This window comes from Brassica napus, chromosome C2 (genome assembly GCF_020379485.1).
Source record: "Brassica napus cultivar Da-Ae chromosome C2, Da-Ae, whole genome shotgun sequence".
NCBI classification, from domain to species: Eukaryota; Viridiplantae; Streptophyta; class Magnoliopsida; order Brassicales; family Brassicaceae; genus Brassica; species Brassica napus.
In genome coordinates this window covers 44,513,411-44,579,569 of record NC_063445.1, presented here as the reverse complement: position 1 = coordinate 44,579,569, position 66,159 = coordinate 44,513,411, and the positions used below count along the sequence as shown (strand labels likewise).

The 66,159-nt window shown below is 35.0% G+C and overlaps 6 protein-coding genes across 6 annotated transcripts; 5 read left to right on the top strand and 1 right to left on the bottom strand.

Annotated features, from left to right (window-relative positions):
* Window positions 1-6,955: 6,955 nt before the first annotated feature.
* LOC106378413 (protein NRT1/ PTR FAMILY 5.2-like) lies at window positions 6,956-10,133 on the top strand. Its single transcript, XM_022696640.2, has 2 exons — window positions 6,956-8,167; window positions 8,387-10,133. Exons 1-2 carry the CDS (start codon window positions 7,605-7,607, stop codon window positions 8,790-8,792), a joined length of 969 nt encoding a protein of 322 aa, XP_022552361.1. The 5' UTR covers window positions 6,956-7,604; the 3' UTR covers window positions 8,793-10,133.
* Window positions 10,134-16,549: 6,416 nt separating this feature from the next.
* Window positions 16,550-20,234, top strand: LOC106381775 (protein NRT1/ PTR FAMILY 5.2-like). Its single transcript, XM_048747888.1, has 4 exons — window positions 16,550-17,202; window positions 17,299-17,516; window positions 18,024-18,589; window positions 19,376-20,234. Exons 1-4 carry the CDS (start codon window positions 17,037-17,039, stop codon window positions 20,232-20,234), a joined length of 1,809 nt encoding a protein of 602 aa, XP_048603845.1. The 5' UTR covers window positions 16,550-17,036.
* LOC106381776 (transcription elongation factor 1 homolog) lies at window positions 20,232-21,469 on the bottom strand. Its single transcript, XM_013821713.3, has 5 exons — window positions 21,295-21,469; window positions 20,953-21,077; window positions 20,782-20,852; window positions 20,666-20,687; window positions 20,232-20,578 (listed from the first exon to the last, which is right to left on the bottom strand). Exons 2-5 carry the CDS (start codon window positions 21,063-21,065, stop codon window positions 20,413-20,415), a joined length of 372 nt encoding a protein of 123 aa, XP_013677167.1. The 5' UTR covers window positions 21,066-21,077; window positions 21,295-21,469; the 3' UTR covers window positions 20,232-20,412.
* A 1,453-nt stretch (window positions 21,470-22,922) lies between these two features.
* Window positions 22,923-23,377, top strand: LOC125582433 (auxin-responsive protein IAA9-like). The gene is made up of 2 exons (XM_048749132.1): window positions 22,923-23,003; window positions 23,057-23,377. The coding sequence occupies exons 1-2, from the start codon at window positions 22,923-22,925 to the stop codon at window positions 23,375-23,377; spliced, it is 402 nt and encodes a 133-aa protein (XP_048605089.1).
* Window positions 23,378-50,022: 26,645 nt separating this feature from the next.
* Window positions 50,023-51,438, top strand: LOC106378416. The gene is made up of 2 exons (XM_013818545.1): window positions 50,023-50,324; window positions 50,934-51,438. The coding sequence occupies exons 1-2, from the start codon at window positions 50,023-50,025 to the stop codon at window positions 51,436-51,438; spliced, it is 807 nt and encodes a 268-aa protein (XP_013673999.1).
* A 2,526-nt stretch (window positions 51,439-53,964) lies between these two features.
* LOC106381777 (28 kDa heat- and acid-stable phosphoprotein) lies at window positions 53,965-55,872 on the top strand. Its single transcript, XM_013821714.3, has 8 exons — window positions 53,965-54,299; window positions 54,713-54,753; window positions 54,857-54,937; window positions 55,024-55,110; window positions 55,219-55,253; window positions 55,338-55,423; window positions 55,513-55,578; window positions 55,652-55,872. Exons 1-8 carry the CDS (start codon window positions 54,233-54,235, stop codon window positions 55,684-55,686), a joined length of 498 nt encoding a protein of 165 aa, XP_013677168.1. The 5' UTR covers window positions 53,965-54,232; the 3' UTR covers window positions 55,687-55,872.
* Window positions 55,873-66,159: the final 10,287 nt, after the last annotated feature.

The following is a 66,159-nucleotide window of genomic DNA, read 5'->3' as shown; positions in this document are numbered from 1 at the left end:
AAAACAGTATCGATTATTCGTATTGTGTAAATTCTAGCAGAAACAATATATATATATATACATAAACCTTTAGTAAAAAAATATATATATATATACATATATTATTGTTTTGTACGGAACTGATATATATATTATTTTTGTTTTGTACGTAACTGATATACATATGAATATGGTACACAGCGGACGACCAGTAACTATGGAATATGTGTGAAAGGGGAAACAAATTTCTACGGGATCTTGACGGAGATTATTGAAGTCGAATTTCCAGGGATACTGAAGCTGAAATGCGTCCTCTTCAAATGTGAATGGTTCGACCCCGTCGTCAACAGAGGTGTTCGGTCTAACAAATTCGGTGTAGTTGATGTAAACGGTGGACGAAGGTACAACAAATTTGAGCCTTTCATCTTAGTTTCACAAGCAGACCAAGTTAGTTTTCTTCCATACCCTCGGATGAGAGATTCAGGTATAAATTGGTTAGCAGTGATCAAAGTTACACCTCGAGGACGAATCATCAGTGGAGAAGAACCATCATTGCAAGAAGAAAAGATAAATGAAGTCGAGGAACCTGAACAAGAAATTGATGACATCCTTCTCATTGATCCGCATAATCACGAGTACGAAGATCTTACCGATGATGCCAGAGACGAAGCTGTTGAAGACGAGTTTAATGAAGATGATGATGTTTCTAGTGATGACGAGAATGTCGATGTATCCGATTGATGTATTTGTTTTATGAATAAGATGAGGGAGTTTGTTTTATGAATAAGATAATGTGAGGTTTGTTTTATGAATAAGGTAATGTGGGAGTTTGTTTTATGAATAAGCAAATGTGGGAAATGTGGTTTGGAATGGAAATAAAGATGAGATTTGGAATATATGAAGTAGAAAATAAGGAATATGGGGTTTGGGGTTTTGGATTCTAGGGATTTAAACATAACACTCGTTAATTTCACGTAAGCACAAATCGTCGTTAAGGACTCGTAAGCCAACGAGGAAATAACGACGAAATATTAAAATAAAGAACGCGAGGCTCGTTAATTCCACGTAAGCACAAATTGTCGTAAAGACAACGTATAAGAAATCGTCGTAAATACCACGTAAGCAGAAATCGTCGTAAATACCTCGTAAGCCAACGAGGAAATAACGACGAAATTTAAAAATAAAGATGGAGTTGGGAATATATGAAAATAAGGAATATGGAGTTTGGGGTTTGGAGTTTGGAGTTTGGGGTTTCAGGTTTGGGGTTTGGAATATGGGGTTTGGGGTTTGGGGTTTCGGGTTTGGGGTTTAGGGTTTGAGGTTTGGGGTTTGGGGTTTAGAGGTTTCGGGGTTTGAGGTTTGGGGTTTGGGGTTTGGGGTTTCAGGTTTGGGGTTTGGGGTGTGGAGTTTGGGGTTTGGGGTTTGGGGTTTAGAGGTTTCGGATTTTAGGGATTTAAACATAATACTCGTTAATTCCACGTAAGCAGAAATCGTCGTAAACACCACGTAAAAGGATTTAAACAAAACACTCGTTAATTCCACATAAGCCCAAATCGTCGTAAAGACCACGTTAGATGAAATCGTCGTAAATACCACGTAAGCAGAAATCGTCGTAAATACCTCGTAGTGTAAAAACTAGAAAAAAAAAGAAAAGGAGAAAAATACCAGATTAACATGTGGCAAGACTTCCAGCAATTATAATACGTAAGTCTCGCCCACATGAATTCTAATATCTTCTCCTTTTCCTATTTTTTCAAATATTTATAATTTGAATAGGATTTTGCTGAGGAATGTGATTTGAGATAGGGTGTGATTTGGGAGTTTGTGTGTGGTTTGAGAATGAGAGTTGTGGATATATTTATAGGAAAGCAAGGCTCGTTAATTCCACGTGAGCAAAATCGTCGTTAATATCTCGTATATAAAAACACCGGCCTTTGTGATTCCTCGCAATTTTCTCGTATTGAAAAACACGGGCCTTTGTAACTGCTCACTATTTCGTCGTAACCTTACGAGGAATTTGCGACGATATGTAATCTTATATATACCCCCGAGCGCTCACTCTTTCTTTCCTCTCTACTTCCTCTCCACTTCCTCTCCATTTCGTAGCAATGGTAAACCTCTCTAATTCCTCTCTAATTTGGTTAGTTTAGGATAGATTAGGTGGTTAGTATAGGGAATTTAGATAGGTTTACGGATTTTATGTTATTTAGTGTTCATTAGGTGGATAATGTTGGGAAATATACTGTTGATGTTAATTTTAAAAATTTAATTTTTTTTCTCAGGTTCGAAAAGGAAGACTTACTGCCCATTACAGAGAGATCTTCGGTGAGCCGGGTAGTCGTTTAGACCCGGCCTCTTCTTCAGCCCCCGGTTCTTCGGGTCAGGAGACTGTCTCCGAGACTCAGTACACTCAGAGAGTTTCTGGGTCTACTTCTTCTAGTGCACCATCGGCTCCTCATGTGCCTTCCCCGATGGCTCATCCGACGATGCCTCCTCCTGTGCCTCCTCCGATGGCACCTCCGATGGCCGCTGATATTCATCCCAATTTGATGGTGCCTCCGAGTGCTCCTTACTCGCAGTACACTGTAGAGGACATTCTCTGTCTGCCAGGTAGAGGACATTCTCTGTCTGCCAGGTAGAGGACATTCTCTGTCTGCCAGGCAGAGAAGGTTTACCAGTCATCGACCCCGACCGACCGGACGGAACTTTGTGGTATGTTGCATTAATTTTTTTTTAATTCGTTTAAAATTCTTTTATAATATTAAAAATAATTTATATTTTAAATTTGTATTTTCTAGGTGGGGGGTTGACGGATGTCTTGCATCGGACGTAACCGACACGATCAAAGGTTACTTATCCCTGGCACATCCGAACTGGAGTAAGACGCCTCACTACGTCAGAAAGACGTGGTTCAAAATTTACGCTGTAAGTTTCTATTAATTAATTATATATACTTTAATTTTTTCATGATTTATATATGTACTTTCTAAAAAACTAATTGTTAATTTATTTTTTCCAACAGCAAAAATATAATTGGGCCTTGGGGATCACTGAGAGGGTGAAGAAGAAGTTTAACGCGAAGGAGAAAGTTTGCTTGTTGGACACGGTCTCCAACTGGAAGGGTGACTGGATCGTGAAGGGGTATGAGGGTGGCAAACCCACTGCGCTCACCACGGATGTGTGGGATTGCCTCATCCGTTATTGGCGCCTTCCTGATTCCATTAGAATCGCCCAGGCTTGCTCTAACTCCCGTAACACGGTCGATGAGCACGGAAACGGGCCGATGCTTCACACTACGGGCCAAAAACCCCACGCCGGTGTCCGTTTGGAAATGGTAATTAAATATTTTATTAAATAATTTTTTTAATATATATATTTTATTCTAACTTTCTTAAATGTTTTTTAGGCCAAAGAGACGGGACATCTCCCGTCTCTTATGGAACTTTACGAGAGGACCCACAAGAACAAGGCGGGCGTATTTGTAGATGGCAAGTCCGAGCAAATCTACAACGACGTGGTTGCTCGGGTTGAAGACCGCCAGACTCAGCTGACCCAGCAGTCTACCGACGGATTACCCGTCACCTTATCCACACTTGAAGTGGATAAGATTTACGAGGAGGTAAATTTTCAAAAATTTTAATTTTTTATTATTCATTTAATATAACTTTAAATTTTTACTAACAATATTTATTTTTTGGTTTTAAGGTTGTCCCTAAAAAAAAGGGACAGACGTTGGGGATTGGTTCCGTCAACGATGTTCTGAGAGAGACATCGTCTTATGGTCAGCGACGGGATGATGAAATCACTGAGCTGCGTAGAGAGTCCGCTCAGCTGTGTAACGAGTTGTCCGCGACAAAATCTCGTATGGGTGGAGTCGAGGGCTTCTTGGACGTTATAGCGGCCACAAATCCGGAATGAGAGTCCATGTTGAGGAACATGCGACAAAAACATCCCATTCGAGACGAGTCATCCGACGTACATAACGAGGCGGATGTTACGAGGAGGAGTGATGAATTCTACCAGGCGATGAACGACCCGTAGTTTTTTTTTTCCGGTTGTTGTATTATAAATTCAAAACTTATTTATATATAAAATATTTTCATATTGATTTATTTTTATTTTAAATTTTAATTTTATTAATAAATTAAATAATTTTAATTATTTTTTAATTATATTTTTAAATTCTGTAAAATAATAAAAACGAAGTAAATTCGTAGCTAATGTACGACCTATTTACGTGGAAACCTTACGAGGAAATGACGAGAAATAATAAACGAGTATTTTACGAGAAAACATTTACGAGGAAATAACGAGGAAAGATAAACGAGTATTTTACGAGGAAATCCTTTCGTGGTCATTACGTGTATTTTGCGAGGAAACACTTTCAAGGTATTTACGTATAGTTTACGAGGAACTCGTTTCGAGGTATTTACGAGGAAATATAGCGACCTCCTTACGTGGAATATTGACGTGGTGTTTACGAAGAAATGTTCTACTTCGTCTTTACGACGAAATATATTCCTCGCTAAGTTACGACGAATTAGCGAGGAAATATGTGTTACGACAGATGAGTAACGAGCAAACGTGGTTCCTCGCTAATTCGTCGTAAAGCCTCTTTTACGACGAGTTCACGAGGAAAACCGCTCTCGTTAAGATTATGTTTTTTTGTAGTGACACTTTTCCATAATTTTGGCTGTATACTCTCATTATTTTCAGAGCAACCCCATTGAAGATTTTTTTAACATGATTTATATATACATTATTTTGGTTTATATATATATATATATATATAATTTTGGCTGTATAATCTCATTATTTTTCTTAAATTGTAGTCGAAATCAAGCTTGTAAACAATATTGTATGCCCTAATATCGGATTTGATTATTATTTAATAATATATACTAAAAAAGATTACTTAACATGGATATCTGATAAAAAAATATTATTTTGATAGAAAATGTATCTTCTGTTTTGGATTGAGTTTCTCAACAAATGAGATATCCATTTCATTATTTTAATCATTTTCATTACTTTTGGTTTTGAGGTACTTGGGTTGAGAAACTTTTTCTCAATAGAATTACTTTTAGGGTCTGATTGGAAACATCAGAGCGTAAAATCAAAGTAAAAAGTAAGAAGAATAAAGTGGGAAGAATTAATTATCTAATGCGTTACTCTGATTTACTTTTAATTATTCTAGAGTAAAAATGTGGTGGAAAATCAGTAATAACTGACCAAATATTTTGTTTTCTAGCGTAACTTTTCTACCTTTTCCAACCTGATTGGATGTATTTAAGTGGGATTGAGAGTAAAAATATTTACTCCAACTTTTATTACTCTAATAGTACCATCCAATCATACTCTTACTGTCTTACATAATTTATTACCTTGTCGTAGTATTAATTAATGTTTTTAATAAGTCTACGAGACATTTGAGAGGATGGCATACTACGGGATATCTAGCAACCTAGTGATTTACATGACAACCAAATTGCACCAAGGCACAGTCAAGTCGTCGAACAGTGTAACCAATTGGGTTGGGACTATCTTTCTCACTCCCATCTTGGGTGCTTACGTCGCAGACGCGCATCTTGGTCGTTACCTCACTTTCGCAATCTCTTCCGCAATCTGTTTCTTGGTATGTAATATTCTGTTCTATAACAGATAATAAAAAGACAAAAAATACAGAAAAATCTAAATTAATACTAGTATATCTTTGTACATTGTTATTTTAACGAGAAAAGTTTCATTTAAAACATCAGCTTTCAAATTTAGATTGAAATAAAGTACTATTTCTTCGGAACCAAAAACAATGCTCAACTTTTGTTGACAATATATTATAATCATAAATTTTGGTTGATCATACCATTTGTCATATTATTAATCAATATTTATAGTTGACTAAAACTAGGTCGAAAATGATTTTTAAAGTTGATATTTTTTTTGGTACAAATATAAATCAACACTTTTCCAAACAATAGGTTTCAAATTTTAATGTATATTTTTAATAACTATAACACATATTAATAAAACTATAAAAATTATTGAAATGAAAATATCGAAATATCGAAGTTTTTTTTACCTTTTCAAAGAAAAATTTATCCTCAAATAATTAGTTAACATATCATTAGTAGAGTAATTAGTTATAAAATGATTATATAGTCTTGTTATTATTATGATCAATTTTTGTAACTATTTATATAATTCTAGTTGGATTATGTTTTATATTTTTACTGTCTAAAATTTTTTTAGTAAAATTTTAATGAAAATTTTGATTCTTAAACGAAAAGAGTTATCGTTTGGTGGATTTTTCATAATTGTTTGTGTTTCTAGTTGAGATCTTTTAAAGACAATTTATAAAACTTCTATAAATGTGTTACGATGAAACTTCTTTTTTATTAAACGCAGAAAGAAATTTTTAACCCATTTATATATGTTATATAATTTTTTGAATGTTTCTTTTAAAAACATAAAGAAGAATCATGAAAAAACCATCAACCAATAAGAATCAAAATTTGCATTAATTTTTTATTAACAAAATTTTTGACAGTAAAATTATAAAACATAATCCAACTATGATTATATATATAGTTACAAAACTGATCATACATATTTATAAAAGTTCATAATCATTTTATAACTAATTACTCTACTAATAATATGTTAATTAATTATTTAAGAATAAAATTTCTTTGAAAAAATAATTTTTTTGATAATTTTGGTTTGAGAAATTTATCATTTATATTTTTATTTATTAGTGTAATAGTTATCTAAAAATTAAAAAAATCCAATATTTTGGAAAAAGTTTTGATTTATATTTGTGAAAAACATCAACTTTAAAATCCATTTTAAGACTATTGTTAGTCAACTATAATTTTCAACTATGTTCAAAAAATTATAATTTTCAACTAACATAGGAGTAAAATGGTACGGTCAAGCGAAAATTTATTAAAAAATTGTTCTCAACAAAAATTGAGTGACTTTTGGTTCACGAAAAAACATAGTGCTTTATTTTAACTAAATTTGAAAGTTGGTGTTTTCCTATATTTAACCAGTTAGTCTGGAATATTATTGGAATAAAAGATGTAAACATTGGATGTTATTTAAGAAAAATGTAAACATTGGATACTTAACGATTGAATTATTATTATTTTAACGATTAGTTTCTACTTTTTAGCTTCCTACCATTGAATTATTATTATTTTAATACACTTTAACTTCACGTTAAAAACTTAATTACTTTTAGAAAAATAAACCATTCATATAATGACACGTATACATAAAAGTTTCCAAGAGATCCTTAAAGCACAACCGGATAAAATATTCGTGTCAAATATTAAAAAACGACTATGTATATGTCGCATGGTCCTCAAACTTTTGATTTTTTAAGATCAGCCTGAAAGTCTTTATAATCTTTATGATTTCGGAATAAGCATATACATAAAAATAGTAAGCCTCATCACTGAATATTATTGGTTAAAGTGTCAAAATGGTTTAAGTTTCTTAGACTGAATTGTTGCTACGTATGAGAAAGATTGAAGCATGGTCTTTCCTTTCCTTTTCCCAAAAAAAAAAAAAATTGAAGCACGGAAACAACCGGTTACTGATAATTTTCTTAATTACAGGGGATGTTGGTGTTAACGTTATCAGTATCTATACCAGGAATGAAACCGCCTGAATGTTCTACTGCTAGTGCTGAAGACTGCGAAAAGGCATCGGTTCTACAGTTAGCAGTTTTCTTTGGAGCGTTATACAGATTAGCGATTGGTATGGGTGGTACAAAACCTAACATATCAACAATTGGAGCCGATCAATTCGACGAGTGGGATTCAAAGGAGAAGATACAAAAAATCTCATTCTTCAATTGGTGGATGTTTAGTATTTTCTTTGGTACTCTATTTGCCAACACTATTCTTGCCTATGTTCAAGATAATGTAGGCTGGGCCTGGGGTTATGGGCTTCCAACTTTGGGACTTGCTCTTTCCATTTCTGTTTTCTTGTTGGGCACTCCTTTTTACCGCCATAAACTCCCCACGGGAAGCCCTTTTTTGATGATGGCTCGAGTCATTGTGGCTTCATTTCGCAAAGCGAAAGCACCAATGCCGTCTGATCCCACATGCTTCCACGAACAGCCTTCACTGGAGTATGAGCGGAAAGGCACCTTTCCGATCCCCTCCACTCAAAGTTTAAGGTAATGAATCTTGGTCGTATTTCCTTTCTAAGTATATCATAATGTACAACTAGATTTATTTTTGGGCATAAGATGAAACATTGTCTTTACGTCTTCAAAAATTTGGAAGTTAATATACATACCAAATTATTGAACCAAAATTTTTGTTAACCTTTTTACTAAATTGTCAACCCTCAAAATATCGGGACCGACTTTGATGTAACTGATGGTATATTGCAGGTTTTTAGATAGAGCTTCAATAAAAACAGGAACAATCGGTCAGTGGAATGTTTGTACAACCACAGAAGTAGAAGAAACAAAACAAATGCTAAATATGCTACCTATTTTGTGCATAACTTTTGTCCCAAGTGCGATGATCGCTCAAGTTAACACTTTGTTTGTCAAACAAGGAACCACTCTAAACGCAAGGATTGTCGGAAATTTTAGCATCCCACCAGCGAGTCTCTCCGCCTTTGGGACAGTCTCATTCCTCGTGTCCATTTTCATATATGATCGAGTCTTTGTCAAGATAACCCATAAATTAACCGGGAATCCAAGGGGCATTACTTTGCTTCAACGGATGGGAATTGGTCTTATCTTCTACATCATCGTCATGACCGTCGCATCTTTCACCGAAAGGTATTAAGATTTATAATAAAATGTTTATTATGCATAAATATTTCATAAGTAGGGTTTATTAGAGTATGCATAGTTGGTTTGTGGTTTGGTTAGTTAGAACCGGTATAAACCGGATAGCTTATAGTGGCATTAGTAATTCACATCCGAGTTTTAGAGAATCATAAACACTTTTATGTTAACTAGATAGTTTTCGCGCTATGCGCGGATAATTTCTATTTAAATTGTACTAATGATTTGTTGTGTTAAAATCAAATATTGTAAAATATTCATGTGTTTATAAACCATCTAAAAGTAAATAGTTGTTAAAATATTTTATTAAACTATTGTTCGTATAAATTAATAAAATATCATGATTTTATAACAATGAGTTTAAAGAGTTTTAGCTGTTTTTTGTTTTTCGGAAACATGAACCAAGTGTATGTTAACGTATTTCCTATTTATCTCAGCAATATACTTTTCTTTGTGAGTCTTTCTAAAGAACTAATCCTTACTAATGCTCCATGGAAGCTTTATAGAAGATTAGCCCAATTTTTCAAAAGCATAATTAAAAAAGCTTATATTCTTTTTAAAAACAGAAACCGAATATAATCTATAAAATTTTTTAAGGTAATATTAATTATTTACAAAATTTAAGTTAATTACTTCTCAAATAAAATAAAAAGGCCTGCAAGAGTGTACAATACTGATACCCATGGATAAACAAATGGCATATATTCTTATTAGGAAATCTTCATACACACTCACTTGGCATAAAACGAATGTGAAATCGCAAATTGTACGATTTCTCAGTAAAAAGGACAACGAAGAAAACCAAAAGCAACCAAATGAGTTTTTATTCCACCTCCAATTTTAAGACATGCACTCTTCTTTATTGTTTTTCGCTATTCGTCAGACTAAGAACTTTTAGACAATACTGCGTGAATCCACGACTTCTGGACCTGTGCAACACATTCACATATCCGCATTAGGTTCATGTTCTCCTGCTTCCTCAAACTTATATAATCAAAGAACACCGCATAGTTGAACTGTAAAACTCAGCAGCAATAATTAGTATTAGACATGAGTTCGGAACTATAACAACACATCACTGACGTACACCAAACACTTGGCTGCGTCCTCATCAACTTCCTCAAGATAAAGAGAGACCTAAAGAGTTAACACAGATGATAAGACTTACCATCCAACCTTCAAAGTTTTAGGATTTGTAGATCCAGGAATTCTTCGTCGCTCTATCTCGAGCTTATTTTCTGGAAAATAAATCCAAAGCTAATGTCAACAAATGTATGTCTCAAAACAAATATCATTAGTCGTGACTGATCTCTCTGAGCGTCCAAACTCATTGTCTCTCATTCGTGTACCAATTAATACCTAATTAACAAATAAAGTTGATATTCAACCAATACGGGTTTACTAACCAAATTATTTTAATAGTAACTCAGTGAGTCTAGTGGTGACTTGTAAAACACTGATGACAAAAGCAATCACTATAACCAGAATCTAAGTGGAACTAATGAGTCAGGGTTTGTGATAAACGAATGAAATCTTACCTCTACGAAATTTGTGAGCTTGAAATGTTTTGTTTCCAATCTCTGTCCACCTGACACGATCACAGCCTTCACCAATTTTTTTAGAAACCTGGAGTAGAAAACATAAATACTGAGCCTAGAAACAGTGTTCAAGGTTTACAATTACTGGAAAGATTAGTAACTGTAGTAGCCAGAGGTTATACATAAGGAAGCTCAATATTGTTGGTGTTGCCTCATAATCAGTCCGGTATGGGCAATCTGTCTTTGCAAAAGAATTAACAGGTAATAATGTTCAGATTGAAAGGCAATAAAAGTATAAAACTATAGCACCATCATAGCTTGTAGTTAAAACCAAATATAACAAAAAATAACATAAAGTCAGATAGTAATCTTTCTTTATATGAGGAAAGACGCCATCTCCAGTACGCACCATCCATAGAAACCAGAGTATATCTTTGAGACATTGCACATCTATATATATATATATATATCTTCACATATAGCAAGCTCCTCGTGACCATATAGATAGCTGTAATAGAAATATCAAAACCATGGTGATGAAAATTAGTTTAGAATGTTCTGATACCACTGAGTCTAATTATCAGTTGATTGTAGAATGCTACTTACATGAGACCAATTTTGGAGTAGAGTTTCTTAATGTCCTCTCTTGTGAGCTCAGTGCCAATGTGGCATTTAAAATGAACCAATTATCAGTAGCTTCATTCTCCATTCTTCTTCGAGCTGATATTTATTTATTCAATTATCATTCTGCTCATCGTCTGAGAGAGCTCCTCGATTTGAAATCTCCCCTTGAAAGCCTAAAGGTTTCTAATCATGTTTCCAGCAATCTTCATGTCTATAAACTGAGCTAGCAAAGATTTCTCAAGACGATAAGAAGCCAAACCATCAAACCTGTTCTGTTGTGCCAGATCTATGTAAACCCAATATCAATATATACAATCATTTCAAAGCAAGATGATCAGTGGATATGACACCACGCTGTTATGCCTGAGACCTAAACCAAGATTCATATTTATCTGTTTAAGAGCATTCGCGAGGAGAGGAAGTGGTATTAACTCAAGAGTGAGTAAGACCAGCATATGTGGTGTTGTAACTACTTGTTTGACAAAGTGAAAGTCAAGGTTTCCTGAAAAGCAGAATGTATCTTATCTGATCTTCACGGAAAAGACGATGATCAAATCACCAGAGCCACATCTTATGGCACCACCTGATACTCCTCTTCTTCACCCTCCTCACAATCACAACCATCATGGCTTTCTTCATTTCGTGGCTTCAGCTGATGGGAAGCTTCTAAGTATGACAATGCCCCTGTCGATGTATGAGATTAGTGAGTATAGATGAATTGATAGACTAAAACATTGGAATATAAAATTGGCGTACATGTTCATCAATCAAAGGGTTAGGCAGAGGTTGTTGAAGAAAATGGTATTTTAATTCCCGGAGTCTTTGAAATTCACACTTTTGTTCTCCAACTCTTCAGTATGACATAATATCAGAAGTGTGTAATTTGCTTGGACGTCTAAAAATTTACGTTAAGCAGTAAACATGCATCATTAGTCTATTTTTCCCCAAGTCTAACCCTAATCATTTTCAGTTTTGTGGGCAACATCTCAAGAAATTTAGGACCTAGTCGATGATTTGTTGTTTTAACCAACGAGGAGTTGGTCTGGCTATTGAAAATATAATTACAAATTTAAGATGAAGAATCAAATTAAATGCTATTAACGGAATTAAACTAGAAGAGAAATTTTTCTTTACAAAAATAAACGAGAGAGGGAGAGCGATAGAACCCTAGCGACCAAAGCTGCCGTCATCCCGACTTCTGCTCCGGCGCTAGATGCTTATCACTGCTGCCGGGAGAGGTATCTTTTCGTCTCCTTTTATTTTTTTAAGGTAGTAATCTCGGCATCTCGACGTCAGTGGTAGGAGCAGCTTCGGGTCTAAGTTTTTGGAGAGATTAAGATGGGTTCTTCTGTCGGATCTCGTTGCCCTAGTTCGGATGGAGATTAGATGGATGCAGGGCTCTTCGGTTTCTCTGTGGTAGTTTTGAGCTTCTCTGTCGGGCTTGGTTGCAGGTGAAGCTCGGTGGTCTCGCTCAGTCTTGAGTAACTCATGTTTATGGCTGTTCCTAGGATGTCTAGGTTATGTTCATGTGTTAGTCTTTAGTCCTAGATTTATTTTGATTGCATCTGAGGATGTGTTGACTTGGGTTCTTTTGGAGAATCTTTCCGATATCTTCATCATTTGCTCGCCATGTTTGGATTGCCAATACTAAACCGGCTCTAATGTAGGTTTCTACTTCCATCGGACTTAGAGAGACGATTTGAGGTGGGTTTTTGGTGTTTGTGGTTCTTTTCTCTATCTCTCTTGTTCGTCTGGCCGAAGATTATCTTAGCTATGGTCTGTCTATTATCATTGGATTGTGAACTAACTAGATTGATGTGACTTTATGGATTGTGTGGATCATGAGGTTGTGATGACTGGTGGGTTGAAAGAACATGTTTAATGGGGGTTCTTAAATAAGATATTTAAGAACCAGTTCTTAGTTTTTTTAGTTAAAAGTTAAGAGACTGGTTCTTATATTCCGCTAAAAACTCCACCCTAAGAACTTCTCCCCCCCCCCCCCCCCCATAAAACATGCTATAAGTGGCTGTGGTTAGGGTATCATGGCTGTGGTATTTGATGTTTTCGTCTGGCCTTTGTGGCGTAATCTCTTTTATCGGATTGTCTTCGCTAAGGTTTTGATGATCGACTTTTGGGTTTCAAGTCATAACTTTATGTGTGAAACTTCAGTGAAGCGAGTTTTTCCTGTTCATTGGTGTTTAACTGGCTATTTTTTGGATTTCTTGGTAAGGAGCTGTGGTTCTTCGTTGGTTGCTCGGGTGAAGATTCATTTTCACTTGGATTCCAGTAGTTGAAGCTTGTTCTTGAGGGGTGGATGCTTTGTGGTTCTTGAAGCTTGTTCTTGTGGGGTGGATTCTAGTAGTTCAACCTTCAACGCCTTCTCGCTTAGCCTGGCTTTCTCTTGTCTTGCTTCACATCTTTTATGTTAGTTTGTTTGGTTCCTAAAGTCTTTGTAATCTTGTTCCTTCCTTGTCTTATTTTTTTTTAGTTGCTTGGTAGATTCCATCTATGTTTGGTTCCAGGGTGGTGTTTATCTCACCGGCTATTAGCTCAAAGTAGTGTACCTTTGTCGGCTTATGTCTCGTTTGACTGTATTTCAAATTTTTAATATAATCCTTAGATGACCAAAAAAGAAATTTTTTTATTATTTATTTTTCACATATATAAATTACAAAATGACTTTAAACAATAAAAAATATAAGAAAATATTAAGTAGTTACTTTAATTTAGTATTTGATTAATATGCATGAGAAAGTTACCTATTGCTCATTTAACCAGCTTGGTCAAGAAAATAAATTAAATATTTATAACAATTTGAAAAAAAGTGTAAGAGAGTAACTAGTAACCAATGTAAACAAATAAAAATTAATTTCCGGGTTCAAAAATTTACAAGATAAAATTTTACAATAAATAAAAATAAATAAAAATAAATCCCCAGGATACTCAGTGGATATAATTCAATTATAATTTAGACCATTTCTCATGTAATTTGCTATTTTCTCTATAATATAACAAATCTTTAATAGAAGTGTAATTAACTCTAATATATTCTTCTAAAATAGTATTTCTTTATATTTAAAATAAAAAATAAAAAATGTTATTTCTTTCCCTAAATATAGAGGACAAAGTAGAGATCTATATTGTATAGAAAGAAATAAAGATGGATTAGAGTATATCAATCTAATAATGTCACCTACCTAGATATTTGAATTATTTGAATTATAATTTATTTAATGATTATTTATTTTAAATATATCTCTTATCACCTAGTTTTAAATATATCTATATTTAAATATATATATTTATATATAGGGTTTTTGTTTGTTTTATTTAAATACGTTAAATTAGGAAAAAATAAGTTAATTAACTTAATGAAATGATAAATTTAAATAAAATTTAATCATTTAACTATTAAAAGATATTTTATTAGTGTTGTTTTAGTTCTGTATTTGTTGATACACACTTACGATTAATTTTGAAATATATATGGGCCCCAATATATATACTTATACAAATATGATATATAAGTTGATTTGAAAATTATATTGGTAATTTTATTTAGCTTATTATTTTAGTGTGATATATATATATATATACATACATATATATATATATATATTTATAATGGTGATGTATAAGCTATTAGTTATTAATATATTTTAATAGTTTTTCCAAAAAAAAATATTTTTAATGGTGACATAGGAATTAATAGTCATAATCATCTTTAAAAAATATTACAAAAAATAAAAATTTATAAGGAAAATTCATACATGGGACAATTAGGTTGATATCATATTACATATTGAATGTGGTGATAACACATATGTAATTCACTTTACAAATATGTTTAGGGAGGGTCAAAGACAAATTTGTTAGAGATTTTAGTATAGTTGTATTCTTATATATTAAAACTAGGGGGGTGTCCGCGCTTCGCGCGGAATATTGTTTTATTGTTGTTAAAAGTATGATTTTTTGGATAATGTAATTATGTGATCACTTTTATTTGTTAAGAATGTTATTTGGTGTTTTTATTGTGTTATGTAGTAGTAATAGTGATATGTTAATATATTTTGTCTTTGTTTTTTTAATAATGTGTTTTGTCTGTATAGTATTTGTTAGCAGTGAAGTGAGCCTCTAATATAAAAATATATTGAATTTCAATAACTTTGCATTTATGCATTTGTTGATTCTAAGATTTACAGTTTCAGCGTCAAAATTTTCTTTTAATTTTTTTTATATTTTTGAACATTATAACTTTCAAGATGTTTTCGTTTTTTTCCCATATTTTTACATTGAGCCTTCAACATCTATGTATTTTCTTTACGTTTCTGGTATGCGGTGTTTCTCATCATCACCAAAAAAGACTCACCTCATGCTCTTGTTCTTTATCGCCTTCTTCACCTTGAGATTTCTGGTATTTATTGTAGATCGGGTTTAGGAGTTCTCAGTTGTGCGGTTGTTTCTCGCATCATTTTAGGCTACTCCATGCAATATTGGATGCTCCTCTTCTTCCTTAGATTTTAGCTGATGTTAGGAACTGCATCTCTTTGGGTTGAGTCAGAGTTTAGTCGTCTTTGAAGTTGTTTTCCTCGTCGTTGGCTTACCATTGTTACTCCCCTCTCGTCTTGGTTTTCAAGATATGGTTTTTGGTGATCTGACTTCTATAGCTCGAGGACGGCTCCACGATTTGATGATTTCGTTTTGTCTACCCTTATAGCTATGTTCTTTCATCTCGTTGCAGCTTTTAACCCTGCTTGCGTCTCTGTGACTCTCTCTCTCTTTCGCCATGTTTGCCACTCTAGGTTTGGATAGTGTTCTCCTCCGAGTATGCTCTGTAGATTTGGAAGATTGTTTCTGGTCTCAAGTCTGGACTCATGTTTCTCAGGGGTTGGCTTCATTTCTCCCTCACTCATGTTGTTCTCTTCTTCCCTTAGTATAAATGTGTGATATTAGACTCTTGGAGCTTTGGTCCCTTCTATCCAGAATTTTGTGGTCCTTCCCCGGCATAGGCGTCTTGTTTGTACTTGTTTAGTTTGTGAGATGCTTCTTACCTCTTAGCTGGTGGTTGTGCTTATCGTTTGTTATGTATGTCTCTTCCTGCTTCGTGGTGATTTTGGCCTTCTGTTGATTATTCTTACTCTAACCCGCTTTCTTGGTTCTTTGCATTGGTCCTTGATCACGCTCATTTGTGTTCGAGAGATTGCTTTATCTGAAGATTATATTTCTACATTTTACTGACTTTTGATTGTTCTGGCCAAGATACTCTATGATAAAGTGGGGGTAAGTTAGTTTTCGTTCTTGATCGCCTTTGAACTCTGGACCTTTATTGAGTTAGTGTTTCTTTGGCATTTTTTTTCTCTGGGATTATGGTGGTTTTATGTTTAAATTATGTGTTCTGCTTTAGTTTGGTTAATTTTAAGATAAATATATAGTTGTAAATGAAATAATAGAAAATAGTAAAAAATAATAAAATAACGAAAGTTTATGTTATTTTTAGCTGCGAATAAATTAAATATTTAAAGTACATTTATATTTTTTACTTATTTATTTATTCGTTTTGCAATTTTTTGAACAATAAAATAGATTAAAATATATTAGCAAAATTCAAATGATGATGGTTAGTGTGAGAAGGATTAGATAATGTATAATTAGAAAATAGTGAACCAAATTGCAATAATCTAAAAGAAGAAGGATCTAAAATGTAAAAAGACAAAAAAATGACACGTGGCAGCAAACCCCCCTGCCACTTGTCGGAAGAAGGGAAAAAGTCTACTTTATATATAAAGATATACTTTAAAGACTCATTATGATCTCTAAGTGATAATGATACTTTGACACCTATTATGATAACTTTTTTATTGTATGTTAGTCAAAATCATTTTATTAAAATTTTAGTATTTTCAATAGTACTTTTACTAATATAATATTGACCAAAGGTTGTTTCCAAATAATAATCCTGAATTAATTGTATAAGGTATCTGACTCATCAAGAATTAGTGATTACTCAGCAATTTATGTAAAGATTATGATTCTCCAAGTGTCTCATTCCCTCATTTCCTCTCTCTACATATACATAATACATGAGACCAAGTAACAACTCTCGAACAAAAAAGATAGAGATAGAGGGAGAAATGACATTACAAGAGGTAGGAGATGATTACACAAAAGATGGAACTGTTGATCTTCGGGGCAATCCTGTCCGAAGATCCCAAAGAGGTCGTTGGAAAGCTTGTTCCTTCGTCATTGGTATGTATTATAATTTCCCTTATTTTTAGATATCTGTGTATTATATGATTAATTACAATGTATATGTGGTTGATATTTGGAATGTTAAATGTTTAGTGTACGAGATATTTGAAAGAATGGCTTATTATGGGATATCGAGCAATCTAGTAATATTCATGACTACCAAATTGCACCAAGGCACGGTCCAGTCGTCTAACAATGTGACCAATTGGGTCGGGACCAGTTGGCTCACTCCAATATTGGGTGCTTATGTTGCCGATGCCCATCTCGGCCGCTATATTACTTTTGTCATCTCTTCCACTATTTACTTTTCGGTACGTATAGCTTTTCTTGTTACGGGTACGTATAGTTTTGATTTTTTTTTTTTTGAATTGATATGAAGTTTTTATATTAAATAGTATAATTTACAGAATATACTATATTCCCCTATATTTTAGCAAACAAACATTAATAATTCCCCACGAAACCTTCATAATCTACAGTATGAAACAAACGTGCAATGCTTGACTATATGTAGTTGGATTCGTGTAAAGATTTTGGTCAACAGTTGATCTTTATAAAGATCAATATATAGTATATTAAAATTTATATTCCATTAAAAAAATTATATTGTCACAATCAAAAGTTTATTGTATTTTACCAAAAAGGCATGCTGTGAGGGTGAAACCATAACCCAAATTAAAAATAGTTGAATGATTAATGAATACACCGGTGACTTTCATAATGTCGTGCCGTCATGACCGGTTTATATAATCATCAACAAGATAACACCGGTTAACTTCGAATCAATTTAACCGGTTTAGTTTATGTATCATTCCCAGGGAATGGCGTTGCTGACATTATCAGTATCTCTACCGGTCCTTAGGCCACCGAAATGTACAAAGACCAATGTTGAAGACTGCGAAAAGGCTTCGGTTTTACAATTAGCTGTTTACTTTGGAGCGTTATACATTTTAGCAATTGGTACAGGAGGCACCAAACCAAACATTTCTACAATAGGAGCTGATCAGTTCGATGTCTTTGACCCAAAGGAGAAGATTCATAAACATTCATTCTTCAATTGGTGGATGTTTAGTATCTTCTTTGGTACTCTCTTTGCCACAACCGTTCTTGTTTATGTTCAAGATAATGTAGGATGGGCCTTAGGTTACGGGCTTCCAACATTGGGGCTTGCGATTTCCGTTATCATATTCTTGGTAGGTACTCCGTTCTACCGGCATAAACTCCCCACGGGAAGCCCATTCACGAAGATGGCTAGAGTCATTGTGGCTTCACTTCGTAAAGCTCAAGCGCCTATGTCACGTGATCCCACATGCTTCCATGAGCTCCCTTTGTTGGAATATGAGAGCAAGAGAACATTCCCAGTCCATCCTACAAGAAGTCTCAGGTAACGAATGTGTACATGGTCCGGTTTGGTTAGGACATTCATTTTGGATATTTATATATTCGGTTTAATATAGGCATTCGGGTTCGAATCGTATTTTTGGGTTTACCCTGCCAGGTTCTATTTAGGTTTTATATATGTTTGAGTTGAATTTGTTTACTAATACTTTGTTTTCAACTTGTTTTTATCACGTGAATTTTGAAAATCTCATGAATGCATATGATATTTTGAAAGTTGTGTCATATGAATAATAAAGTAGATAATTTATTTTCCAATAACAATGGATTTAGTTAAAATGAGATAATCAATAATAACTAAAAAATTTCAATAACAAAAGATTTGAATAGATTTTGAAAATTCTTAAACCAATAACAATAAATTTTACTAAGACTTTTAGAATTCATGAATCAATAACAATTGAATCTCAAAATTTTCAAAGTTCATGAGAATTCACTTACCAATAATCCTTAAGTATCTAGAGTACTTATTTAGGATACTAACCTGATTTTTTTGAAAGCATGTTTTCGGATTTCTTTCAGATTTTCTAACTTTTGTGTCATTCGTTTAGGTATCGTCAATAACACTTCTAGTTCAGATATATTTCTATGTCACCTTACAGAGTATATTTGGGTACTCCTAGGAGTGTAATTGGACATGGAAGTTTTTTTTGTTCGAATTATGTTTGAATTTTGGGTTTCAGATTTTTTTTTGCCCAAGCCTAGTTGAATGAGTTTCGTTTTGTTTGGTTACATTCATTAGACTAAAGATATGACTATATATGTGTTGCAGATTCTTAGACAGAGCTTCACTCAAGACCGGACCGACCAATAAATGGAGTCTCTGCACTACAACAGAAGTAGAAGAAACAAAACAAATGTTAAGAATGTTACCTGTCCTGTTCATAACGTTCGTCCCAAGCATGATGCTCGCTCAAGTCATCACTCTATTCGTCAAACAAGGAACCCTCCTCAACCGTCACATTACCAGCAACTTCAGCATCCCACCTGCAAGTCTCGTAGGCTTCACTACGTTCTCCATGCTCGTCACCATAGTCATATACGACCAGATCTTTGTTAAACTCGCCAGAAAACTAACCGGAAACCCAAGAGGCATCACATTGCTTCAACGAATGGGAATTGGTATCTTCCTCCACATCTTAATCATGATCATTGCATCAGTAACAGAACGGTATAGGCTCAAGGTCGCTGCTGACCATGGACTAGTCCACCAGACCGCTGTACCACTTCCCTTGACCATTTTCGTGTTGCTGCCACAGTTTGTGCTAATGGGTTTGGCTGATACTTTCTTAGAAGTAGCTAAGCTTGAGTTTTTCTACGATCAAGCACCTGAGAGTATGAAAAGCCTCGGGACATCTTACATGACCACCAGTTTAGCAGCCGGGAACTTCATGAGCAGCCTCTTGCTTTCGACAGTGGCTCGGGTGACGAAGAACCAGGGAAGAGGATGGATTCTTAACAACTTGAATGAGTCGAGGTTGGATGACTATTACATGCTCTTTGCGGTTATAAACTTGGTTAACTTCATCTTCTTCTTGATGGTGTCTAAGTTCTATGTGTACAGAGCTGAAATCACTGATTCAGCAAACGAAAAACAGGAGACAAAGGTTCTAGATAATAACAAGGAGTAAGGGAATGCATTCAGCTTCTTGATTTTGTTTTGTGTTTTACTAAATGTAATGATCACAAACTGGTCTTCTGTCTATCATACACTGAGAAAACAATACAGATCGTTCTTGTAATCTCCTCAGACAGATAGATAGATACTAGAGTACAAAGGCAAGGACTTGCATGGTTTTTCGATAAAGATTAATCGTCTCGGTAGTTAAACTTCCTTTTGACAGACACACGGTCATCTTCATCATCTTCCTCTTCCTCTTCTTCATATACTTCTTCTTCTTCGGCTTCTTCTTCTTGCTCAACATCATCTTCCACAGTGTTAACCCTCTCACACTCGTCAATCCATTCGCTATAGCTGCATCCACATTCGAGCAAAGCAGAGGATTTAGAAAAAAAGGGTGAAAGAACAAAATAAGATACTGCTGCAACAAATTGAACTTACATGTCTATAGCTTCACTCAAAGCTGCAAGAAACAAAACATGTAAAGCAAAAACCAATTATTGTATTGATAAAACAACAACAATGTCTTAAAAGAATTGAAAACATGAAAAAGAAACCTGTGATGGTGGTGCTAAAGCTTTCTTCACAGATTCTACAAGTTGCAATACCAATCATCTCCTTCATATTACTGATAAAAAAAAAAGCAGAGGAGTATTCAACATATACAGTAGTTTAAGAACAAGAACTCAAAAGAATTGGGTTCGTTAAAAGGTAAGAAAAAATCATACATTTGGCATTCGACACTAGAGCCGTGATTGCAGAAAGGACAGCTAAAGACAGTGTCAAGCTTGTCCATACGCTTAGTAGTAGCAGGCTTCGCCCTTGACTTCCTCTTTCCCATTGCTTTAAGCACCTTTGGCCACAAAGCAGATAATCACAAAGAAGAAGAAAAATCAATACTCCATGATTGATAAAAGTACTCAGAAGGATCAAAAGAAATCTCAGTAATTGCTGATTTCAACCTATTAGATAAACAAGTTACCTAGAAGATTTGAATTCGACGAATCTCAAAAGTTTGATACACAAATCTAAAGAATCGAAAAGCCCAATGAATCCAGAGATAGACAAACCTGTAACTGCGCAAGATCGATTCCTCGGGGAAGAGCCAAATACGAAACCCTAAGATAGTGCGACGATGAGGTGTGATTTGGGGACAAAAGAGAGGATATTTTCTACACCCAGAACACAACGACGCCGTTTCATTCTACTATTCAGGTCTCGCTGTCGGGTTCAGTTTAGATCGGTTTCGGATCTTTCGGATGGACCCAAGAGTCCAAGACTTCATTTTCAATTTTAGGTCGGTTCTTATCGGTTTTTAGTTGGTTTGGATCTTTAATTCGGTTATTTGAATATCTATTTATATAAAGTAGAGTTTATTCACTCCAGAACATGAGAATACGAAGAATCCATGAAATTTATGTATTGTCATGAACGGCAAACCGACATGTCTCGAGCTGACAAATGCTGGAGATAGATTAAATGTTCCTTACGTGGCGTCTTTATATTGAAAAGAAATGTTATAGAACTAATACGATCTTTATAATTTTGAGTGTCAATGTTTTCTTATTTTGATTAACTTTGCTTTATTACCCTTTTTGGATTCAATATAACATTCTACTTTTAATAAAAAAATGCAACTTCAAATAATCACCACTTCCACTCCTTTAGCATGTCGAAAGATTATGATTTCAACATAAAGAGTAATTATTCTTATAACATACACAAAATAGTTATCCACAACCCAATCATTCCGAACCCGAAATATTACAAACCACAATACACCGAATATGAGATCAAAATTTTGTAAAAGAAAACAACATAAAAACCATTTGAAGCCCTCACAACATATCAATGCCACAACTCTTAAACAACTATTGTAAACAAGCAAAATATATCTTATCATATTTAATCCCTCCTCACGTAAAAATTTCTAACAGACAAAAATCATTATCATATCTATCACTTACAAATGCAAACCTAAAACATAAACCATAAAATCATACAAAAATAATAATCTAGATCGCAAGTAAAGTATATCCCGCCCGTAGGACGGGACGAACCTAGTCTTTATATATAAAATTGTCTTTCCTTCTCTCCTAAAGTGTCCACGTAGAATGACACGTCACTAATTGAGTGTAGGAAAAGTTGACACGTGTCCTTTTATGCGTTTGAAAGCTTTGTTTTAAGTTGGGCTTTTAATTGTTTTACACTGGTGGCCCAATGTCTTGGTCACTACGACGTGTGCGAAAACTTCAGAAACCCATGTCTGTTCATCTTTCGGAACAATCTGAAACCATAACGAGAGTACACTGAAGCGAAACGTCATCAAAGCATTCAATCTATTTGTGAATGCATCCCCTTTAATTCTTATCTCATAATTTTCGACTATAAAAAGGTATGCTCTATCCCCTGTAATTCATCAATTTAAGCTTCTGAATCATAAGCTTTCTAAAAACACCTATCACGAAACGGCTAATCCCTCTTTCGATACATCTCTTCGCCTCCAATTCGTTACCTCTTCACCTTCCCTATGGTTCAATGTATTTTTTTTAATTCTGCCATAATTTTTAATTCCATTGGATCGAGTTTCCATGTCGACGCCTCCGTTTCCTTCATCCCAAATCTATAAATATGAGCGGGCTGAGAGTACGACGAATCAAAAACGTCACCGGAGGAAGAGCTGCAGAGCAATGTCTCTATGGCAAGTTCTTCACCCACAGCAGGAGGAGGACTCAAGAAGCATAACTATTTGGGGATCTCTGATTGTTCTTCTTATTATGTTAGAAGCTCAACTCTCTCGGGCCTTGCTGAAGATGACAAAGCTGCTATTAGGCTCAAGGCTACGGATCTGACACTTGGCTTCCTGGATCACGATCTCTTGTTAGAGACACGGATCTCCACTTACTGAGCTATGCAAAGCTCGATGAGAGGCCCTTCTTGCCCTTGGTTCCTTTGAAAGATGAGATTTGCCCCTTTTCGTCTCTGAAGAACATTGCCTCGGGGAACAAAAGTTCAGTTTATACTGAGAAAAAGTGGACGTTTCCTGAAGGGGTAGCTAGCCAATATGTAATGAAGAAGGATGTGCCACGGAACGTCCCCAAGGGACATGGGAGCACTACAAACAATAGCTCTAGCCCACCTGCAGCCAAGTAATATAGGACTTTTTATATTTTTATTTCTTTCATCAGCTGAAGGGTAAATTTTGAATTTTTATGTTTTTCTTCAGGGCATAGATCTTGGTTGGCCTCCAGTGAGATCTTTCAGGAAGAACACATTGGCGACCACTTGTAAGAACATTGATGAAGTTGATGGGTAGCCAGGTTCTGCGGCCTTCTTTGTTAAAGTCAGCATGGATGGTGCTCCTTATCTAAGGAAAGTTGACCTGATCAGCTACACTAACTACATGGAGCTTTCTACAGCCTTGGAGAAAATGTTCACCACTTTTACTCTTGGTGAGATGTTTCTGTGATTGTTATAATGATGCTTTGTTAGAAATCTCATGGTAGATCGATGAGTGCAATGGATTATTTGGTGTTTAGGTCAATGTGGATCTAACAAAGCTACAAGGAAGGATAAACTCTGTGAGACCAAGCTCAAGGATCTTCTGAATGGAAAAGACTCTGTGCTCACTTATGAAGACAAAGATGGAGATTGGATGCTTGTCGGAGATGTTCCATGGGAGTAAGTTTTATTTCTTATTTTTGAAAACTTCTTAGAGGCTTTTATGCTCTTGGAATAAAAATGTAGCATGCATTAGAAAGATACTATCTCGGATTTGATTATTCTAATCTATAGGATGTTTATTGATGTCTGCAAGAAGAAGATAATGAAAGGCTGTGATGCCATTCGATTAGGTATGTTTTTTTTCACTTGGTTCCCAAAATACAACTCAAATCTGCAGTACCTTTCTGAATATTATTTTTGAGATCAATTAGAACTGGGATAAGATGAGACTAGTGGGTTGGTAGCTGCTTGATGATGATCACTTGCTTCCTTTTGTGAGTAAGCACAACAAGTTAACATATTTAATGTGCTCGAAAGCGTCAGAAAAACAGTCTCGAGCCCTTAGGAGTTTGGTCTGGTGTATGATTCTGAATTTCCTATTGTATAATCGATGTTGTGATGTTTGCAGCTGCAGCTCCGAGAGCAATGTGGAGAAATCGAAGATGACATCGCAAAGACTGGAAAGAAAATGATTCAGAAGCTTTCTAATTAATACAGAAGATGTGCGATTGAGATTATCCCTTTTGGTGGTGTTTTAAATTTCAAAACCTCTTTAGCTTCTGAGATTTTTTTGTTTTAAATAAAAACTACGTATGTAAGAATTGACTACGCTTTAGCAGAATCAGTAAACTGGTCGTTGTTTCAACAAATTAATATGCTCTCCCTATTTTTTTTACTTTGCAATACTTTCCATTTTTCCTGTTTTTTGGTTATTTTTTTCAGCAAGAATAGAACAGTTTCTCAAATTTAATATTTTTAGAAAAGAGTTGACGTAAACTTTCGTAATCAACTTACCAAACTGCACAACTACATGTTTGCATAGTAAAACATACGTAACCATAAAAGATTCATGTTTCCATTATATTAATTATTGATTAGAAAAAGTAAACGCCATAAAGTATTCAATGTTAATTATTAATGAAACAACTTTAAAGGTTTAATCAGTAATATAAGTTTATATTCACAACCAATTTGCTCACATTTCATTCTATGCTTCTACTTTATCCACTACAACCACGTCATATAGTTTTACATGAAATTTTTATTTTCTATTATAAACCACTACAACTATACTAAACAAAACACTTGACTCCATCTCTTATAACATTTTTAAACTACAGTAACAAATGTATTTGTTAATATCTCCGCGCTTACACGGAGCTACGCCCCCTAGTAGCCCCCTAGTTAAATATAATCTGTTATTGAAAATCCAAAGATTTACTCGAAGGCTCAAAAATACATTTGAATATCCAAAAAAAAAACTAAAAAAATATTTTAATCTGAAATTGACCTAAAAACCTAAAAGTATATTTGAAAACTCAAACCAAAAATAACAAAAATATTTGAAATAACAAAAAAAAAATAGCATGCAAACTCTGAGAAATATGTAGCATAAACGATACTATATCCGACAATTGTACTTACCTTACGAAGATTTACGTTTAACTATATCATCCTGAACTATCCTATAAGATATATTCTTCACGGTACTCTTTGCGCTATGCTAAGATCTTTTATAAGTATTTTTCTAATATCTTACATACGATTTTTTCAGGGATTAAAATTCAAACCTTCTGGTGTATACACTAGAAGCTTCTGGTATCAAAGAAGCTTCCACACAAAATATATCTAAGATATCCAAAAATAAATGATACATATAAGATTTTATGATCTATTAAATGATCCGATTAGATTACTCGATTATATCGGGTTTGAACTGGACTTAAACAAAGACGCACATGTCTAAATGAATAATATCCAACAAGATAAATATATAAATCCAAAGTTGACCCGGAAAAATTCCCGTTTAGATTTTGCGTAGGGGTGGGCGTTCGGGTACCCATTCGGATTCGGTTCTGGTCTATTCGGGTTTCGAATTTTCGGATTCAAAGATTTCAGCTCCATTCGGGTATTTCTAAATTTCGGTTCGGGTTCGGTTCAGATTTTTGCGGGTTTGGTTCGGGTTCGGATAACCCATTTAAATTATTTTAAAATTTTTAAAATTCATTATATACTTTAAATTTCTCAAAACCTATAAACAAAATAAAATATTACATATAAATTTGAATAGCATATGTCAAAGTACCTAAAATTAACATATAAATTGGTTTGGTTTGAATATTTGGATTAAGAATCAATAAGTATTGTTGGTGTTTTGAGTGTACTTTAGCTATTTTAGACATGTTACTTTTGACTATTTGTATATATTTATAAGTATTTTGAACAATTTAAAAGTATCTTATATATTTTGATGTTCTTAATATATATTAAATCTAAAAATATTTAATATATATAGGTATATAAATAAATTTCGGATATAATCGGGTACCCGGAATATTTCGGTTCGGATCGGGTTCGGTTTCGGTTTCGGTTATCTAAATACCAAAATTTTGAACCCATTCGGATATTTAATAAATTTCGGTTCGGGTTCGATACTACTTTTTCGGATCGGGTTCGGTTCAGTTTTTCGGATCCGGATTTTTTGCCCAGCCCTAATTTTGAGTGTGTATAAAATGCCAAAGACTTCAGTTATATTAAGACAAATCAAACAACAGAAAACCTTAAACTTAAGATTTTTTAAGTTAAATAGTTTTATGAGAAATTTGTAAATATAGAACAAAAAAAATAACTACATTATCCCTATACCATAAATTGATCTATACATTGTACATATAGTATAATTTTTTGTGTTAACCCAATTAAGCCCTCCTAATTTATAATCCAATAATTGATATAATTATATATAAAACCCAACAATTTATATAATTAAATAAAGGTAAAAACAAAAGAAATATCTCTTCCCGATGAACCCTAAGCCCTTTTTATTACTGCAACTTTGATCATATCTTTAGGTGCCATTGATCCCGGTGGAGAAGTCACCGGAGCTGAAAACCAAGATCCTTATTTTTCTGGCGGGTTTGGAACCCACGCGTCGCTCCCTCCGACTTAAAATTAAATCTTCGTACGTCGGTAAAGAAGGTAGAGATAGAGAGGAGCACCGTGAAGAAGAAAAAGCAAAGGCTATAGGTTCGTAGATGATGTTATTAACATTTTTTCCTGGGTAAAATCATATCTGAAACTGTATTCTTGCTGCAGTTCCACGTTGCTTTATGTGTCTTTGCTGTGGTTGCTCCACCTATTTGTATTCAAAGGAAACTATCTTGCTTAATTTTTTTTATTATTTTTCTTAACACTATAAGTTGATCTTGTCATTGCTTTTGGTAACTTGAGTTTGGAGAAAGCATTTGAATTGATCAGCTTCAACGCAAAGACAAGTTTGTTACACTCGAATTTAGGTTGCATAAGCAATCTGCTAGCTATTGTCCTTATCCTTACAATCAATTATTTGTGTTCATGTAACAGTGGGATCTTACTTGCAATAGATTTCTTAAGCGGTAATACACTAGAGCCAGTCTCTTGTCTTTGATGCGGTAAGCATCACAGAGTCCTGAAATCTCATTTGTTCGGAACATTGGCAGATGAACCTGATGGTGTGCATGAATCACAAGCCCTCCCATTGGCTCATATCAAGACTCTAGCAGCCAACTCCATGTACTGAATCTGTCAAACCATTCTGCTCATGCATGAAACAAGAGACTGCAGAACATGAGATCTCTCTTAAGAAAGCTGGATAACACAATCTCGGACATAGTTTCAGGATGTTTTTGCAACGTGGTACATGTTAAAATCTAGATTATTGATTAACCATAACTGGTGATCTGTATTTTACTATCAAGTGGTTCAAAACAGTCTTTGTTCTTTCCTTGTTATGGTTTTGTAAGAAAGCACTGATCTTCGATGAGTAGCTTAATAATATTTTGGTTCAGCTTAATGTGAGATGAACTTTTGATTGTTATAATTAAGGGAGATGAAAGGGAGACGATCCCTGATTTCATTACAGAGTGTGGAGCTTCACATTTGGTTACTGACTTCTCTCCTTTACGGGAAATTAGAAGCTGTAGGAACGAGGGTATGAAGAGAACGAATGATTCATTAGAAATACATGAAATTTTATACGTATTTTGCTAATATAGAATGAGGAACTACAAATAGACGAAGATGGCTGAGTGAATAACTCATTTTGTGTTTTTCTTTTCATGGCATATGCAGAAGAGGTTGTTAAAATGATTTTGTCTTCTTTTCAGGTTCTACCTCCGGGTAAAGGTTCCTTATATAATAGACTGTTCCTAATGGGAACTGAAGTTGTTCTTGGTCTTGCGCCTGCACCAGAATACACTTTCTTAGCTTATCTATGTTTCTCCTGTTGGAAACTACTTCAAGGTTGTTCAAGCTTGACTAGTGGATACTTAGTGATAGTTGATATGACTTTGGATTTAGTTACTGGTAATCATTATGTATGTGTTACGTGTTGTACTCGGATTCTTGTAAACAATAGTAAATGTGTTTTAGCTGTGAGTTGTTTTACTCTTTTCTCATGATTTTCTCTCACAAGAGCCATTCTAAGGACTACGTGGCTCTCTATTATTACTTTGCAGCATGTCTTCGATACACCTCAAAAGAAAGCTTGTCCATATTTTTGAATCCATTGTTTCAAAAGTTATGATTAGGGTAAGACAATTTTCAGGGTTTACATGATTGTACTTGTGTTACTAAGAACACTTATTCAGCTGTGGCCATTTTCAGAGACTGTACGAGTGTCATCAACTAAGATAATATGAGAATATGTGTGTGAGTTAACAAGCAAGCTATACACATTTTTTTACAAATCACAATGATGAAACAGCTATTTATGTGTCTAATAAGTCATCACATCAAACATGTTATTTGACTAAGATTTACAAATATAGTTCACACCACAAATAGGGTTTAAACCCTAAACCCTTAATCACATAGGGTTCAAACCCTAAAGCCTAAATCAAATAAATAGTGATTATGAATTTAATGTTTAATAAGTTAAAGTTTAGTGTTTAACAAATTAAATTTAGTGTTTTAAAAATTAGAATTTAATGTATTTGTTGATTTTTTTAAAAAGAATTGATATAGAAACACGAAAATTTTGGAAAATTAAGATTTAGAAAATATTTTCTTAGCAGATTTGGAGAGATTTAAGGAATATTCTGATTACGAATTTGGTAGAAATCATATTTTGTCGTCTGTAGACTGAAGACATACTGGTAGACTACGAAATCCCGCTAAGGTAGAATATCATATTGAGGTAGATAACACAATCACAATGTCGTAGAGTATAAATATATATGCAGATTTTATGTTTCAGTGTTAGTAGATATAATAGTAAAACGTAGTTCATCAAATCTACTGTAGTTCAGATCATAGGGAAAACGGTTGTTAATTCAATCTGTGGTGATGGACTAATGAGCATTAAGTTGATATTACGTTCGAAGAGTTACAAATACTTATGTAGTTAACCGAAACTACAATCTACATGCTCGCAGACTCTAGATTGTGTTTTCTACTATTCGTAGATCAAAAAATGAAATTGTGTTCCCCTAATATTTAGTCAACTAAAATATTTTTCATATGATTATTTCTTGTTTATTTACATTTGGTATAAATTTCCATACTTTTCTAACTCTTAAAATAATTGATATGAATTTTCTAAAGTTAGCCAGAGATATCTAAGTTCAAAATGGACCAAAAAAAGATTTATGGCAAAAGGACAATGTAACTGTTTTTCTGTTCTATTTTGGCAATTTTTTCTACTTTTATTCCATAAAACCCCAACTAAGGGAATAAGCTGGAAAATACAACAAAAGAATTTGAATAAAAGGAACAAAATTTAGGGTGAACCTTTAAATTCACTTCTCTTTCTAGAACCAATCAAAATGCCACGTAGATAATTAATTAAAAAATAACTAACAAAAAGAATAATGCTAATTTTAACAATGCTGACGCCGCCTGCTAAACCGTAAATCCAAAATCTTAAATTCTCAACCCTAAACCGTAAATCTTAAACCCAAACCCTATACCCTAAACCCAAATCCTAGACCCTAAACCTAAACCATAAACCTTAAATCCCAACCCTATACCCTAAACCAAATCCTAGACCCTAAACCCAAATCGTATACCCTAAACCCAAATCTTAGACTTAAAACCCAAACCGTAAACCCAAACCCTAAACCTATACGCTATAAGGTTTGGGTTTAGGGTCTAGGATTTAGGTTTAGGGTATATGGTTTTGGTTTAGGGTTTATGGTTTGGGTTTAGGGTATACAGTTTGGGTTTAGGGTATACAATTTGAGTTTAGGGTCTAGGATTTGGGTATAGGGTATAGGGTATAGGGTTTGGGTTTAGGATTTAAGGTTTAGGGTTTAGAATTTAAGATTTAGGGTTTACGGTTTAGTTAGCGGCGTCATCATCTTTAAAATTGGCATTATTCTTTTTTTTAAGTTATTTTAAAATAAATTTAATATTTTTAATTAATTATCTATGTGACACTTTGATTGGTCCTGGAAGGAGAGGTGAATTTAAAAGTTTACCCTAAGTTTGGTTCGAATAAAAGCGGTACAACCATATAACCTAGCAAACTAGACTCCGTAAGACGACACAGCCAAGCTGGCGGGAACCAGATTCAGATCAGACTTCATCATCGTTGCTTTGTTGAGTAATCCAAGTAAAGAGCATGAAGCATCTCATTCGCATTCACTTTAGTCTTTAAAGCACAATACGAAGGACTCCACACCCGAACGGACGACCCACAATCCACTGACACTGACAATCGGGATGACATAGAGCTGCCTTGCCTATAGAGAATTGTACCTGCATCTAAGATGAAAAGGATTCGTCCTGTCGAACAAGGCCAAATGGCCATGCAACAACATCAGGATAAAAAAAACTCAAACCATGCTGCCTAGGAGGAAAGATCCTAGCTGTGAGACTCACAAACTCAAATAAAACCTCACACAGTTCTACTCTCAGAACAAGAAACATATTCTAACTAATGTAACTGGTTAAGAACAGACACAGTCCAAACCAACCAACCAACCAACCAACCAATGGGGGATAACCGGTACTGAGACCCCTAACCGGATAACGCTTAACCAGAGAGGGGGTCACCACACGACAAGACCAAGAGATAGAGACAACCAAGAAAAAGAGGAGCTTTCCAGCTAACCATTGCCTGAGCATAGACAACTCCTCACACAAGGTGGAGCCTTGAGCAACACATGCCACTGGGAGAATCGACCAACACACTCCGGAGGACTGAGCACCGTCACATGCCAAAGAGGAGGAGAAACTCGTTGTCGCCCTCGGAAAGGGAAGTTAAAAGAGACGTCGCCGTCGAGGCACCAAGATGGAAGAGAACAGCTAGCGACCACCACACCACACCATCGAGAGCCTGACCATCAAATCCACGACGAGAGAGACCGCTCCAAGCCTCACACGCTCAAAACCGAGTAGAATATGGGTTTTGACAAATGGATCTGGAAATCGTGAAACCCTTATGATTTTAGAGAATAGAGTAGGTATTGAGAGATTAAAGGTTGATTAGAGAAGATTAAGGGAGATTTGTAGAGAGATTAGGTAGTAATCATGTCTAGGAGTATTTACGAATCATCATGAACAAGAGAGAGAGTCTAGAGAGATAATCCCAAACTTCTTACTTTACTAATCTGATCAGAGTTTATAATATATAATTGGAGGCAACAATAGGATGAGGGTTTCAGATGAGACACTATTACAAGAGATAAGGTTTTGCTTTAATCCAAACAATCCAATGAGCTTCTTCCTTGTGCATAAAGCTCATTTTGTTTTATCCAGCTCTTCTCCACCCTGTCACACGCGCCTCCTCTTCCCTTGCAACGGTCTGATGCCTTTAGCTAAGGGAATATGGCTTCTCTTTACCATCCAAAGTTACTCGGATAACTTTGGTTTAACCTTGGTTGATGTTTCACTCGTCCAAGCATGTACGGCCATGGACGGTCTTGTACGGCCTTGCCCATTCCTCCTAAGCTCATCCCTCTTCATCATACTCAACTCCTCATGTCTTTCTCTTCTCATATATTGATTTCATCTCAACACTCCCCTCAATCTTAGCTTTGTGAAAGTATAAGCTTGGATAGTGAAAGTCTAAGCTTGGATAGCCATGAGATCTTCCTCATTAAAAACTTCACCAAGGAAAACCCATTGGGACAAACCCTTGATGAGGGAAAAACAGTAAAGACCTCATGACTTAGGGGATCAACTCCTTCTCTTGCCAAGATCTATGAGTCCCAATATGATGTGAATGGACTCCATAGTCTTTTGTCTTGCTGCCTTGGTGAACACATCTGCTAACTGATCTTCACTTCTTGTATAACATGGCAAGATCACTCCCAAGACTATCATCTGCCTCACTTTGTGGCAGTCTACTTCAATGTGCTTTGTCCTCTCATGAAACACTGAGTTTGTAGCAATGTGTATAGCCGCCTGATTGTCACAATGCATGTCATTGGTGTTGCTTGCTCAATCTCCAAGTGTCTGAGGATCCCTTTGATCCATACCAACTCGTTGGTGAGCTTTAGCATAGCTCTATACTCAGCTTCAGCACTAGAGCATGATACAACCTTTTGCTTCTTACTCTTCCAAGTAACCATGCACTACAAGAAAACAGCGGTATTCTGATGGACATTCCGACGGAAAATGAAATCCTCGGAATATCCCGAGGAATTTCCGAGGATATTCCGAGGAAACACAAAATTTGGTTTCCTCGGAATTTCCTCGGAATATACCGACGAAATTCCGAGGAAATATCAATCCGTCGGAATATTCTTATGGAATACCGAGGAGAAATGTATTCCTCGGAAAAAACCAATGAATTCCGATGATATATTATAGCTGTTGGAGAGCCGTTGGGGGATTTTAAAAATTCCGAGGAAATTCTGACGAACTAGCCGTTGGCGTCGGAATTCCATCAGAATTTCCTCGGTCTGTCGGTAGGATTTCAACTATAAATACAAGCACCCCTCTTTGTCTTCATTCACTCTATATCTTCATCCTCCCTCTTACTCTCTTTACACACGGATTTGATTCATAAAAAACATGTCTTCTTAAAATTATTTTCGTTCTTGGATCGATCGACCTCATTTGGATCCGAACACGAGATTGCTTACGAAAGAATACCAACGAGGTATAACCGAATTCATGGGGTTTGTTCACCGACAACCGGAAGCAAAAACATGTATGTTAAGATATCCTTGCTCTAATTGTAAAAATAGAAAGGTTATTAAAGAGTGGGATGTTTGGACTCATCTATATTTGAGTGGGTTTACACGAAGTTACAAAATTTGGTATCATCATGGGGAAACTGATTATGAACATGGTAGTACTAGCGAACCTCAGCCAGCGGTTAGATTAGAAGAACCAATTAGAACGGATGTAGATTATGGTGTAGGTACTGAGCAGATGGTAAATGATCATTTTAGAGGGGAAGATTTACCCAATGCACAAGCTATGAGATTTTATGATATGTTGGATGCTGGAAAGCAACCATTGTACGAAAGTTGCAGAGATGGTCATTCAGCTTTATCATCTGCTACAAGATTGATGGACATTAAAATAGATTATAATTTGGCTGAAGACTGTGTGGATGCGATTGCTGATTTTGTAAAAGATATTCTACCCGAGGATAATGTAGCTCCTGGTTCATACTACGAGGTTCAGAAACTCGTAGCTGGTCTTGGTTTATCGTATCAGGTAATAGATGTATGTAGCGACAACTGCATGATTTATTGGAGGGCGGATGAACAGCGGGTTACATGCAAATTTTGTGGGAAGCCTCGTTATAAAGATACGAGTGGAAGAGTTCCAGTGCCATATAAAAGGATGTGGTATTTGCCTTTGACGGAAAGGTTGCAGAGGTTGTATCTGTCTGAACGCACAGCGCAACCAATGAGATGGCATGCGGACCACTCAACAGATGGCGAGATCAGACATCCTTCAGATGAAAAAGCGTGGAAGCATTTCCAATCAAAGTATCCCGACTTTGCATATGAGAGAAGAAATGTCTACCTTGGATTATGTACTGATGGTTTCAGCCTGTTTGGCAAGAGCGGAAGACAATATTCTCTATGGCCAGTCATTCTTACACCATACAACCTACCCCAAACTTGTGCTTGCGACGAGAGTTTTTGTTTCTCTCGATTCTCGTTCCCGGACCAGAGCATCCTAAGAGATCACTTGATGTGTTTCTTCAGCCACTAATATATGAGTTGCAACAACTATGGGCTCAAGGTGCTGAAACATACGATGTTTCGTGTAAAGAAAACTTTCAAATGCGGGCAGTACTAATGTGGACAATAAGTGATTTTCCAGCATATGGTATGTTATCTGGATGGACAACGCATGGAAGGCTATCATGTCCATATTGTCAAGATAACACTGCTGCTTTCCAACAAAAACACGGAAGAAAAACGTGTTGGTTTGACTGTCACAGGAGATTCCTACCACCTGATCATCTATATCGTAGGAGTAGGAATTTATTTACGAAGAACAAGAGGGTGTTTGACAGTCCACCTCCGGAAATTTGTGGGAAGGATTTGAAGACACAACTAAGAGATTTTGGTGCAGAAAGGACGCCAGACGTCGGTGGACATGAGCGTTTTCCGGTAGATGCTGTTGGAGACCTACATAACTGGCACAAAAAAAATATTTTCTGGGATATGCCATACTGGGAGGATCATCTGCTAAGGCATAATTTAGATGTCATGCATATTAAGAAGAACTTTTTTGACAATCTCATGAACACGATCCTTAATGTTCAAGGTAAAAAAATGGATAATTTGAAGTCAATACTGGATTTAGTCGATATATGTGCTCGTTCAGAACTTCATGTTGATGAGAATGGTAGGGCTCCGTTTCCCATATACCGACTTGATGCAGAGGGAAAAGATGCGTTCTTTGATTGGATTTCAAACGATGTGGAATTTCTAGACGGTTACGCATCTAATTTGCGTAACTGTATCGACAGAAAGGAATGAAAGTTTACTGGCTTGGAAAGCCACGATTGCCATGTAATGATGAAGCGCCTCCTTCCGTTTGCCTTCAAGGAACTATTACCACGAAATGTTCATGAAGCAATTGCAGGGATAAGTGGTTTCTTCTGTGATTTATGCACGAGATCAGTGACTCTTGAAGGTATTGAAAATTTGAAGACTAACATAGCTGTGATTCAGTGCAACCTTGAGAAGATATTTCCTCCCTCATTTTTTGATGTTATGGAGCATCTTGTAATTCACCTGGCAAGAGAATTGGAACTTGGTGGTCATGTGCAGTATAGATGGATGTATCTGTATGAGCGGTATATGTTCCATTTGAAGAAGATGGTGAAAAATTTAAGTAGGGTGGAAGGTTCTATAGTCGCACAGATGATCAATGAAGAAACTTCAAACTTTGCCGAGTACTACTTTCCAGCAGAAGTTCAAACCAAAAACAGAAGACCTGCTCGGCATGATGATAGAGGCGAACGGGCAACATATCATGTTACGGTTCCAGACATTTTCACAGACGTTCGACGACTTAGCGGAAAACCAAAGGACCGTCGACTTACTGAGCAGGAGCGCAGTAATTTGCAAACATATTTGCTCACCAACTGCGAAGATGTTCTTCAATATGAGAGGTGAATAAATTAGCTTACAAATTTTTATTTTAACAAGTTGAAATTTAAATATTAATTAATTACATTATTGTCATCATATGTACAGGATTTTCATGGCAGAAAAGCGGTTCGAATATAGATACGCCACAGAGGACGAACTAGAAGAAATGAAGCAGAGAGAATTTGCTGGATGGATGTTTACTTATGTGAGTGCTTTAAACAAATTAAAATATCATTTATCACATATTTATACTAATTCACATTTATTGATATAACATATATATGTGCTATTAATAGGTGTCTGCTGGTTTGGCCAGAGGTGAAACATTTGACGATTGGATACGCGAGATGGTCGTTGGACCAAACTTTGTTGTGAAGTCATATCCGAGATTTTGTACTCGAGGATATGCATTCACAACTCAGAAGAAGAGACGTTCGAGTACGACTTATGATGCTGGCATTTGTTCTGCATCAGGAGATGATGTATACTACGGACACATACATGAGATTTTGGAAATCAAGTATTTGGGCATGGTTGGATTGCGCTGTACTGTTTTCTATTGTGATTGGCACGACAACACTCTAGATCGAGGTGTGAGAACAGATGCCTTTGGTGTTACATCAGTAAATTCGAGGCGAAAGCTGCAATATTATGATCCTTTCATTCTTGCTTCTCAGGCCGATCAGGTAATTAAATGTTAATTATTTAGAATGATTCATCATCATGTGTATTAATTTATAATTTTACTAATAATTTTTTAAATGTTACAGGTTTGTTATATCAAGTACCCCCGGGTAAGGAACATAGATGATCCATGGGTTACTGTTACAAGACTCAACCCGAGAGGCCGAGTTCAGAGAAGTTCTGTGCTGGAAGACCCACTACAACCAAGCACATCCGGCAACTTAAGTGCAGCAGAAGATTTAGCTGGAGTTGGCCTTGTAGTCGATTTAACCGACTTCGGAGAGGAAGCCGTCGTTCACGTAGAGGATGAACCAGTGATTGGAGAGTTTCACCAAGATCCAGATTCAGATTCATCTGGTGATGATGACTCGGAAACAGACTAGCATCGACTTTTTTTTTTTAATAGAAATACCGAGGAAATTCCGAGGGAAGATAGGTTTTCCTCGGAATAGACCTTGTCGATTTAGGGATTTGATTATAGAGTCTTTTTCCTCGGAATTTCCTCGGAATATTCCGACGAAATTCCGAGGAAGATAAGGGTTTCCTCGGAATTCCCTCAGAATATTCCGAGAAAATTCCGAGGAACTAGGGGTTTTTAACCGAAAACAACGTTTTGCGGATTGAATAACACGTATATAACCTTCATTAAGTGTCTTAACCAGATTATGAAGTCAAACTTTGGTGTTTTACCCAATAACAAACACTTTTACGATTGCATGAACGAAAACCACACAACATAAGAGAAACACTTATACACTTTAATAAAACGGTAAAAGGAATACTTACAATTATTTTTGAAATTTTGTTATTTCATGGTTTATGATCATCTATACAAAGAATCCTCAATGGTATGCATTACAATTGTATAAGAATTGAAATACGGCAAAAAAAATCGATGTTTTGAAACCCCAAACCCTTTTTCCTCGGAATTTCCTCGGAATATTCCGACGGAATTCCGAGGAAGATAAGGATTTCCTCGGAATTCCCTCGGAATATTCCGAGGAAATTCCGAGGAACTAGGGGTTTTTCACCGGGTAAACCAAGCCGCCAAATATTTCGCGAAAATTGAATTAATGATTTCCGAGGAAATTCCGACGGAAATATTTAACTAATCCGAGGAAATTCCGACAGACATTTTCCGTCGGACGCCTCCATTTATTAGGTCGAACCAGATCTTCTTCCCCATTTCTCTCTTCCTCTCTCCACCGAAAGCCGAAGCTCTCTCGCGATTTCCGGCGAACCCTCTCTTCCCTCTCGCGATTTCCGCCCTAATCCTCCTCAATTTCAGTCACTGTTCATGTATGAACCCTATCCCACTCTCTTAGGTTAGATTTGTTAGGTTTTTAAGTAGATTTGATGATTTTGGAATGATATTTATAGATTTTTGTTAGGGTGAATGGTAGGATTGTGTAAAATCGAGTTTGATTATGGTATTCACTTGATTTGGAATTTTTTTTTTTGTTTTTATTAATTTTGTGGTTATAAAAATCTAATTGATGATTATGTATATATAATATGAAAACATTTTTTGTATATAAAATCTATTTTTTGCATTATAAAATCATTTATATATTTATTAAACATTTTTAATATCTATAAAAAAATTTTTTGTGTTTAAAAACTTTTATTTGGGATTTTTTTAAAAAAAAAAAATATATATATATATATAATATAAATTTCTATATTTATTTAACATTTTTAATATTATTAAAACTATTTTTTGTAATTATTAAACTATTTTTTATTTATTAAAACTATTTTTTGTAATTATTAAACCTTTTTAATATTATTAAAACTATTTTTTGTAATTATTAAACTATTTTTTATTTATTAAAACTATTTTTTGTAATTATTAAACTATTTTTTATTTATTAAAACTATTTTTTATTTATTAAAACGTTTTTTTGTAAAACTATTTATTTATTTGTGATTAAAAACTATTTTTTAAATATGTTTTTTTTATTTATTAAAATTATTAGAACTAATTTTAAAATATGTTTTTTTTTAATTTACAGATCTAATGATGATCAGACTCGGTCTCGACAGCGTCGTGGTCGTGGTGGTACGGGGAGCCAGTCTCGGGATTCCAGCCAGATTCAGGATTCCGCTTCGCCCGACAGCTCCTACCATACATCTCCCTCTCCATTTCCCGCTTCTGCTCCTCTCGCTCCCCCTGTTGCACCCGCTCCTCCTCCTCCGTACCTCGGGAATTAATGATGAAAATTCCGAGGAATATTTCGTCGGAACTTCCGAAGATTGGACCATCGGAAAGTCCATCGAAATATCCCGAGGAAGTTCTCCCTCAGTATATTCCGAGGACCTTTCCGACGAACTGGTGGTCCTCGGAGTTTCCTCGGAAATTCATTTCCTCGGAATTCCGTCGGAAATTTCCGAGGGATTTCCGATGAAAAATGAATTTCCGAGGAGTTATTTCCGAGGACTTGTTTCGTCGGTATGTCGTCGGAATAACGTTATTCCGACGACATACCGACGATTTTTTCCCTCGGTATGCCGCTGTTTTCTTGTAGTGATGTTTCCACCAATGAAAGTGCAATAGCCAGTTGTAAACCTTATATCTGCTCTATCTCCAGCCCAATCAGCATCACAATAACCCACAACTTCAGTGCTTTTATTGCAGCCCATCCATATACCAAGCCCTTGAGTTCCATTCAGGTACATGAGAACCCTCTCCACCATGTGCCAGTGATGCTCTTTTGGAGCTTGCATATGCTGGTTTACTTGGTTCACATCAAAGCATATGTTTGGCCTCGTGATAGTCAAGTATATCAGTTTCCCCACAAGCTTCATATACAACTTTGGATCATGGAACAGTTTGATATCTTCAATCTACCCCTCACGTGGAGCCTTGTACCCATCCTCCATGGGCATCTTGGCTGTTCTTCCTCCATACGCACCAGCATCCTTCAAGAGATCCAATGCATACTTCCTTTGAGAGATGAATAACCCTTCCTTGGATCTGCACAACTCAATCCCAAGAAAATACTTCATCTCTTCCAAGTCCTTTATATCAAATACTGATTGCAGAAACTTCTTGGTGGCTCGGATTCCTTCCTTATCACTGCCTGTTATGATGATATCATCCACATACATAAGAAAGACAATGATGCCTGATGGAGTAGTGAGAGTAAAGAGAGTGTGATCAAGCTCGGACTTCCTGAATCTTCTCCCATTCAATGTTGTGCTTAGCTTATTGTACCATGCTCTAGGTGATTGCTTCAACCCATAGATGGCTTTCTTCAGTCAAAGAACATTTCCCGGCTTCACCATCCCTTCAAGGCCCAGAGGTGGTAGCATATAGACTTCATCTTTAAGCTCTCCTTGGAGAAAAGCATTCAAAGATCCCACTCAAGGTTAGTTGCAACAGATAGTACAATCCGAATGGTATAGAGTTTCGCAACCGGTGCAAAGGTATCAATGTAGTCCTCTCCATAGGTTTGTGTGAAATCCCTTGCTACCAGCCTTGTCTTGCGCCTATCAATCTTTCCATTAGGCAAGTACTTGATAGTGAAGATCCACTTGCAAAACTCAGCTCTCTTTCCTTTAGGTAACTCACTCTCATACCATGTATCATTTCTATTCATAGCATCAGACTCAGCATTGACTGAATCCCTCCATTCTTGAATCATCATTGCTTCTTCATAGCTTCTTGGCACATAGCTTTCATTTAAGCTCACCATAAAGGAGTAGTGGTCTTCTGGAAACTCAGCAAATGAACACACAACTTGAGAAGGATGTTCCACAGCCTGGGCATTGTAGTACACTCTCGTGTTTACCCAGTTGGAAGCATCCTTCTTTACCCGTGTGCTTCTTCTCAAAGGAACTTCTACTTGTTCCTCAACAGTTTCTCCTTGTATCTGGATGTCTTCTCCAGCTTCCTGATCTTCATTCTGAACTTCTCTTATTGATTCCTCTCCACTTTGGACAGAAGAATCTGAGCCTTGATCTTCTAGACCTCCAACTTCTTCTAAGCCTTGATCTTCTAACTCTCTAGCTTCAGATTCACTTTCCCCCTCATGTACAAAGTGGGATGGTTCTTCAGCGGCCACTGGAGTAGGCTCTTCACGCCTGCTCTGATCCTGGGACACGCCAATACCGAGTTCTTCTAGTATGTTTCTCAAGCTAGCAGCTCTATCTGATGGTTGAGAAAGCCCTTCAAGCTCCTCCCAATTCTTCTCTTCATAATACCCTTTATCTTCCATGAACTTCACATCCCTAAACACCAAGACTCTTCTAGCAGTGGGATCAAAGCACTTGTATCCCTTTTGAGATGCGGAATAGCCAATAAGCATAGCCTTGGTGCTCCTTGCTTCAAGTTTGTTTCTCATCTCACCCGGAACCAGTACATAGCACACACAACCGAATGTCCTCAAGTGATCCAGAACAGGTCGACTCTTGTTGAGTACCTCAAATGGAGACTGATCCTCTAGGATTCTGGTTGGTATCATGTTGATCAGATAGCAAGCAGTCATCACAACATCAGTCCAAAATCTCTTCGGAACACTCTTGTGGAACATTATTGAACGGGCCACTTCCATGAGGTGTCTGTTCTTCCTTTCAGCGACTCCATTCTGTTGTGGAGTGTAAGGACAACTAGTCTAAAGTAGTATCCCATGCTGAGCTAGGTGATCTTTGAATGCGTGGCTTATGTATTCTCCACCATTATCTGACCTGAAAATCTTAATCTTGGCATGATAATGGTTAGTAACATAGCTTTGAAAATTTTTAAATGCATCAAGAACACTATCTTTTGTTTTAATGAGTGTTAACCAGGTGTATTTGGATTTTTCATCAATGAATGTGACATAGTACTTATAATCATCCCTAGATAAACAAGGTGCAGTCCAGACATCAGAGTGAATCAAATCAAAGCAATTCTCATAAATAGTGGATGATCTTTGAAACACAGTCTTCCAATGTTTGCTCAAAATACATGCCTCACAATCATTATTTTTAAACATGACACCTGGTAACATAATGCTTAAAGCCCTAACATGAGGATGTCCAAGCCTAGCATGCCACAATGCATCTTTACTCAAGGAAGAAACAAAACTAAATGAGAAACAAGAGCTAGAGATGAGACTAAGATCTTCAAGCATATAAAGGTCTCCTTTGGTTGCTCCTTGCCAATCAAGTTAATGCTCTTAATATCCTGAAACTTCACATCATCAGGACTAAAGATAACATTGCATTGGAGATCAGTGGTGCATTTTTTACTGATAAAAGGTTAGATGTAAACTCAGGCATGAAAAATGCTTTAAAATCCTTATTAAACAGTTTCAGTTTACCAATTTCTCTAATAAGATTCTATCTCCATTAGCAATCATAACATGTCAATGAGCAGGTTCTATATCTTTAATCAGGTTATTATCACTAATCATTTGATGAGATGCACCAGAATCAATGATCAAAGGTTTATGCATGTTTCTAGTAATCTGAGTCCTTGATGTTTCATTTTGTTTTATCAGGTTTCCTAGCATTCCTAACAACTTATGAGTTATACTAGGCTCAATGGCAGCAGTGTAAGAGCTTTTAAAAATGTCTAGCAACTTATCAGCAGTACTAGGCAATGTATGAGCAGCATATGAGTATCCAAGGGTGTTTCCGAGAGTGTTACCAGACTCATTAAGAGCCTTGAAGAAGGCTTCAAGATCAGCTCTCTTGAACACTTCCTGATCCATACCCTTTCCACTCAGTTGATGAGACGCCAAGGCTCTACCTTCACTTTCACCCACCTTAGCGCTTGAGCTAGCTCCGGATGAACCAGCACCATTTGCTTCAGCAGAAAGATGAGTATGTGCTTCCCTATCCTTGTTGAACTTGCTTGGCCTGAGGTGGGGATGTAGGATCCAACACTCACTCTTCTTGTGACCGGTCCTCTTGAAATGCTCACAGCTTCCCTCATACTTTTCATACTTCCTTCCTGAGCCTCTGTATGCAGCCTTGTTTGCTTGCATCTCCTCAGCTTGATGAGCCATAGTAAGCTCACCCTTGCCTCCGAACATGCCAAGAGATCCCTCCTCCTTCTGAAGTTGTGTGCATACTTCCTCCATGGATGGTAGGTTAGGCGATCTCAAGCTGTGTTTGATGACATCCTTGTAGCAAGGATCCAATGTCATCAACAACCCAAACACTTGATCTTGTTCTCTCCTTTCCATAAGTGGTGTTAGGTCTTAGACTTTCAAGTTCAGACCATAATGATCCAAACTTTCCCATGTGTTTGATGAGCTCTCCTCCATCATGCTTCATGGAGTTGATAGCTCTCTTCAGCTCAAACACACGGCTGATGTTAGAGACGTTTCCAAACGTCTTTAAGAGAGTCTCCCACAAGTGTTTGGGAGTCTCACAGTAACTGTAAGCTTCAAGGAGGGAAACATCCAGAGATCCTTGCAGCACGGAGAGCACCATCAAGTCTTCTTGTACCCACTTCTTTGCTTCAGCTTTGGTGAGAGTCTTTTCCTCTTCACCTTCTTCAGTTTCTTTGGCCACTGGCTCCGTACCATCATCAGTGATGTGGCTCCACAGCCCTAGCCTCCCAATGGCAGTCTTCACCAATCGAGACCACATAAGGTAGTTTGAACCTCCTTTCAACGCAACCGGGACAGTAAGAAGCTTGCTGAAGTTGTTTCTATCCATCTTATCTTGTCTGAACCAGAAATGACCAGAAAGCTTCACCCTTGCAACTCAGCTGAAGAACCCATCGTACCAGACTCCAAGAACACACGATCCTAAAGAAAAGCACCAAAGAACTCAACTTTATCCCACACAGCTTCACGAACACTTCAAGAACACAAGAGCAAGAACACAAGAGATATAAAAGGAAATGGAACGAGGTTTCTCAATACCAAAGCCAACCTGGCTCTGATACCATATGATTTTAGAGAATATAGTAGGTATTGAGAGATTAAAGGTAGATTAGAGAAGATTAAGGGAGATTTGTAGAAAAATTAGGTAGTAATCATGTTTAGGAGTATTTACGAATCATCATGAACAAGAGAGAGAGAGTCTAGAGAGATAATTCCAAACTTCTTACTTTACTAATCTGATCATAGTTTACAATATATAAGAGGAGGCAACAATAGGATGAGGATTTCAGATGAGGCACTATTACAAGAGATAAGGTTTTGCTTTAATTCAAACCATCCAATGAGCTTCTTCCTTGTGCATAAAGCTCATTTTGCTTTATCCAGCTCTTCTCCAGCCTGTCACACGCGCCTCTTCTTCCCTTGGAACGGTCTGATGCCTTTAGCTAAGGGAATAGGGCTTCTCTTTACCATCCAAAGTTACTCAGGTAACTTTGGTTTAATCTTGGTTGATGTTTCACTCGCCCAAGCATGTACGGCCTTGCCCATTCCTCCTAAGCTCATCCCTCTTCATCATACTCAACTCCTCATGTCTTTCTCTTCTCATATATTGTTCTCATCTCAACAACCCTAACTCCACCACCCTAAACTCTGGCATCCTCTACTCCCCGACTAGCTGGCCTCACCTATACACCAAATAAACCGGATTCAAGAGGAGAAACCTATGTGGCCACAAAAGTAAACACAAAGATATTCCGGTGTCTCCAAGGCAGAAGCATATCGACAAGTAGTATAAGGGAAGGAATATAGAGGTAAAGAAGAAAACAAAGAGAGGAGAGAAAGAAGGCCGGGGGGGGGGGGGGTCTGAAAGGATGCTCTGTAAAAGGAGAGGATGTTTCTAGTGAGAATTTGTTTTGAGAGAGAGAGAGAGAGCCGATTTATTGATTCTTTTTAAAAACTTAAGATTTTTCTTCTATTCCAGTTCGTATTATTTTTAGCTTTTTTTTGTTTAGCTTTTATAATATAAAATAATGGTTCGTATATTGTTTTCGTTCAGATTGACTCGGAATGAAGATAATCAATGATTACGGGGACTTGTGAATGGTGCATAGAACATCAAATATATATCAACTGTATAATCTCCAATGGAAAAGACAAGAAAATTAGCATTCAACTATTCTAAAATTAGCATGCTATTTCTACTGGTAAACATTTATAAGAGTAAATGTGTCAAAATCGAGTTTCAATAGCTACATAGCAGGGCCGGCTCATGTCGGATGAAACATTCGTTACATGCCTCTATTTTTATAGGCCTCCATGAAGCAAAAAAATCCAAATACATTATACATAAAATATTTTTTTAGTGATCATATAAAGCCCACATTGGTTTTGTTGTTTTATTAATTTAAATTAAGTTTAATGAGCTAAACAACATAAACCATAAAACTAAAAACCTAATTCAAAAGATATAGAGACTATAAGAAATATTTTTGTTAGAAAACTTTTGTTTTATCAGTTTTAGAAATTTGTATTTGAAAGTATTTCTGTAAATTTGTTTTTATTGTTTCTTGTGACGTAGTATATTGGCTTCCATTTTTATTTTCTTTCAATCCCCCAAAATTCCAGAACCGGCACCGGTGCGGAGAAAAGATTTAACAATTGGTTCTTCTCCTTATCCCAAAAAAATTATTAGTTTTGGCCCAAAACTTCATACCATAAAAAATATTCGTGATGATGAATCTATAACACTGTCTGAGATTAGGTCATTGTATTTTTTTCTTAATTAGCATAAAATCTTCGGCGGAAACTTGTAATTAAAAACACAGACCTAATTTCCGGGTGGAAGATGCAGCCCACAGATAGACCCTCTATCGGGTATTCAAATGGGCCGAAAAGCAGTAGCCCATATCCGTGTAAGATGACCAAGAAAATGTGACTTAGTTTCGTATGACAGGTGGATCGAACCTGAAATGTGGTGACATCTCAAACCCTTCCCCTTACCACTTCACCACAGGCTCCCGGAAACTTTGAATTCCTTCGGACACAAAGCTAAATAATTTTTAGTCTTAATAACATAAAGCAATAATAATAATTAAAATAATACCATGTCACAATAATTTTTTGACCACAAATAAAACTAAAACATGTCAAAAGTATAAAAATTGTAAGTTTTTAAATAAACAAAATCTAATCTTCCGCACAAACAAACTTTTAGTATTAAATACTATGGGATTGTCTTCTTTACACCCATAGACTATGTAAACCCACAATAAACCTCCACATACTTTCAAACTCATCACCAGACCCCTAAATATAACCAAACCCATAAATTTGTATATTCTCACTTGATTAACAAACATACAAGGAAGATCCTATTTAAGCTAATTATAGTTATGTAATCCACAAAAAAAGATAATATATGAAACATAATTATATACGAGAAGACTAAATCAAACAATAAAATTAGCATATTTGTTTAGATAGTGAATTACATAGAAAAATCAAAAGAAGAATGTGAAATGATCTTCATTGTGGAGAACTGACATGAGACGACAGAGATTTGATCAAGCAAAAAAGTATGAGAAGAAGAGTCTTCGATCGAAAGAGAAGAAGAAAGTCATGGATCAAAAAGAGAAGCAAAAGAAGAGTTGTGCCGTAGATTGAAGAAGATGTGAAGAATAATCGCATCAGAGATCGCATAAAATCTTGTTCTTTTGTCGTGAAGATTGAAAATCAACAGTGTAGCAGAAAACCCAAATGTCCCACAAGACCCAAATGGCACATCCCGCAAATCATCCAATTCATCTTACGAGGCCTGCCCCAATTTGGGATGTGATTTGCGATCTTCTCAATTCCGCTTCGCATGGGCTTTATATGGGCCAGGCCAGGCCTGCAGGAAAACCTTCATTTTACCATCTCGTTTAGACCTAAGGAAGGAAAAAACTTTACATAAAATTTTAGCCGTGGCTTAAAATATTTTTAGAAAAACATGTAGCCTACACAGTCAATGCTTTTGTTGACTTAAAGAAGGAATGAGCATGCTCATACTGACAACGTCATGATCATGCTCGTTGGTAACAAACTGATATTGATATTAGCATAGAAGTTTCAATGGAGCACTAGGACCGGATCTGAGATATCGGGGGATATAAACATTTTGTAAAAAAAATTCATAAAATATCTTTTTTAGTAATTTGGGAGTTTAACCCTATATTAAAAACCTTCAAAACATTTGAAATCCATAACTAATGTTTTACGCAGTTCAGTGGTGGAGCCAGAAATGTTTTATACTGGGTCAGAATTATTTTTTTTAAAACTGTTATTTATAAACCATTAAAAATTACTGATTAAACTTTAATTTTTAATGTTTTGTAACTATTTTAGTGAAATTATATTTTTTGAAGTCAAATTTTATATTTTAGTGGAATCAATAATTTTTTTCTTAAACAAAAATAAATATATTTTAAAAATTAGTAGGGTCAGCTGGCCCCATTTCTCCTTTACTATCTCCGCCTCCCCCTGCCTGCAAAAGATGCAGAGTCGTTCTCGAAGATAGATAAAAAATATTTCATTCATTGGGACATCAGCTCTCATGAATGGCACAACCGTGGAAGAAGGTTTCATGAATGTCCTGACTTGGATATACAAATAATATCACAAACCCGTGATCAGTTTTCATTTTTTTAATATTTTTTCCCAATACGGTTGTTTTGTTCGATCATCTTCATCTTCCTCTTTTATTTACAACATTATCATTGTCATCAATACATCAACCACCATGAATAAATAATTTCAAGCTATAAATGCACCTAAATACACATCTACATTTTCATATTCTTATTCTTTACACACACAAACCATTACCCTTTCACTTTTTCTTTTATTTCATCACAAAATCCCAATTTTTTTATTTCAAAATTTATAAGCTTACTAGAGTTACTCAAGTTTATGATTCTTGGTCAAGAACAAGTAACTTTCATGAAGATAAACATGAACTTCACTGGATCAAGCAATGATTTTTTATTTTTTCCAGATCTATTCGCTAGAAGACTTCCGTGTAAGTCTTCTACAATGAGAAAACTTATACGGAAGTCTTTTGGTCAATGTAGACGTTAGTTTTGCAATTAACTTTATGTATGTTTTCTAGAGATGACTTTTTAGAAGTTTTCTAACTTTTCTTTGTTAATAAAAAAATCTCGAAAATACCAGAGAAGACTTACCCGTAAGTCTTCTAGGATAAACATGCTAATTTTGTAATTGACCGAATTGTGTCAGAAATTTGACTTTTTCTAGAAAACTAACATGGTTCTGGAGAAGTCTTCTCAACTGTTGGTGGAAGCCTTCTCACTGTCGGTGAAAGTCGTCTCATGTTACTTTTGCAATTGAAAAATAAAACTTAAATATTTAGTTTTATTTAGATTACTTCCATGTAAGTCTTCCAGAGTTTATTCCGAGATTCTGGTCAAACTTTTGGTTATCACATAAAACTTATGTGTAGGCAGAAGACTTACATGAAAGTCGTATAATTAAAATTAAATATTTTAGTTTTATTTTTCAATTGCAACTAAACCTGAGACAATTTACATTGAAATGTTCTAGTTAAAATTAAATATTTAAGTTTTTATTTTTTCTGTTGGAAGACTTCCATGTAAGTCTTCTAGAAAAAATCAAATTTCTTACACAATTTGGTTAATTGAAAAACTAAAAATTTTATCATAAAAGACTTACCGGGAAGTCTTCTCTGGTATTTTTGATTTTTTTTTAAAAAAGTAAGCCAATATTTACAAATTAAGACTTCCAAAGAAGTATGATGTAGAGTAGACTTTTGTGGAAGTCTTCCTTTGTAAAATTTCAATAGCAAAAATGAACTAAATAGAAGACTTCCTAGAAGTCATCTGGAAAATTTTCATGGAAGTCTTCTATGTCAAAGTATAATACACTTTCATTTTATCTAAAATTATAAAGACTTTTTTAACATTTTCTTGTTAATTTATGTATATTAGTCAATATTGGGGTTCCTGAATGAAACTCATAATTTAATTGGTTTTAATTAGTTTGCAAACATTCATGTTTATTAATGTTTGTAGCTAATTTGAGAAGACTTCCGTGGAAGTATTCTACGTTAGTTTTTGTAAACTTGTTAAGTAACTTTAAGATATGTTTTTTAACTTTCAAAAGTGTTAAGTAACTTCAAGAATATCAAGTCATATGGTTTAAGGTGTTTTCTTAGATCATAAGATATACTTTTTAACTTTCATGAAATTTGAAATTTCAATTTTCATTTATAATTTGAGTTTTCCGCGTAAATTTTAATTTCCCGCTTATATTTTAATTTTCCGCTTGACATTTAAGTCTTCCGAGAAAAATTCCCAGAAGACTTCTAGTGAAAATGCTATATGTTTTAACTTGTGTAATGATTAATCTTTTGTGAATTTGACTAAGTTTTCTTAAGAAGTCTTCTTTATTAGTTTTAGTAAATTTGACTAGTTTTTTGTGTTATTGTGTTTTGTTATTTAAGTTGGATCAATAAATTCAATAATGTCAAGTACTTTTGGCAAGATAATATTGTAGACAACATTTTTACCAAAATGTTTTCATTAATATCTCTTCAAATTTACAAAAGAATTTACAACTAAAAGAGTACACCTACGAATCAAAAAATGGACCACAAAGACAAGCTTGGACTCCACTTAAGATGGGAGAAGACTCCGTCAGAATACTTCCAGGAAGTCTTCTAGCGTATTATATGTTAGAAGACTTCCTAGAAACTTCCCAGAAGTCTTCTAAAGTCTGACTCAGATTTGAAAACCTGCAAATCCAAAAACGTTCAAATGGCTTCAAAACAGAGAAAATGAGTGGAAGATGAGATAGATCTACCTTTAAAGAACACACAAAAGTACATATCCAAAAAATTAGATCTACCTTTAAAAGAGCAGAAGATGAGAACTATGTAATAAAAAAATCTGCAAAACAAGATGAATTAGTGAGAAAGACATGAGACAAAAATGATAAATTGATATAAAGGTTGGTGTTTTCAAGTTCTAAAAGATTTGAGAGAGTTGGAGAGTTTTAATTTGGGAAAAAGGTAAGAGCTTTAAGCAATCGGAAGTTACCAAGTGAAGAAAAATTAGACATAGAAACTTACCAAAACACTCAGATCTGTTATGAAAAATAAGGCATGAGAGAATACTCCGTCATATGAATTCCAAGAAGTCAGAATTCCAGAAAGTCTTCTAGTGCATTAAATGTTAGAAGACTTCTGAGAAGGCTTCCTTGGAAGTCTTTCAAATTTGTCTCAGATCTGAAACACATGCATATCCAAAAGCATTCAAATGGCTTCAAAACATTGAAAAGCTTAAAAAATAAGGTAAGAATTAAAACAACAAAAAGAGTTTTCAAAAGATAAGAGCTTTAAGAAACAAGAGGTTACCAACTCAAAAAAAATATGATTTATATATCTACTTTTAAGGGAGTAGAAGATGAGAACAATGTAATGAAAAACCTGCAAAAACAAAATAAACCAGTAACAATACATGAGATAAAAATAAGAAATTGGTATAAAGTTTAGTGTTTTTAAGTTCAAAGAGATTAGAGAGAGGCCGGAGTGTTTTAGAATGAGAAACATTACATTTTTGTTGCAACCATTTGAGAAGAAGAAAATGAGTATGTAAATTTTCTTTATATAGAGAGACAAAAATTCCAATAAGGTTATATACTTTCAATTCAGAAAACTTTCAAGAAGACTTACTTGAAATACTTCCTAGAAGATTTACTTGAAAGTCTTCTAGACCTTAAATTTACTATTCGCCTAGAAGACTTCCGTGAAAGTCTTCTAGTGCATTATTTGTTGAAAAACTTAAGTCACTTAAACCTTAAACTCAAAAATAACTAACTAACTAGAAACAAACACTTCATAAAACTTAAAATCAAGTTGCTTCGTGAAGGCACATTCTGGGACGTCAAAGACACTGGGTTGGGGTCTTGATTGTGGCGAAAGTTGCTGCGTATTCGTTCTATGGCAAAAAGTTTTCTGAGATATGAAGTGAATGATGGCAATACTGCTCGGTTTTGGACTGATATATGGTATCCTAGAGGTCGTCTGATCGAGGTTGCTGGAGAGATTAGTACGCAAAGGCTGGGTATTAGAAGGGAGGCTCATATCAGTGAGATATTTCATGAGGGCCTATGGCACTTTCGTAGATGCAGGGACCCGAATCTCCTCTCCTTGATTGTCAACATTAAAGCATTTAACATTTGCTTAACAGACGGTAGAGATGCAGTTCTATGGAAGAGAAGGGATGGTAATTATGGTTCCAGGTTTGTGGCTTCTGAAACTTGGCACCAGATCCGACAGTCTAAGAACAAGGTGAATTGGAGCGAGTTGGTCTGGTTTTCGCGGGTAAACGACCTAGTTCCACATCAGAAGTATCATATAGTAACAGTTCCTCAGAATCTTTTAACCTCGACCTAGTTCCACATATTAGAAGTACTAAAACTTATTTCTCCCCAGTCAGAAAGATCGAAACTCATATCCTTATATATGAAGGTTTGACTTGGTTTAAATGGTTTGAACGTAAACCGATACCAAGTTAGTATGTTTTGGACCGAATTTAAAACCCGGGCCAACCTGAGATCCAAATGCAAACCCGACCTAACTTCTCAATCAGACTTTGGTAAATTTTTAAAATCAGATTGTATCGATTCAATTAGGTTAGCCATTGGCTAAGTTTCAAATTTTTGAATAGTAGACCGATCTAAATCGGATTGTGTTGATTTTAGTTCATACTTAATATATTATGAAGATATGGGTTTTGATCTTTTAGATTGGCGAGAAATAGGGTTTAATACTTTTAATATGTGGAATTAGGTCGAAGTTGAAAAATTGTGTAGAACTGTTACTATATGATACTTATGGTGTGGAAATAGGTCGTTTACCCAGTTTTCGCAAGGGATTCCTCGATACGCTTTCATCACCTGGCTAGCCATCCGTGATAGGCTTTCCACAGGTCGTCGTACAAGCAGTTGGGGGCAACCGCAGTGCTGCATTTTCTGTATGGAACCAGATGAGACAAGAGATCACATATTTTTTGCTTGCCCCTATACGTTTATGGTTTGGTTGAAAGTGACAGGGAATCTGTTTGGCTTGGAAACTGATCCTGATTGGGACATAACTCTGTCTCGACTGCTCACTGGTTCGTACGATCGAGTCACTTTTATCTTTCTGAGACTGGTCTTCCAAGTGTCTGTTTACCTAATCTGGCGTGAACGTAATGAAAGAAAGCACAACACCAGCAACAAGTCAGTGGCTCTGCTAGCAAAGTTGATCGATAAGACCGTAAGGAACCGTATCACTTCCCTCAAGTATGCCTGCAACCCGCGACTGCAGGGCCTGATGATCCGATGGTTTGAAGCACACGATAGTACAACTTAGCCTGATTAGTTTCAGTTTCTTTTCTAAGTTTAATCTTTTGAACTCAATATAGTTGTACATATATTCTTTTAAAGTGATCAATAAATTTAACATTTCATTAAAAAAAAACTTAAAATCAACGTTAAAAGTGTTTAATATACACAAAACTATACACATATAAGTCAAAATTTAATTTTTCAAAAAAAAGTTAAGATTTCGAAATCTAACCCTAAGAATACATGCAATGCCACAACATATGTTACCAAAACTTTAACCAAAGAATACCATGACACACTACATTCACTAATCTATATTGAAAACAATTCAGTATTACTAGATCTTAATTTATATCAATTATAAATATTTATAAAATTACATGATTTCAATTTTTTTGTCCCATCAAAATATTTTTTTATAAAACTTATAAATTATTTTTAAGATCTACTATATAAGAAGACTTCCTGAAGACTTACAAAACCTCAGAAGACTTTACATGGCTATAATCGTAAAAATAAATTCTGGTTTTTTGTTTGGTCATAAGATGCTGGTTGTAATTTCACTAGTCTTTTGGGTTACTTTGTATTTGATTCAAATTTGAGTATACATTTTGGGTTAAAATCAAGTTTTGAGTCATATTTCCTTTTTTTTTGTTTTCTATAGAGAATTATGGTTGAAAATTTGTGGCTGGTTGGTTTGTACAGATAATATCAAAATACTTTCAGTGTTAGCTTTAAAGTTAAGAATTTTAAAATTTGATCTAGCTTAAACGGTAACTGACAAAAAAATTTAAGAATTTTAAAAATATACTGTTATAACAAATGTTATAACAAATCCTTTTTATATAAATGATTTATATGTCACCACATGTCAATTTACAGTTTTTATATATGAACCAGGAGCTGACAAAAAAAAAAATAGGAACTAGGAATTTTTCTGTGCCGTACAGATCAATAATTATTTTTAAAATAATAGAATTTTTATCATAAAATTTAATTTAATTAATATTTTTATTTATTTAAAATTAAATTTTATTATGTGCTATCATCCTACTTATTTTTAATAATCGAATATGATATGAATATTAGACATGTGATATATCATCAAGCTAAAAGTCACATGTGTATTTACTTATATCATCACTATATTCATTCTCAAAAAAAAAACACAACTATTAAAAATTACTAGATTTTGAACCCTCGCGTCCGCGCAGATATATGTTCAAACTTAATAGATGTTAAACATTGATGTTACTGTTTCATATATTTTTTGTTTTGTTTTTGGATTGATGTAAACCCAAAAGAAAACTCGGTTCATTTTATTACCAAGATTAAACCTAACATAAAAAAATAATTGTTTCTAAATTTGTTATTGATTGTTTATATCGTGATGGGATATTAGACAAATCAAAACGATTTATTAGATAAGATATTTGTCAATTAGTAATACTTAACTACATTATCCTATTTATAATGTAATTATATATTTATGTAAATTTATAATTCAAAATTTTCAAAATAAAACATCTTACATAAATTATAAATAGATGGGTTGATATATAAACGATATGTATTATATTAACAACATGGCAAATAAAAAAATAACTATTTGGTAATTAATTTGTTGAAATGGGCCAAAACTTAATTACAATGTTAAAACTTTATTTTCATCACAATATATGTGGATTAGGCTTTAATTATATTTTAATTGACCAAGCCCATAAAATACTTAACAAGTTAGTCCGGTTAAATGATATGATTTTAAACGTGATTTGCAAGATAAAAAACCTAAAAAATCTTGTGTTGCTTATGTGAATGATTTGATATTGTGATTGTTGGTAACGGAAGATGAATTGGTTTAGTAGTTTTCAAGTTTATTAATAAGGCAAATCATGTATTTAATTAAAAGTCAAAATTCTATGTTTAATATCAGTGGCATAAGAAAGTAATTATTGAGCAAAACTAAGAGTTAAATACAAAATGTACTTCCCTTTTAATAGATTAGATGTATTTAATTAAAAGTCAAAACTCTATGTTTAATATCAGTGGCATAAGAAAGTAATTATTGAGCAAAACTAAGGGTTAAGTACAAAATGTACTTCCCTTTTATTAGATTAGATGTATTTAATTAAAAGTCAAAACTCTAATGTTTAATATCAGTGGTATAAGAAAATAATTATTGAACAAAACTAAGAGTTAAGTAGAAAACGTAAATCCTTTTTATTAGATTAGATGATACGACCGTAGACCAACAAGCCACAAATTTTGATATTATCTGTAAAAACCAACCAGCCACAACTATCAAAATAATATCATCTAACTCGTCTAAATCATATTTCCTCACATGTACAATTTCTTTATATAAAAGTTTATATATCACCATTAAAGTACATTTAATCTAAAAAAAATTCATTTTTGTCAAAGTTTTCGAAATATAGTAAAACAAACATATTTAAAATAAATATGGTGATAAATATTTATTAGAAGGAAATATATGTAAGCTACCATAGTACAAAACGAGAAAATGACCGTTCGATCAATAGATTAAGACGATCTTTAAGTACACCGTAACACAGAGGAGCAACTATAATCAATACTTAAAACACACAGAATCCACAAAAGTGAGAGGTGCTTTTAGGGTTTTCGTCTGGTAGTGGTGTGGTGTGACCGTAATAAAAAGAGAAGACGAGATCCCTCCTCCACTAATTTGAATCAAGAAGACCCAATTCTCATTCGCTTTCGAATCCGATTCTGTGTTTCCTTCTTTTACCAGTTTTTGATCTCTTCTTCTCTTTCGGAATTTGAGTTTTGTGGAGACGATGGGAAGAGGCAAGTTCAAGGGGAAACCTACAGGCCAACGCCGATTCTCTAGTGCTGCTGAGATACGTAAGGTTTCGTTTCGTTTATGTGTTTGGCTTTTGTGGAAAACATTTCATATTTGCCCTAATTTCGTTTGCTCGATCTATTGATTTCTTTTTGCTCTGTAGATTTATACTACACGTGTTAGATAATCATTGGGTACACGGTGTTGATTTGCTGTTGCGTTGTTTCGTACCGAATGTTTGTGTTTGATAGATAGGGTTTGGTTAAGTTCTTAACTGTTGCTCTGCTACTCTCTTTGATGACTTGATTCACTTTTGCTGGCTTTTGTAAAGTTTCTGTCTCGGAAGATCAATAGGATTGCCTTAATGTGTTCAATTGAATTTGACTGGTCCAGTTTTTGGTGAATTTTGGGTTTATTTTCTAGGGATTGTATATTTCAAGATTGATGTTGTGTGTTTTTTTTTGGTGTTATGCAGTTGCTGGCACTTCTGCTGCACGTCCTCGCTCGTTCAAGCAGGTACTTTGGTTGTTTTCTCTTACATGTTTTATATGTTTGTTTGTTTGTTTGTCTACGTGTGTGGTGAATGATTTGTATTTTTTCTGTGTGATGATATTATCAGAAAGAAGCTGAATATGAAGAAGATATCGAAGAGGAGTCTGAAGAGGAATCTGAAGAAGAAGAATCCGAAGATGAATCTGATGTGAGTGGGAACCCCCTTGTAATGTTATGTGGCCTTTGTTCATCTATTATCATTGCTTTACAGTTTACCTTGTATAACAACATCAGGTGAAGAAGAAAGGACATGAAGCTCTAATCGAAGTTGATAACCCTAACAGAGCTAAGCCAAAGACCTTGAAAGCGAGAGACCTTGATGTAAGCTTCTCTGTGTAATCACTTTCTGTGAATCTCTCCATATATATAAATATGTTTTGTCTTAATATCTTTGTGTTTTTCTCTCTGTTGTTCCCATTTGTTGATTAGGCAAGTAAAACCACTGAACTCTCAAGGCGTGAAAGGTTTGTTGCTAATACTGAACATTCAACATTTGATATTGAGTAGCTTAGCTTCTTAACAGTTCCATCTTAAATGATCTTCTGCAGGGAGGAGCTAGAGAAGCAACGAGCTCATGAGCGATACATGAGGTTGCAGGAGCAAGGCAAAACCGAGCAAGCAAGAAAGGATTTAGGTAAAAAAACAATGGACCTCTTGTTCTCTTTCTTTGTTACCAGATGAGCCTATTTGATTATCTTATCCCTTGTGTGTGTTTGTGTACAGATCGTTTGGCTCTGATTCGCCAACAGAGAGAAGAAGCTGCCAAGAAGCGAGAAGAGGAAAAAGCAGGTAAAACAAAACATTATTTGTTTTTAAAAATTACTGTTTCTGATCTTATTTTAATGTCTTACTTTTATTGTAGCGAGAGACGCGAAGAAAGTCGATGCTCGCAAATGAGCCAAGTGTTCCAAGCTCATCGGAGAACTACCCTAATTTATAACTAAAACAAAACAAGACTCAGCGACTAAGATGTGTTGTTTTTTACTTTTGTTCATTTTCAATTGGTAAACAGGTACAGCCTTTGCCTATTTACTCCGTGTGGATCTTAATACATTTGAAAGTTATTAAAGTGACTCTTTAGCATCCGATTGAAAAACTATAAACAACGTTGGCTCGATAATTCTAGCCAACTCTTCCTTAGAGTATCTACATCACCGCTCCATTTTTTTCTTCTTAAATGAAGTAAAAGTGAATATAGAGTAAAGAATGTTCCAATTCAACGCTGGAGTAATTTATTTTTTGTCTGTTCATCACTCCAATTATAGAGTGAGAAATGAAATAGAGTTTGAGCAATTTTACTTTATTTTCACTTTTACTCTATTTTGGAAGAAAAAATGGAATTTTACATTGAAGATCTCTTACGCACTATCTCCATTTTTTCATAATCCATTTCTTTCTCTTTTTAAAAAAATATTTTTTGTTCTTCTAAATGGTTTCCCAATTGATGCATACATATTTATCATCTGCTAGACCTGAGAATTTCACCCGAATCTAATCTGAAAATCTGATCCGAAATCCGAACAAAAAATAGCAAATATTTGACTTAGTTTTGTATTCAACAAATTTGGATATCTGAAAAGCAAAATATTTAATTGAGTTTCGTCTTCAACAAGTTTGGATATTCTGATACGCCCATAAATTGAAGGATCATTCTGCCGAACTAGTTTGGATAATCCTAAGTTTCTAAGGGTCGTGTAGATCCAACAAAAGGTATATTAAATACAATGCCTGATGCTATCGACGATCCAACAAGAAGATAGACGATGGAACCTCCAGATGAAGTCTGATGCAGAACTAATGTGGAGTATATGAAACTCAACACCTGAACTGTTTAAACACCAAATGAACACCCTTTAATTGGTAGAATGGCACCACAAATGAGGATGAAATTCACTTGATAAGCCGATTGATCTCGGAATCCACCAAAGATCGAAAAGTTCCCGAAGGAACAAACATGAGAATCTCTCTCACAGGTTTCCAAAAATATTCACTGAAACCTTATTTCATTTCATTTCATTGATCAAATGACTTTTATATAATAGGCGAGAAATACAAAAGGTTGGCATACAAAAGGTTTAGTCAAAACCTAGAAACTTGAAAACTCATAAATATTGTAAACTTGATTAAAGACCAAAGACCAATACTTTGACCGAATTTGGAAATTTGTGATCACAAAACTCTTCGGCTGATCGTGTCCTTTTGCATGGTCGACGGTCTCTGAATTACCGCCAGATTGATATATTATACGCCAATGACTTGTATTTTCTTGTTGGGCCTTTTTTTTTAAGGCTGAAACATGTTCATATAAATATTTTTGATAAATTCTGAAGCCCATATCGTTTAATCCAGACCCATAAGCCAAGCCTTCTTGATTTGTTTCTGCTGCTGATTTAGGACACATCATATCCGAACCTGATCGGATATATTCGAAATCCAATGCACAATCCGAAGTCATCTGAACATATATATACCTTAATCTAAACCTATATCTCTCATTATTCATTGTAGCCGAACTTTTGAAGTCGGTTAAGGTCCCCAATATTTACGATCTGAAAGCTAATCCAAAAGATATTCAAATTAATCAAAATGAACACTACAAAAAACTTACTCTCTTTCTCTTCTTCTCCATGGACGACGGGGAAGAGAATCACATATGATTCATCTTCGAACATTTTTGTTTTTGTTTTTGTTTGAGTTAGGCGATTAAGGATCAGTGATACATGGATGCTCTTGAGTTTGTTTCATGATTTAAGATTATAATTTATAATTTTTCGATTTAAACATTTAAACATTTTTTAAGAACTATGTAACTTTGTAAAAATACAAAACCCGAATCTGATCCAAATTACGTACTCGAACCTGAACTACAAATATTCAAAACCTATCCGAAGTGTAAAAATACTTGAACGGGTTCTATATCTCTATACCAAGATATATGTACCCGAAATACTGATATGAACCTGAATGGGTATCCAAACGTATACCCCTAATCAACTAATTAAATATCACACCATCTTCTGATTAGGAAACTTCTACATAGTGTTTGATTACTCCAAAATGTTTATGTAAATATTTTGTATCCACTAGATTACCCATGGGATTTGACGTTGCTTCTTACACATGACATATATCTAATGCTATATTATATTTAGCTAATATTAATCTAGATTTTAGGTTATTTCATATCCGATAAATTTGTGATGAAATATTTAAATGCATCTCATAATTTATTTTACTTTCGCATGCTTAGTCAATGAAAATTGATGGTAAGAATGTTAAAAAGTATTTAGACTTGTTTTCAATGCATGTTTGAGTGTAATTAACTAATGTAAATTGATATTAAATACATGATTAACATATGAATTGATGTCATAAATGAATTGATTTATTTGTGTGATTTTAAGTTGAAGAAGCTAGCTTGTTAGTTGATCATGTTTAGCATTCTGAGTTAGAAGTCACTAATTTATAATCCATTACCTAATCCCATACATGCATTTAATCTTTAAACCGTGATTAAAATTTGTTTTGGTCAGTATCTTGATTGAAATTGAGTTGTTTATTTAATCATTAGTTGTTGTAAAATCCACATTTTTTGCTTAGCTTAATTGACAACTTGCATTCTATTTAATTTGAACACTTCTAGTTTGGATTGACTCTTACTATAGCAACTCGAATTGTACTTGCAATTAAATTATCCTATTGAATTTTTTACCTATCACGTCCCTTGTTATGGATCAAATTTTGAAGTGGAGTTTGTCTATTGAACCATCATGCCTTCTTTGCAGTTCTGCTCCAAAATCAAAGGACCATTTTTTCTTTGAATACTACTTCTGTTGGCAGCTTTTGTCAAGAGCAGCTTCAAGACCCGCGCTAGTACCTCAAATAACCTTTAACAACTTTCTCATTCAGCTTCAGACATTAACTATAAATAGGTATTATAAAAGCTTAATTCTCCTATATTGGAAAAGCAATAATATTCTTTTTGGATGGAACGCAATAATCGTTTCTATCGTCAAACTTTCTAGTCCATCGATGAAATATGTAATAATTTCAATCGCCTAATAAACAACCAGTTGGCAAGCTTTCGAGGTGATAATCCGGCTCTCTCTTCGGCACTTATGCAACTATGTCTCTTAACAACATAGTTCTTTATTTGACCAGTTCAAAGTCTTGTTAAAACAACATAATGATCTTCATGGTTCAATGTGGATCTATGTAGTTATCTTTGTGGGTTTTATTATTGTTGAAGGTGGGTTTTTCACCCCCATCAATGTCCGTCCCGACTTAATCTAAGTCCCATTCGCACGAAACACCCAAAAAATTAAAGGACAACAGATAGAAAGCGGTGACTCAACGACGAGCCGAAGCCCATACTCAAGACATGCATGCTGACCGGTTAACGAGTACGGACGACAAAGTGATTCACATTTAATGCTTTGGGACGGAGCGAGGCAAACCCACGTCGCAGAGAATACGTGACTTCACCTGATAAAGACCGAATATATGACCTCATCAGTAAGGATGACGAGCTGTTTTTTGTCTTATCTGATCTACACAATGGCTATAAAAGAAGACTTTTTTTCTGAACGAGCAAAGTATAGACTTTCCTTGAAGAGAGATAGAGAGATTGTAGAGAAAGAACTTAGCGAACCAGATCTTTTTTTGTATCTCGAGCTCGATTCGAATATCGAACTCGCGTTATATTTGTAACCTCTTTTGGACCTTGATTTACTTCTAATATAAACCAAATTTCTGACTCACTTATTCCTAATCATTCATTAATTATCACTTTGAACTCAACACTCAACCTTTGGTGCTTTCGGTGGGGATCGAACCTTGAAACTAACCTGATGCTCATTGACCAATCAGGTGTTGGCCTAGTGTTAAAGGAGTGTCTAGTAGGTACTTTGCCACTCGGATTCAATTCTTATTGAGAGAGATTATTTATAATGCTAGGATTCACGGTAAAGAGGTGAAACTACTGTTAAAATCAGTGCTGCTGCTAAGTTGATATGATCGTTAAAGTTCTTGACATATGGCTTTCGGACCTTAATGTATCTGATTCTATTTGATCTTTATAAATGTGGGTTGGAAATTCACTCAATGAGCCTCGCCCATAAAAACCAATCCGACCTAGGTATGGAATAATCTTTTTTCTCTTCTTTTGCATTTATGAAACCAGTTACAAGAAAACATATATGTATAAATAGATCCCCAAATTGTGAAACGAGATTTTGGGAACATAGAACCCAGTCTTTTACACCAAAGAAAACTAGTCATTTTACGATTGTGAAATGTGATTTGAGAATCCCAAATGCATGTTCATCATAACATAGTTTTCTTTGCGCTGCAAAATATTTTTATGGCTGACTTTTTCTTAAATAGTTTATACTACCTAGGTCTATAAGTTCATAATTATGCATTTCTCCATGAAATATCTCATATATATTAAAAGAAAACCATTACAACATTTTAGGTATGACACGTGTCATCACTATAATGCTTCTTAAAGTCTCTAAAGAAATATGTTGGTCCACCAAACATAGATTATATACTTCTCATTAAAACTAACAATAAATTAATTAACAATCTATAATTAATATTTTCATTCTTTCCTTAAATAAAAGTTACAGAGTTACCAAAAGTAAATAAAATATATATTTGACAATTAATAATTTTAATAATAAAGATTTGAATAACAATTTACATATTCTCAATTATTTTTGTTTAATTTTATATTATTAAAAAAAAATAAAAAATCATATTAACCATATAATAAAATTTTAGATTTTTCGTATATGTTATATTTAAAAATTTTAAAAGCGAGTAAATTACGAAAATGTTAAAATTCTCATATTGAAAATTTTGTGATCAATGGTTTAAAATTTTTGAAATTAAGAACTTAATATTTAATTTCAAAATTTGCATTGAATTTTCAAAGGATTATAAATTATTAAAATATTAAAAATCCACATTAAAGGTTTTGTTATTAATGGTTTAAAACTTTTGTTAAAAAATAAAAATGACCATAAAATCATATAATTAGGAAGTTTCATTTCATAGATATTCATATTAAAAATATACTAAATATCTATGTTAATATTATTTAAATTTAATTACATACAATCCAAAATAGAGAAAGTAATTGTTTAAATATATTTACTACAAAATGATTGTAAATAAACAAACGTGATTTATTTAATTTATGTATTTTTGTCAATTTAATTATACATGTAACAGTCAATAGTTTTTAAATATTCAACATATATTTATTAATTTGTTTCAAAATATGTAAAAATGTTATAATAATACTAAAAATAAAGAAAATTGCTACAATTACCGCTTTCATAGTACCACTTTTCATGTTTACACTAACCACTTTTACCCTCACTTTTAATGAAGGGTAAAAAACATTTACACACCTATGGTTAGCTAATCTAGACTTAGCGTTTAGAGTTGAGGGGTGGGATATGATTTTTGGAATGTGAAATTCAGGATTCTAATATATATATGAATAAATGCTTAAAAAAATTTAAAAAAATTTGAATTTGAAAAAGAATAATTCGGAAACTTAAAAAATAATATTATTATTATTTATTTTATTTAAATAATTATTTATTATATATATGGAAAACAAGAGTATAAAAGTCTTTTGCCACTTAACGGAGAAGGTATTTTTGAAAATGTCTCTTTAGTGATGGTAAGGATGAATAATGGTACCATGAAAGTGGTAAACATGAAATTCTCCCTAAAAATAATGCGTATAAAAATATGCATCTCGCGCGGGTTTTAAACTAGTTTAGTAGAATTTTGAGATATTTTTATTTTGAGTAGTTTGGTAATTTAACACAACTATTAGTTTCATAAAAGAAATATTAATAGAAAACTTAATCGAAAGTAGATCAACTGCAACATTTTGCTTACATGAATTGAATCTAAATTAATGTATTAAGTTAAGACAATATGTACATATTTTACATGTATCTATGAAGATGGTGCTCGGACAAGTTCATGAATAATGATTAATGAACGCATGTTTAAAGACATGTGCTGAAAAAAAAAGTTTCAAAGACATGTATTTTTAGCTTATTGTTTTGGCATATAAGAATATTGTTTTAGACATCGTGTTCTAGGATTGTCATCTGCATAAGTTAGGCATTCTATATCACTATAATTCTTATTACATGAACACTAGATTTAGCTATTTTCTCATATTGTTTACAAACCAACCGACCCACCAAACAATCAGCTAGTTCTGAATTATTTATTTACTGTCTAGCTTAATCATTACTGCTTTAGATCTATTGTGTGCTCTCGCTCTTTGTGGATTCGATCACTAAGTACTACAATTGAACTTATTATTTGAGAGAGTAAAAATCACTCATTAGGATAATTAGAGTGATATCAATTTGCTCTGCTTTATTATGGCCTTGTTGTGAATTAAACCCGAGAAAATCAAAAATTGCTTGGGAAGAATGATAATGATCTTTACAGCTTGGACAAAGAGGAGAAGGAGACAACATTGTTCTGAGACTTTGCTCAGAATCGAACATAACCTCCTCTCTTTGAATCATACAAAGGATGAAGATGTGATTCTATGGAAGGGAAAGAAAGACACCTACAAGCCGTCCTTCACTACGAGAGACACGTGGAATCATATAAGAACAACCAAAACAACGGTTCCATGACACAATTGCCTCTGGTTCAGCTGCGCTACACCAAAGTAACAGTTCTATACTTGGTTTGCTTTGCATGACCGTCTTTCCACGGGAGAAAGAATGGCTGTTTGGAATGCGACAATTGATGGAAGTTGTGTCCTCTGCCAACAACATCTGGAGACACGCAGCCATATTTTTCTTCTCTTGCCCTTACTCGTCAGCAGTCTAGGTCAAATTATCACGAAACATGATATGAAACCATTACTTAACGAACTGGAATGACATCGTCAATCTTTGTATCACAGAAGAAGCTTGATAGGGTCGAACTCTTCCTCACCTGCTATGTCATGCATGCAACCATCTACGCAATCTAGAGAGAAAGGAATGCTATGGAGTACTGACATGAAGACATGAATAAGATTGACATGAGGTGGTTCAGTTATAACGTGAGGCGGCTGAGTTAGATAAGGTGGCTGAGTTATGACATGAATCAGCTGAGTTACATGAGGTGGCTGAGTTATGACATGAGGCGGCTGAGTTACATGAGGTGGCTGAGTTATGACATGAAGAGGCTGAGTTGTTGTGACGAAAAAGAGCTGTTGGAGAGTGTTGACTTTAAGGTGTGAACACATATTTGAATTTGGATTCAGATCTGATGGAGCCCCTAGAATACCCAATTATCCAGCAAATCTTACTATCTCTCTTGTGTTTCATGTTAATATAAAACCATTGTATGTGGAGACAAAACTAATTAAGGAAATAAATTTCTCATTTTTTATGTCTCTCTCTCTCTATTCTCTCATCATGTTCTTCATCTGATTTCTCTTAAATCTCTTAAATCTCTTAAACTTTCATGGTATCAGAGTCTAATAGCTCCTGAAACCTTACTCTCTACTCATTCTCAAACATTACTTCTGCAAATCTCTGATTATTTTTTCAAAATTTCTCTCTTTACTCACTGGATAATAGATGTTCTTGGGCTGTTCTTGATGTTCTTGAACTGTTCTTGAGCTTCTCATCCGCAAATCAACCTATTTTTCTCTCTTTTCTTGCTTAATCTTGAGCTGTTCCTGATGGATAATAACTCAAAGATGGTTGTGATTCAAGTTACCCTTAAGGGAACTAATTACTTACTGTGGGCAGCTTGTCAAAACTGCTCTTGGAGGCAGAGGACTCTGGGAGGTACTTGAGGAGGGCAAGAACCCAAAGAAAAAGACCATGCTAGGAGAAGATGGCAAAGAAGATGCTGCTGGTGGTGTCGCTGAAGACAAGAAAAGAGGTCAGGAGGATCTCATGGTGTTGTCTATCATCCAGAACAGTCTTGAAACCTCAATCTTGGAAGCTTACTCCTGCTGTGAAACTTCCAAGGAGCTATGGGATACACTCCAGAAGGTGTATGGCAATGTTTCTAACATCAGTAGAGTGTTTGAAGTCAAGAGAGCTATCAATACTCTTAGTCAAGAGGACACTGACTTTGATAAACACTTTGGAAAGTTTAGATCCTTGTGGGCTGAGCTTGAGATGTTAAGGCCAGAGACTGTTAATCCTGATGTGTTGAATGTAAGGAGAGAGCAAGACAAGGTCTTTGCACTCCTTTTCACCCTTAATCCAGGGTACAATGATCTAATCAAGCACATCCTCAGGAGTAAGGAACTTCCATCACTTGAAGAGGTGTGTGCACAGATACAAAGGGAGCAAGGATCAGTGGGTCTCTTTGGAGGAAAAGGGGAGCTCACCATGGCTAACCAAGCTCAGGGAGGTACTGAGACAAAAGCTTATGGCACATCTAATAAGGGGTCTTACAAACCAGAAGATAAGAAAGTTTGGGTGTGTGATCACTGCAAGAAGAAAGGCCATGGCAATGACACGTGTTGGATTCTTCATCCACACCTCAAGCCTCAAAAGTTAAGAACTCCCCAAGCTGATGCAAGAGCTAACTTCTCTGGTGAGATGGGGGGACCATCCACTTCTGTGCGCAACACAACTAATGGTGATGGGAAGACATTGACATTCAGTGGAGGCTCAGCCATGAGAGCTACACAAGATGATTCCATCAAGAAGTCAGACATTGATGCACTCATTAAAGCTCTCAAAGAGTCTGGTAACACACTTGGTATCTCTCTCAGTGCATCATATAAATTGCCTAAGGCTTTTGGTACATCAGTACATCAATTGCATACATCTAGTAGTGTTAAGCCTTTAGTTATAGACTCAGGAGCTTCCCACCACATGATTAGTGATGCTAAGTTAATTAAAAACATAGAACCTATCTTAGGTAATGTCATGATTGCCAATGGAGATAAAATACCAATTAAAGATGTAGGAACTCTTAAGTTGTTTGAAAAAGATACTAGAGCTTTTTACATGCCAACGTTTGCTTCAAATCTTTTATCAGTCAAGAGAGCCACCACTGATTTGAATTACAATGTGATTTTTAGTCCTAATGAGGTTGTGTTTCAGGATATTGAGACCCTTAAGTTGATTGCAAAAGAGGACTTGTACCTACTTGAAGACATCAAGCCTGTCTCCAATTTATCTTATGTTTTTACTTCAATTCATGTTTTAGATCATGATGTATTATGGCATGCTAGGCTAGGCCACCCCCATTCTCGTGCACTGAACCTTTTATTACCTGATGTTTCTTTTAAAAGTGATGGCTGTGAAGCATGTATTCTTGGCAAACATTGCAAGACTTTTTCCCTAAGTCATCTACTATCTATGAAAACTGCTTTGATCTTATACATTCTGATGTTTGGACTGCTCCATGCACTTCTAGAGAAAATCATAGATATTTTGTCACCTTTATAGATCAAAAATCTAAGTATACTTGGCTGACTATGATTCAAACTAAGGATAGAGTGCTAGATGCTTTTATTAATTTCCAGAATTACATAACTAATCAATTCAATGTTAAGACCAAAGTATTCAGGTCAGATAATGGGGAAGAATACACAAGCATAACCTTCAAAAATCATCTAGCTAAAAATGGAATTATTCATCAAACCAGCTGCCCATACACACCACAACAAAATGGGGTAGCTGAGAGGAAAAATAGACATCTCATGGAGGTATCTAGGTTTATGATGTTCTACACCAATGTGCCCAAGAGATTCTGGAGTGATGCAGTCATAACTTCTTGTTATCCTATAAATCGCAAACCAACAAGAGTGCTTGGAGATCGTACTCCATATGAGGTATTGAACCATAGAAAACCCCTTCTGAATCACTTGCGTGTTTGTGCTATGTTTTGCAGCCATGTGAACTGAGAAACAAACTTGAAGCTAGGAGTACTAAAGCCTTGTTCATTGGCTACTCTACTACTCAAAAGGGCTACAAGTGTTATGTTCCAGAATCAAGAAGGGTTCTGATCTCCAGAGATGTAAAGTTTGTGAAATCCAGAGGCTATTATGAGGAGAAGAGTTGGGACAAGCTCAAAGATCTATCTCAAACACCCTCGGATAGGGCAGACAACCTGAGGCGTATCATGGAGAATCTTGGCATCAGTTTACCAAAAGACCCAGAGAAGGTCAAGGAAGTCCCAACACAAGCTGTAGAAGAAACAGTAGAAGATGTTGGAGTCACTCATCCTGATCATGAGGGGGGCAATGGGAATAATGTGCAGCCTGCACATGATCTGCATGATCGAGATGAGATATAATCAGAAGCAGATGTTGAGACTCAAATGGAGACGCAAAGTGATAGAAATGAAGCA

Bases quoted from the DNA above. Each gene is read 5' to 3' on its own strand.
- LOC106378413 (XM_022696640.2), top strand. From the start codon at position 7,605: ATGTTGGTGTTAACGTTATCAGTATCTATACCAGGAATGAAACCGCCT. The intron at 8,168-8,386 runs GTAATGAATCTT...GGTATATTGCAG, and splicing joins CCCTCCACTCAAAGTTTAAG to GTTTTTAGATAGAGCTTCAA.
- LOC106381775 (XM_048747888.1), top strand. From the start codon at position 17,037: ATGAGACCAAGTAACAACTCTCGAACAAAAAAGATAGAGATAGAGGGA. The intron at 17,203-17,298 runs GTATGTATTATA...TTAAATGTTTAG, and splicing joins AGCTTGTTCCTTCGTCATTG to TGTACGAGATATTTGAAAGA. The intron at 17,517-18,023 runs GTACGTATAGCT...TATCATTCCCAG, and splicing joins CTTCCACTATTTACTTTTCG to GGAATGGCGTTGCTGACATT.
- LOC106381776 (XM_013821713.3), bottom strand. From the start codon at position 21,065: ATGGGAAAGAGGAAGTCAAGGGCGAAGCCTGCTACTACTAAGCGTATG. The intron at 20,853-20,952 runs GTATGATTTTTT...TTTTTTTATCAG, and splicing joins TCTAGTGTCGAATGCCAAAT to TAATATGAAGGAGATGATTG. The intron at 20,579-20,665 runs GTAAGTTCAATT...ATGTGGATGCAG, and splicing joins TTGAGTGAAGCTATAGACAT to CTATAGCGAATGGATTGACG.
- LOC125582433 (XM_048749132.1), top strand. From the start codon at position 22,923: ATGGCAAGTTCTTCACCCACAGCAGGAGGAGGACTCAAGAAGCATAAC. The intron at 23,004-23,056 runs GTTAGAAGCTCA...AGCTGCTATTAG, and splicing joins CTGATTGTTCTTCTTATTAT to GCTCAAGGCTACGGATCTGA.
- LOC106378416 (XM_013818545.1), top strand. From the start codon at position 50,023: ATGGCAAAAAGTTTTCTGAGATATGAAGTGAATGATGGCAATACTGCT. The intron at 50,325-50,933 runs GTTTGTGGCTTC...GTGTGGAAATAG, and splicing joins GATGGTAATTATGGTTCCAG to GTCGTTTACCCAGTTTTCGC.
- LOC106381777 (XM_013821714.3), top strand. From the start codon at position 54,233: ATGGGAAGAGGCAAGTTCAAGGGGAAACCTACAGGCCAACGCCGATTC. The intron at 55,254-55,337 runs GTTTGTTGCTAA...GATCTTCTGCAG, and splicing joins GAACTCTCAAGGCGTGAAAG to GGAGGAGCTAGAGAAGCAAC. The intron at 55,424-55,512 runs GTAAAAAAACAA...GTTTGTGTACAG, and splicing joins GCAAGCAAGAAAGGATTTAG to ATCGTTTGGCTCTGATTCGC.